At 32.6% G+C, this 67,598-nt stretch overlaps 1 protein-coding gene across 1 annotated transcript; it reads left to right on the forward strand.

Moving 5' to 3' along the window:
- Window positions 1-5,474: 5,474 nt before the first annotated feature.
- Window positions 5,475-60,652, forward strand: LOC124368773 (acyl-CoA-binding domain-containing protein 4). The gene is made up of 9 exons (XM_046826126.1): window positions 5,475-5,662; window positions 17,766-17,959; window positions 27,903-28,065; window positions 34,082-34,275; window positions 35,531-35,660; window positions 52,296-52,417; window positions 53,995-54,043; window positions 54,268-54,374; window positions 58,581-60,652. The coding sequence occupies exons 1-9, from the start codon at window positions 5,602-5,604 to the stop codon at window positions 58,704-58,706; spliced, it is 1,146 nt and encodes a 381-aa protein (XP_046682082.1). The 5' UTR covers window positions 5,475-5,601; the 3' UTR covers window positions 58,707-60,652.
- The last annotated feature ends 6,946 nt before the right edge of the window (window positions 60,653-67,598 follow it).

Below are 67,598 nucleotides of genomic sequence, written 5' to 3' on the forward strand. Positions count from 1 at the left end.
TCACTCCGCAAACATCAACCAAACTAACTAAACATGGCTGCCGGTGTCGAGCCGAAGTGGCGTGATCTAGTTACAGTGATTGCCGCTAGGTAGAAGCACGTGCTTGACCTCAAAAATCTACATCTTCATTCTGCCCCGCTACCCCATTCCGCCCCGGGTTCCCCTACAGGTCACAATATGTCTTCATTCGTCTACTAACCACCTACGACTGACCAGAGGGCACTAGCCAATGGTAATCGTCACGGCAGACAAAAACAAGATAGCGGAAATAAAAAGGAAGGGGGACAGGAATGGGAACTTTCGTTATTATTGGTTCATGCGAGATGAACTTCTTAAAACCATATTGTGACTCCGCATTGGTTTATTACAAATATCTGATCCGTTTGATACTTTTGGTTTTCTCTTTAGTTCATGTTTTAGAATTGGCAACCACAGCGGCCTAATCTCGACTGATAGTTTACTGATTGGTTGGTCTGCCAATTTAATGTATGTTGCCTCAATTAATTTCCTTTTGGAGAAATGTGGTTCCTGATGTATTATGTTGGCTTCATCCTAATTCATATGATGGTCTTCGGACCAACAATGGTGTGCAATTTTTAACTTTTCTGTGAGACCCTTTCTCGTGTTTTCTTTGTGCTCTTTTATCCTTACGTTTAGAGGTCTTTTTGTCTCGCCTATGTATTCCCTATTGCAACTACATTTTATACTGTAAACACAGTTTTTGGAATCCTGTGTGCCATTTTTGGTTTTGTTTTTACGAGACTTTGTCTAAGAGTGTTGTGTGTTTTAAACGCGGTTCTAATGTTGTACTTTCTACCTACTCTTCTAATTTTCTCCGATAATCCCGGCACATAAGGGATTGACATAAACGCAAATTTATCACAATTCTGTTTTTCTGACTCAGGAATGATTCTTCTGGTTCGTTCGTTTATTTATTACTAATTGAGGGTATCCATTGCTTCTGAGATCCGATTCAACTTTCTTAAATTCCTCTTTTAATCCGTCTTTATCTGAGCAAAAGCTCTTTGCTCTATGGAACAACGAGTAGGCTACTCCTTCTTTGACAGATTTTTGATGGTTGGATTGATAGTTTAAATATTTTCCTGTGTGTATTATCTTTCAAAAAACAGTTGTCTTAAGGGCATCCCTATCTCTTAATACACACACATCCAAAAAGGGAAGCTTGTTTTGGACTTCCACTTCCATTGTGAGGCGGATGGAAGGAAAAATACTATTAATGTGATTAAAGAAATTATTTAATTCAATGTCTCCATGAGAAAAAATAACAAAGGTATCATCCACATACCTCCACCAAATCTTCGGTTTGAACTGAGCTGAAGCCAAAGCTTTTCGCTGAAATCACTCCATAAATATATTGGCGAAAATAGGAGACAGTGGAGAACCCATTGCCATCCCCTCATCTTGACGGTAAAGTTTACCCTCTAACTCAAAATAATTGCATTGAGTGCATAGTTCTAACAGTTCCATAATTACTGGCACGGGAAGTTTAGTTCTATCCTTTAATGTTTGGTCTTCTTTGAGACGTGATTTAATAATTCCGAGAGTTTCTGGAACTGGTACATTCGTAAATATACTTCCAACATCAAAACTTACCAGTTTGTCAGTTTCAGTCAACTTTAGGAATTTTGACTTCTCTACAAAATCCCTGGAATTTTTTATGAAAGAGTCAGTTTTTCCTACCAATGGCGTTAAGATGTCCAAGAGGACTTTAGACAATTCCCTGCAAGGTGAATCACGAGAACTAATGATGGGCCGGAGAGGGATGGTAGGTTTGTGGATTTTGGGAAGGCCATACGGGGGATTTTGGAGTGGTGAGGAGTTAATTTAGATCTAAATTTATCTGAAAAATATTCTTTGTGTTTTCTTAAGGTGTTTGCTACTTTGCGTTCAAATGAATCAGTCGGGTCTTTATTTAAAACTGTATATTTGCCAGTATTTAAAGTTTCCGTAATCTTTTCTTTGTACGCTACTGAGTCAAGTACAACAGTAGCGTTTCCTTTATCGGCTGGTAAGATTTTGACCGTGTCGTCTTTCCCAATAATCGACATGGCCTTTGTCTCCTCTATTGTCAAATTGGGTTTTGTGGGAGGAATTTTCTGAGTAAAAGACTGGCCTCACAACGAAACCGGTCACCCTGTTCCTCAGATAACTGTGAAACAGCCGACTCGATTCCAATTACGAAATCCAGTGCCTTTATCGGTTTTTGTACCACAGAAAAGTTTAAACCCTTGGATAAGACTGAATTTCCGCTTCATTGAGGATTTTTGAAGAGAGGTTGATTACATTTTTATTATTTGCATCCGTATTCACCTTGCCATCTTTAGGCAAATCACATTTTTTGGGCCTAATTTTTCAAGTTTGGAGATTTTCTTTTTCTTATCTGTTACAGAAACTTGTTTACATCTATTTTGGATGCTTTCGAGAATGTTGTTGAATTCTGTACCGATCAGCGTTTTTAATTCAGTTTTTTTACACTCAATACTATTTTAGAGGAGGCATCTTTCACGATGATGATGCAATTCTTTCTTTAAGTAAAAATCTAGAAGCAGAAAACAAAATTTAACTGGCTTTCCTACTATGAAAGGAGTTTTTAGAGTTAACCCTATAGACATAAGCTATTCAACCTTACATTTATGCAAAAAAGTTAAATGGTTAATGTGTTTAGTTAACTTAAGATTTAGTTAACTTTTCTTTACCTGAAGAAGAGATCAGATTGCAGATCTCGAAACGTAGTGTTACTGATTTCTTGTTTCACTGAACAGTTATACTATTACTAAATCACTCAAAAAAATACTGCGTATAGCAGCTTTAAAATCAACCAAGGAAAGTACGTTATTTAAATTATTAAAAGTAAGAAAAAAAATTGGTTATATAATTTAATGATTTCTGTAAAATATCACTATATTTTAAAATCAATAAACCAATACTCTACACTAGTTTCTTTCGTTATGCCTTTCGACATCAAGCTTATCTACACCATAAACCTGAAATTCTTACTGACACATCATATGAAACAGATAAAGCAAATCTGCAGTTGCAAAACATTGTACCAATACTGGACACACCATCTCCAAAGAAAACTTATTCAAACGTGTTACCACACCGGATGGAACTCATATTACACGAATCAAGTAAACGTAGATTTATAAATTCTAGAATGGGCTTATACAATATTCTCTTCACAAAGATTACAAATATAGCATTTTGACAATTTTACATAATATAGTTCCAAAATATTAGTTACCTTTATTTTACAAATTAAACCATACAAAATATAATTAAAACCACGTATGCATGTTTAAATTACTTAAAATATAAACAAGACCTTTTGTATTGACGTCTGTTGTTTGCTAAAGATTTATTCATCTTCGAATGGCCTCTCGGAATAAAAATGTGTTAAGTACTGTTTTGTTTAGTGATTTTAAAATTTAAATACATTTGAAAATATATTATAAGTAACTTATATAAGCCCATCTTCAACATGTAAACCATTTGTATTTTGTAATAATTAAATTGCAATATTAACATTATATTGAACAGGAACCAAATTTAAACAAATACTAACGTGCAACGAATTTTACATTTTCTGATTTTTATGAAATCGTTTCTGTATATAGGTTACCTTCACATGAACTTAACAAAACAGAGAATTCAGGAATTATATATATATAATTTTTATTTTTAAATTTTTTTTTTTTATTTATTTTTAAAATTTATTTTTAAAAATATGTATATATATATACATGTATAATGCATGTGTGTGTGTGTGTGTGTGTGTGTGTGTGTGTATATATATATATATATATATATATATATTTCCTAACGGTTTAGTAGTTATGCTGGCTTAAAATTCCTGTATTGACAGGAATATTATTAGTTGATCAACAGACCAGTGTTCCGACTCACAACACACTCGACTTCCTCTTTGTGATTGTCTCCCTCCAAGTCTTGTCGGTGAAATTAGTCAGGTCAAGACAAGTTTCAGTTCTTGTTCTTCACTCAAGTAAGAACTACGATAAGATATGAAGAGCTCAAAGCTAAAAGGATGAGGATCCAAAATAACAAGTTTTGAGAAATCAAGACTTTAAGATTTAAAACTAAATTTAAAAATAATTAAAATAAAGAGCTCTTCATTTTTGTTACTAATTCATGCAGTACCTTACTGGGAACGTATATGTTATGTATTTGGGTTATAATTATAAATTTTAAAATTAAATATAGTAATTTTATTTTTTAATGCCACTAAATCTTCGGCTAAATGGATGAGGGTCCACTAACAAGTCTTGAAATGAAACAAACAAATACTGATAAGATAGACTATATTTTCAAAAATTGTTTACAGATCTGCTTATGTTGATTACCTACAAATTCAATAACAAGATTGTTTGTAATGGATACATTTAACAGTTTAAGCATATGGCAGTGTGTCAAAATATGATTGAGACTTTACAGAGCAAAATCTTTTTAAATGTTGAATATCATCGTATTTTGCTTCTTTTAAATGTAAAAGTCCACAATATGCAAGCTCTGGCAGGTGTAAACAGCCTTCTGGCAGGGAAACGTGTTACAACACTTTTAGACTTAGTAACAACACTTTCTTCATTTATGCCATTAAAAGACTGACGATGTAACATCATTCGAGGGTGATGGGAAACTATGCTTAGTTGCCGTACAGGTCGTGTTTTGAAAGGACAACTTTTTGCATATAAAGGAGAAAGAAATTTAGTCCAAGACTTAAAAATTTCCTGGTTGTCGCAAGAAAATCACTCTAAATGGAGTTGGTTTGGATCTGGAGTTTTCGATAACTTCGTTCCAATCGGAAGGAGTTTCGACCACAGATTTTTGATCAATCAATGCCATATTCCTGTCACACTCCAGGTATGAGTGGCCCCTGATTGGAAAAATCATTGTTATTTTTTTTAAGTCTCTTAGTATAGTGTACAATGTAGTGAAGCATACGGAAAACAACACAGTTTTTTTGTTTTGTCCTGCGCAGGAATCACAGAAAATTTTAAGTTCTTTTACTTGCAAGTCAAGGTGGTTTTTGCACAGTTTTCAATTGTTACAGAATTTTCGTTGTCAGACATTTTAAACTGCACAAAACACTAATGTACACTACAATTAACCTGAAGCTGTAAATAAACACGGGAATTCAAATTTCCAAAACACAAACAATCAGCAGATGGGCAACAAACAACAGCACTAAGAGCAGAGACCTCTGTGGTCAGCAATCTGAACTAGGTGGACTCTCATCCTTTTAGCCAGCATTTATAGCACCTTCATCCTTTTAGCCTAGAACACGTATTTTTCAAACCTCTATAGATTGTACACCTTCATCTTTTCAGCTTAGTTAGATACCATGCAATATTTTATAAGAAATAAAATACAAGAAATCAGTGTTAGCTCCAAAACGACAATTAATGGACCCTCATCCTTTTAGCTTTGAGCTCTTCATATTCTATCGCGATACAGTGTTGGTGAATTGTGATCAGTAGCCTTTTGCCATAGATTGACAGTTGTGTTGTGACATATTTGATAATAATAAGTTTTAATAGTGAATGCATTAATAATTCATCTATCATGTCGGTTCAAGAAAAGTTTGAAAAAGCTGTCAATGTGATTAAAAATTTACCCAAACATGGTACGTATTTCTTGTAGTTTCAAATTTGATGTAAACTGGTTTCACCTTTCACTTATAAACTATATTAATACATTTACATAAGCACTGAATTAGTTCATATAATATAGACCTATCAATTAATGTTGGCATTATTTGTCTGAGTTTTTTTATTATACAAAAACTATTATAGTAAACAGTTTTGTGTTTAATTTACTATGGGGGTAATGAACTTGAGATAAATTTGTGCTTTTGATAAGTTTTTATGTCAAAGTGTAAGTCTAAACAATATTACAAACTAGTATAATAGTAGTGTATGTGATAATACTAGCTGTCAATACATTAACTTTATATAGTCATCTCCTTTAGGCTACAGTAGCCTAGGCCTAGGCATACAGGGTATGGCAGGAGCCACAGCAGTATGTATTGAAAATATAAACTTTTTCTTCGGCTCTAGTATAATAAGTGACCACCAACACAATTGGATGATGATTATCAAATGATATGGAATCATTGATATTCATGACTATCCAAAGGACTGAAAGCAAAATGTTGGTCCAAATAACTTAATAGACATTTTAAAAAACAAAATGGTTTGTCTAGTATTCAATCTTAGAAATTAATGTAGCCTTTACACCAACAGCTGGTAATGGTGTTACTAGCAACAGCTGGTAATGATGTCACTAGTCTAAATAAAGAAAGTTGGCAATAATTAATTATGAATATCTATAGATTAAATGTTGTATTCAATAATAGTATTGATATTTCAAATTGGTAATCATCATCCGATTGTGTTTGGTGGCTACTTATTATAAAGTAGCCTTTCCTTGATTCAATCATAATTTTTCAATGGGTTTTATGGACAAATTTTCAAGAAAATTTTTTTTCTAGGCCCATGTGGAAACATACTTACATACTTTAGGTTATCTGGAGGCCTCTCTATCCCTATCTACTACGTGTTATTATGCATTATTGCTGCGGTATAATAAGCGGCCACCACAAAAATCGAATCAACTATCAATTAGAAATATCAAAACTTTTGAATATAAAACATTTAACCAATAGATACTCATAATTAATAATTGTCAGCTGTTTTTATTTTACAGGATAACAATATTTTATACAATCTTAAAAGCTTTTATAACGTAAGTTAGTTGGATATTATTTTTTGTTTAAAGTTTATTGTTGACGATGGAAGGTTTGACAGGATATACAGTTATGCAAGCTTAATTCCAAACTAATTTCAATCATGTATTTGGTATTTAAGTAATGGCTGCTAGAGATGGGAATAGGCTACTGTTATTTGTTAATAACCTATTACCAAAAGAACGTGGGCAGGTATGACATTCCAGTAACATGTTACCAGCTGATACACTCGAGGTAATAGCATCATGCTACGTGATCTGAACTTGAATTTACACTCTATTACTAGGGATTTTTTCTTGCCAGAAGTGCAGGGCCACCGAAACCCGCACTGAAGGCCATGGCCATTCTGATCGGTACTTTCCCTGCTTCAGATCACAGCCTGATCATCCAACGTGATCGGACGTCAGAGTAGTTGGCCGATCTAGGACGTGATATGAGGTTGGAAAAGTACCAATCGGAAATGCCCAAGGCCATCAGTGCGGCCTTCGGTGTCACCATGCACTTCTGGTGAAGACAGAAAGACATCTCTCGATATAGTACCCAAATTCAAGCTCAGATCACGTTAGAAATTGTAGAGGTTATCTTTAACCCTTCCGACGCCATAGATGGATATATTAGAATGTTAGACTTTGACCAAAACACCAAATACAATTATATATCCGATATTATAGATTATGTCTCTTGGAGAGTTTTTTAGTTCGCAAAAGGCCTTCGAAATGCCCAGTGCACTTCTGTACTTATCGCGGTTGCCAAGGAAGTATTTATAAACGACCTTCACTCTGCGGCAAGGGGGGGAGTGCCCTTTTTCTTACTCCGATCACCTGCTCGTCAGTTCTGCGTCTCCTACAGAGCCATAACCACAAACATATTCGTGGCGTGTATTACTGCTTTCTCTGTTGTCACGAATGCGTGTCTACTGCGTATCTTGTTATTATTCTTCATCGTGTTCCTAGTGTTGTAATTAGTCTGGAACAAGTTATCTTGTTTTATCATAAAATGTAATTATTTTTTTCAGTTTAATTACATTTTACAATGAAATTGAAATCTATTTGAAATAAACAGTTTTGTAAATAGTTCTTTTTTATTTTTATAAATAAATACGCTAGTTGTAAGTAAAATGCCCTGTTTTATACTTTTTGCTTTTACCTTTTATAATTTAGTTATAATAAAAATTAGCTTTGAACTTAAAGAAACAAAATTTTTTACTTGTCTTGGCGTTATAGGAAAGTTAATGGATTTATTAGTGGCGTGCGAAGGGTTAATAGTGGTACTACTAACATATTTATAATAACCTTAAGTATCTAAACCTACTTGTATTGTGAAATAGCATTCCATAACATAATATCTACATTCCTAGCTTCATTGCTTGCTGGGAATAGTCTCAGCAGTTACAGTTTACAGAGTAACCTAATTTTAGCAAGACGTTATGAGAATACTAAATTACTGTTACTGAAATAACAACGTGTTACTGGTACTCTATCCGGGTAATAGGTTACCACTGAACAACCCGGTTACTGACACTAGTATGTTATTAAACGCTCATCGCTAATGGCCACAATTTTTGTGCGTTGGCGATGTGCATGTGTTGTGTGTGTCATAAGGTATCGGACACATTTATCCTTCAAAATAGTAAAAAAGTAACTAAATGTTTTGTTTTTTACATTTTATAAATGTACATAACATAGATATTTTTTGTATTAATAATTAAAATATTCATTTTTAAGAAATAAATAGCTCAACTATACTGTAATTTGAAATACCTGTAACGTAATTTGGTTTCAGTATTTATATGAGTGATTCGATAATCATGAATATTGATGATTCGATCGTTGTTGTGTCCTGCTTATTATACTGCAGCCCACATTATAAGTAGGTTTAGATTAGGTTATCATAAATATGTCACTAGTTGTACCAAAGTTAACCTTTATGAGAGTTCACGTGGTCTGAGCTTGAATTTTCTTAGGTTTTTTTTTTTTTGTTATAAATGCGGCTGCAGTATAATAAGCCGCCATCACCACAATTGATTAGGAGTATCTAAACTATTGAATACAAATGCATTCTATAAGTATTTTTATTATATTTAATTGTTGTCAGGTCTTTTATAATAAACAATATTGTCCAAAATTAGTTCAAAGTAAAATCATTTATATGGTATTTGAGTAGTGGACCCAACTAAAATGGTGTTGAACATACAGTATTATTTGTGTCACAAGCTATCGGACACATGTATACATCAAAATTAACTAAATAAATAACAATGTAATAATAATAATGTAATAGTAACTAAATGTTACACTACTTTTTTTACATTTAATAAATAAGCCAGTATAACTTTTTATTCATCATTAAATTATTGCTTTTTTATATATAAAAACAATTTTAATATACTGTAATTTGAAATGCCTATACCGTATTTTGGTTTGTCATTTTTGGTTTCGGTAGTTTAGATAATCATAAATGTGGATGACTCGATTGTGGTGGTGGCTACTTATTATACTGCAGCCAGAAGTGCGAGCCACCAAAGCCCACATAATGGTCAAATGCATTTCTAATCAGTACTTTCCAGACCTCAGATCGCGTGCTAGATCATCTAACATGATCTGAAGTTGTAAAAGTACTGATTTGCAATGCCCTTGGTCATCAGTGCGGGCTTCAGCACCACCACTCACATCTGGCGATAAAAGAAAACATCCCTCAAGATAGTATCTAAATTTAAGCTCAGATCACGTGAGCGCTCGTCACTTTAACTTTTTCTATTTATAATACCTACATATGTATTTACCTACTTCTATTACGTAATAACAAATAGTAGATAGAGACAGCGTGGTTTCTGAATAATACCAAAGTACCAAACATGAAGTTTACTGACTAGGTACCAATCTGGTTTAAAACATTGTTTTATGGACAATTTTTAAATTTGTGTTTTTCAGTAGAACCATATTTATCACAGGCATTTGAATAAGGGTAGAATTATTGTTTAAATACAGGAAAATGACCATCCATAAACGAAAAAATGGTTCCTCAATATTTTAAAGTTTGGTCTCAATCTCATAATTAATTACCAGTTACTTTTGGCTACATTAAGTAATTTTTCCCATATCAGGATGACATATTGAGTCACTGTTTGAAATGATATGTCTCAAATTAAAAATCATGTGAAGCCTACTAGATGTTTCACTAAAAAAATATTTGACAGCACAGGCTATAGCAGCACCGAAGGTGTCATACTGATTGCCAGGGGTATTTGTGATCAGACCCTCTGTGGAAATTTGAGCTGTTACATGATAGCATTGGTTCTATCTCAAGGGATGTTTCTCGTTCATTGCCAGCAGTGCAGTGCATCATGTTAAGGTTTAAACCCCAGTAATTGTCCCTAGCAATTCCCTTGTTACCCATGATGTTTTCACATTGAGATATAGTCTATTTGTTCCTGAACATGTAGAATAGTATATTGGGTCAAATGAAAAGTATGAATCACAAAACCAAACAAGTAATTATATATGACATAATGGTTATGTGTGTTTGCATTAATTTTTTTCTGTCAAGCATACTGTTTCATGTTTAGATCCTCTAGAATTTTGATATTATTGATAGGTACTAACTTGAGAGATTCTGGGGTGCAAGGATAATTCAATCGGTCTAGTCTACTACAGGAGATGACTGTTGGGGTTTCCCTAGGTGTCGGAAGGTTCTTGCTAGTCTAGACATAAGGGTTTCCACCCCTGTCTTCTTTTACTGAAGAGACTGGTTCAGAGCTGGCTTCCCCCTCTTCTGAGGAGATATGACGAGATTAGTGCCCTAAATTCTTGAAAGATATTTTTCATTCATTGTCATTGTAGTATGTCTCTTTAACCTACAAAGATCCCCAAATTTTTATTTCAGTTGTTCAAACCATCTATAAATGATGGGGTTGCCACTTACTTGTGGATGACACTGTATTAACAGACTGCAATTAAATAAATATTATGAGTAGTTTTTAATGTATTTGGATGAACATGTTCTAAAAAACCTTTGGTGTGGCTAATCTGATTCTTTCTACTTATCTTGAATATTAAAATGTTATTCTTCCGAGGACATTTATGGAAAATTCTTGCCCAGACCAGTGAATATTGGTTGTTGTTTGAACAACAAAAATAAACAAATTCAGTCCATTGTCTCTAGGAATTCTGTCTTTTAATTAGACATTGATTTAAAAAATTAGTAGATATTACTCCATCTGACCTTCAAGACATGGTTGGTCTTGGCCTTCCCAGTCATTTTTATTAAACTGGTTATAGAAAGAGGTTGATTATTACCTGAACTCGTTCTGTAAACTGTAGCTTGTTTCTTGTTACAAGTGGATATGTGTCTATTCACCTCGTGACGTGAAGACACGATTATTACACACAGTGATTATTACTTATAACGTAATAAATCACTGCAATTGTGTTTTCAGTAGAACACCTTGTGTTCACTCTTCATTTCAAAAATGTTTACAGATACGTCATGATTTAATATTTATCATAAGTAGTCTGTAACATATTCTATAAATCTTGAACTTTGTTTGATCGTGTTTGATCAAGTTTATTGCTTTTCTCCTTATGTAAATGTTATTATTATGTAATAATTAATAAATAAAATTATTCTAAATATAAATAATATTGATTAACAAGGTTATTTCTTTTTCAGTATTTTATTAAAGGTAGGTACAGTAAAGTTATGAAATTTTGGATAAAAATTATAAAAGTGGTTAAATAGATTAGATTAATCTGTAAAGTTTCTTACTCTCTCAATTCACATGTCAAACATTCTTTTAGTCATAACTTGTAAATTTCCACCGATGTATTCATCTAGTTAGATTAAAAACCAACAAAATTATTAGGACATTAAACATTTGATTTAAATGTTTTGTCAACAATTATGACACACTTATAATTAAAAAAAAGGTTTTGACCAACTAAATTATTTTATGAATATAAGTTACAATCACTGATATTAGATGCAAGTGAATATCAGATAAGTACCACCCACCCGCTGTCTCTCACTCACTAGTAAACCAATTGCATTTTATCAGGGGTGTTCCCAGTTTTAATAACGGGTGGAAGTGAGCAATGAGAATGTATCATTCCTGAAGCAGATTATATTTTGTTGCAGTTTTCAAAACAAAACCTTTATGAAATTTAAGAAATCATGTATTAATGAGATTATGAGTAAAAGTCTACCCTTGTCAGTGGATTCTATTCTTTTTCTCTGATGGTTTGGATCCTCCTGAAAACACCTCCGATATTGTTCTGTTATATACACAATACACTTGAGTGTTAATATAAGTCATAAGGACTGATATTTCCTAAAAAAAGTGCAATGGATGTTACTGTTTCATTCGTTACATACACAGTATTAGTTTCAATTCAAATATTTTTCTGTCGTATTATTTACATAAACATTGACAAAGTCATAATACGTCTCATTAGCTAAGTCAAATTAAAATGTATAACTAATCAATTACATTATTCTTAACTTAGATTAAATAACTAAATAGATAAACAATATATCACAAAATGGAGTTAAAACAAATCCAGAGTTCCAGCATCAAATAATGGCAATTCTTTTTTATATTTACATTGACTCAGAAGTTTTTAAATAGGGCATGAGATTGATTCTTGAGAACTGTATTCATCTCTTAAAAGTGAGAACATTCTGTAAGATTATACTGTCATCACCTCAATCACTTGATACTATTTATTGATATTATTTTTGTATTATCTTTTTTATTTATTAATTACATGAACATTAAGAACAGTAATTTTTCAAATTACAATAAGTAGAAACGAGGAGTTTTGTTCATAGAGTCCAGGAATTCTTCAGGAGTGTACACAGGATTCTTCAGCAGGATTTCTTCATGTGAGCTCTTCAGTCTTTTTCCAGTCAGGTTCCAGATTGTGGTCTGGAAGGAGGTTTTCAGCTCTTTGTCTATGTAAGATGGTTTTTCCGTAGAGGGCTGTACTATGTTGATATAGGATGAATCCGGAAGCGTGGCATGTGGGATACCTAGGGTTTAATAGGCTTGTAGACTGCTTTGCTGAGACTCCGGGTCCGCTATGGTCCTAACTGCCTTCTTTTGTAGTACTAGTACTCTTTTGAGATTCTATTAGAGCGTGATAGGCCCTTCCAGAGTGCTGACCCATTTAATGTGTTTAACAACATAGACGCCAGTGCTGATTTTATTACAGATGTTGTTTACATAACCTGCACATGTGTTCTTTGTCTAGAGTTATTCTTAGGAACCTAATCTGATCAGCCACTGTTATATTGGGGGTACAAGATGGCAGAACTTTTTCCCTGCTAAAATGTACTTGTGTTGTTTTCTTACGGTTTATCGCCAGATCATTTTGTTTACTGTAGGCTATGGTTTTTTGTAGAGATGCAATAGATCTGTCATACAATTCTCGAGTTAAGACTTTTTTAAAGGAGAGTTGTGTCGTCTGCACACATTATGCAACTAGTATTGTAGTTTTGAATTAGAGCTGGGAAGTTGTTAGTCGACAAAGTGAATAGAATGGGTCTCAGCATAGATTCCTGAGAAACTCCTTTTGTGAGTGGTTGAGGATCTGATCTGAACGTGGTAGTGAGACCAAATGTAGTATGATGGATACCTACAATGTGGGATCTCCCTATTAGATTGCTAACAAACCATTTGTTTCCTAGGCTTCTTACTTCCAATGTTGACAGTATTTTTTAGAGATGAGTTGCTATAGTCTACAAAAAGGCTGTTACAAATGGTCCTTCATCTATGCTGTCAATTATAGAGTCAACAAGGCTTATGATGGCAGAAACAGTTGATTTTCCCTTTTGGAATCTGTGCTGACAGTCAGTAATTAAAGTTTGTTGTTTGAGGTGGGTTGTCTATTAACCAATTATTATTTTAGTACAATTTTTTTCCATAATTTTTGAAATGAATGATATATATCTGTAACTTTTTGGGTCTGTTTTTGGTCCTTTTTTTGTGCTTGGTATATACCTTGGAGACTTTTAGCTTGGTTGGGAACTTCTCTAAGTAGAAAGATTTATTTATGACATATGCAAGAGGGGAGGTTCATTCATCTGAACAATGCTTTATGGTTTTTGAGGTTTATGAAGAGCAGAGATTTCAGCTAGTCAAGGTTTCTCCTACTCATTTGTCGCCTTAGAGTATATGCAGTGGTTTGATTTTTTTCTGAAAACCAGACTGCACGTTTGAGCTGTATGGATAGCCCAGTTTGTAAGATTGTTGTACTAAGGTTATGATCTGGTATATTAGTACATAATGCAGTCAATTGATGTACTTGTGTCAGATGTAATGTGAGTTAGTGGAAGTGGAAGCCTTCTCATGTTTTGTGTTGCCAGCTTATTTTCAAGCATCAGACAGTCATGGTTATTACGTTTTAATCTATCATTGTTTATGTCTTCTATAAAAATTAATGACTTATTATGAGCTTAACAATTGCCCAGGGTGTTCAATAGGATGTCCAAGTTTGAATGTTTACACTAGGGGGATAGTAAACACTAAAGAGTCAAAGATGCTTTCCTTTAATTGTAATGTGAACAACTTCCGCCTCAAATAATTTTTATATGCAGTGGTTAGTTATGTTAATTGCCTCTGTATTGATTTGGTGGTTAGGTTTGTTTTTAGTAACTAGGATGCAAAATTTCATTAGTTTTGTAACCTAAAAGGAAAAGTTGCAGCGAGCTGGGTATTTCCCAAGGTATTTCAGCTTTGAGAAGTTTCATATTTCGATTGTATAGTGTTAACTCAGAAAGTGAGTAGATCTCAAAAGATGTGGAGACGTGGTTTAGCCACGGTTTCACTGTCGCCAACACTTTAAGGCACGAAGCATTTGAGTTTTCAAAATTCGTATCCCAGGAACGTGTACAACTGATGGACGCATTTTATTAGTACGCCTGTATTGTGGCACAAATTTAAGCAGCAAAGCAGATTACTCGAATTATCAATCGCTCAAGGAAATGATGGAAAAAATAAGTTTATTTACCTAAAAAATAATATAATTAACATGTGATTACTCGTTACGGGTCACGCTTGTCAGTAGATCCATATCTGAAATTTAAGGAAATCTAAATTTATTTTAGACAGGACTGATTTCACAGCAGTCCCTGTCCCCCTAATAAAAAAAGGGTTGTTTAATAAAAAACTATTTAATTTACTCTCAATTTATGTTTATTTGATATATTAATATAAAATTGGTTCAGAGTTTCCATGTAAAGAGTAAGATTTATTATTTTGAGTTGATGGAATATGACAGCTGCTACATTTCGTTAGTTATATTCTTTTTTTCCATACTTTTGAATTCTTTACTGGATAAATTGACACATTCACAATGAAACCACTGTTTGTAGTTTCTAGTGCACAAAATACTTTTGTGTTTCCACTCTTATTGTTGAAGTGCCACATGGATATTTTGCTATTATAATCCGCTATTGTAGAATAAACGCACATTGATGAATGAAGACTTGTGAGAAGTTCCTGTTTAATAATAATGTGATTGTTGGCTCCTATTTATAATATAGGAAGGCTGAGGAAAGATCCGTGTGATGAGATTTTAATGATCCAGTAGAGCCTTGTCTGGAAAGTATCTGACCTCCAGCTACATCCTGCGTTTGAGCAAGTTAGTGTCCTAGACAGGTATTTACTGTGAGGGGAACCATTAGTGTTGGTGCTCTAGGAGTTGATTTACTGTCTCAGCCCCTGTCTCATCGCATCTGGACATCCTATTGTCGCATTATTTTGTCAGGACATGTTTATGAACGATTTATATTAAGTTTTGCTTGAAATTGGGTTATTCTCCATCCAGAATTATTATTATGTTGATTAGAAGGTCCTTTTTGATGGGTCTTTAGAGGATACATAATTAATAGAATAGTTTAGACTTGTAACTATTTGAAATCCATAAAACTTTGAACATTTATGTGTGGCAATGAATGAAGTTGATTGTTATTTATGAGAAATTATTTCTAAACTATTCAGAATGTAGTGCAAGTAGGGCTTGTAACAAAGAACAACCCGGCTATTGATTAGTGCTGAATTATTCACCCATCGAGAACAGAATGATTCATTCATACATCCAATCGATTGGTTCATCCATCCATAAAACTTCAGAAACAGAAACAACCAATAAATGAATCAGTTGACAAGTAACAACCAAATTAATAGTTTTTTTTTTATTTATTGAAACCCACCACTGATAATGCTAGAAGAAGATAGGGTTGTGAAGGTGAGTATTTTGAAAGAGAATTGTTCACCTTTCCTTTAGAGTGGTTTATTTATCCTCAGGTTACAGGACGAGATTGGACATTTTTCCATACAAAACACAAATTAACAGTTATGATATGTAGATGGCTTAGCCTGTAGCTTATAAGTATTTTCATTAAATCCGTCCGTGATAAGAATATCACAGCTTTAAGAATTCCTTGGAATGAATGATGACTCCTTTTTGGGCTTTATGAACTTTTAGCAAATTATTGTGTGGTAAAAAATTGACCAACATCTCTGTAACTATGGTACATGACACCATCTTTTCTCATGTAATACACATAGGCCTTTGTCCAGATTCGACCAATTTCATATTTCTTACAATTCACATTAATGATTACACTCTCCTAATTCAGAGAGATTATTTTATCTTAGGAACATAAGTACTTAATCAGTATTATAGTTAATTTGGTTTGATTTATTAAGAATGAGAAAGATATTCAAAACCTTTGGAATTTTTGAGTATTCAAGTATACAATGGCATATGAAAAGAGAGGTGCTGGGATCCCCTATAAAAAATGTAGAAATGTTAAAAACAAATAAAGTATTTTTGTCAATGAAAGTAGGTAAAAAAAGTGTTAAATTTGATCTTTTATTGTTTATTAAATTAATTTATTTGATTTTCAAAGAAAATTTCAGTTTCAATTTCGAAAAGTCGAAAACTTCAATTACAGTCCAATTACAATGTGTAGTTGTCATCATACAACACTTAGAAAACATTTCCTCCCTTAATCATAAACTGTCAGACTGTAATTAAGGTTGTAGGGTCATTCCATGTCAAACAAACAAGACACTCACCCTGACCATTTCAGATTTGGTTGAAACTTTGTGTATTTATACTCTCCTGTGATCCTGAACTAAAATATAAAAAATTAAAAAAACACTGCATTTTGTAATATTTGAAAATTTATAATTAAATTACTATGAGGGGTAGAAAAAACTATATTTTAGTCCAGGATCTCAGAGAGTTAAAGACACCAAGTTTCAGCCAAATCTAGTTGTAAAGTTGAAAAGTATTTTTTATTGGTTGATTTGACATGGAATTACCCTGTAGAGTTAGTCAATATAAATTGCTTTGAGTTTCAAAAGAAGTATTGTTTGCAAGACAGGGTTCATGGCTTTCTGAAATGATATTTAAAGCGTCAAACCAGCTATTAAGGGGGAGGAGATTGGTTTGAATAATTAATTACATGAAGATTACACACTAATCATAAAAATTAGTGGTGAGCGTGGTCGTGGCTCGTGACATACTTACTCTCCACAATATGGCTGGCTTGCTCTCTTTGTGACTTTGTATACTTGAACACGTGCTTGTCACTTTCTTTGTGTGTATTTGCACAAATTCTTGCTGCTTTCTTCTTGAGTTTGTATACTTGAACACATGTGTTTTTGTTTTTTTTTTTTTCTTTTTAGATTTGTACAAGGACATTTTGATAAGGCCGTTCAAATTGAGGTGTTTAAAAATACTGGTGTATACCAAGGTGTAATTTCCTCCAAGAAGTGTGATTAATTCAAAATAACTTTGATTGACACAAGTTTTGTGATCCTTCTGACTTGTCGCTTTCTTTGTATAAGTTTACAGATTTTACAAATACTTTGTTTTCTTCCCACATGTCCATTAATTGTCCAGTACAGATACAGCTATAATGCTATGGCTATGGAGCGTAACACTTGATGAGACTGTTCTACATGTTGCAGGTTCCTACCAGCCCTCTAATGAATTACAACTGAGGTTCTATGCTTACTATAAACAAGCGACTGAGGGATTCAACTACCACCCACGGCCCAGCTTCTGGGAGGTGGTCAAGCGTGCTAAGTGGGATGCCTGGTCCAAGCTGGGCAACATGAGTAAAGAGGAGGCGATGATCCACTACGTAGAGGAACTGCGCAAGGTAAGAATTGTGCTACTCACTGTTACTCTTTGCCACTTCTCTTGGAGTTTACTAAAACTGGTGAAGAGAAAATAACTGATTTTTATGTAATCCTCTTAACACCATTCAATTTTAGGGTGTGTATGAACCTGGAAAGGTCTTAGAGTTCTGTTAGTCACAACATTTATACTGTGACTAGGGATTTAGCGACACTATTTCCCATTTCAAAGCACGTGCCGGGAGCCAATAAAAAAGCTTTTGTTTCATCCAACTGTAGTTTTTTTATCTAATTGTAAGTACATTAATGTCAGACAAATCCAAAAATTGGAGGATTTAATTCATATGTAATACTTTTATTTTATAATGATCCATTTTTCATTTTCATTAACTATAGAATACATTTTTTATTAATGTAAAAATGTTTGGTTGACGAAAAGGGTTTTTTATAGAGAAAAATTTTTTTGTGAAAAGTGGATATTATATTTCCGAGGCACTGCATCGTGAGGGAGAGAAGGAAGAAATAAAATAAGAGAGAGGCCTTCAAGTTGTATATTACTCCAATAACTCCTACTGTTCTTAGCTATAAAGGGTTAAAATGAAAATAAAAAAATTAAGGAAAATGAAAAAAGAAAGAAAACTATTGATACAATATTTGTTTATGTAAACATTTTACATTTTCATATATATCAAATACTTTCTTCAACTTCACTTATTTTTATAATAGGTGAAGTATTGGAGCAATTATTTTTGCTGCATTGTAAACATGCTACACTAAAGTGTACCATGCCACATTTCTGGCATCCATACGCAACTCCATATCCCGCTTTATAATAATTACAAAATAACATTTGCAATAGATTATCCTGAGCAGGTAACTGATCCATTGTTATTGGAATATTTCCATCCCCAACTTTTTCAATAACTACATCATTTCCTAGCAATATCTGGATTTTCAGGTACACTCTTTTTAATTGTCCAAATGCGGCATCAGATATAGGAGGCAATGATGACATAAGAACACTGGTATTTTTGGCAGTCGCTTTTATGAAAGTATTGAAACTGAACATATTCAAATCTTTAGTGTTTGTTGAAGCTGCATATAAACCCAAAATACATGCTATACCCACTTGAAATATATTATTGGGGTCTTCATTGATATTTTAAAATACTTATGCTAATTTATGTAAATCATTTCGTTTCTCAAAATTTCTAGCGAACTTAATTTTTCCTTTATTGAAAAACACAGAAGTAGTATCACAATCCGTGAAAGCATGTAAAAAAGAATATGTTCTTTACATTTTAGTAGCAGTTTTTATACTTTTAGATGAAAATATTTTCTGTTGAACTTTACCTCGAGATGGCTTTAGAAAATATATATATTTTAAGATCTACTTCTACCAATGCCGTTAATAACACCAAGACATGAATATCTTCTGAAATTATAACAACATGGTTTGATTTCAAATTAATAGTTGCATCAACAATTAATTTGTCAGCATCGCTTTCCGCTTGGCATTTAAAGATACTGTTGTTGGCTAATTTCATTCTCAACATTTCTATCAAGCAACTTTTATTTTTTATTGTACGACAAAAATATAGAGTAAGTGGATATTGTGCCAATTCATATAATTTTTAAGTTCTTAGTTGGATCGCAGCAGTGGATCAACAGGAATAACACCGTAATGAATTTTAATTTTGTTATTTTTAGCCATTAGAGAATTAATTTATTTTATTTTTTTCTTAATAATTTCAATTCCCATAGATTTTCTCCCTCTGTTTTCTTCATTACTTTCAACCTTCTTCAAAATCAATGAAGAATTTATCTCTTTACCTCCAGAAATTCCTCTAGCAATAGACATAATAGCATCGGTATCAGGAAAAGGATTCTGTTTAATGAAGTCCACCAATACTTTTACATCAGTATTATCCCTTTCTATTCTAGCAAATGTTGAATCAGTGTGTTGATGACTTATATTGAAAGATATATCACAAAAATGTCCTATGGCTTCAATAATATCATGGCGATAAATAACTCCCCTGACCCATTTATATACTACACTTTCAGTGGCACCACGTTTAAAAGGACCTCTTTAGACACTCATTCCTTTCATCACTTACAGTACCAGAAAAATTTTTCCAAACATCTAGATGTGAAATATCCTTCTGTAACTTTTTTAAACTCTGTAGGGTCCATCTTATACTTTAATTCTTTCATATCTTGCAGATAAACTTGTGCAGCCTTAGCATAGGGAAAATGCCCTGATGCATGAAATAATAGAATCGTTAGCTCAATACTATATTAATGCATGTATGTATACTAACCTCCCATTTGATCCGCAGAAATTAAGTCCTTCAATATTGTAACCATTTGAAAATAGGTAATCCACAGTTTTGACATTTTATTTTCATTTTCAAGCTCAACTAACCTTGTTTACAACATTTTTGCAATTGTTTGAAATCCTTGGTTTTCTGTTATTACAGTATTGTTGAACATTTCAAAAATCATTGAGTTATCTTCATCATTCAATACATTTACAAAATTGTGCTCTACAAGATTCTCAAAAATCAATTTTGATAAAGCCTATACGCACGTACAGATGTTATGAGATCAATTGAATTTTTTTTTAATGTATACATTTTTAAATATTGCGTAGTGACACTATTTTACGCATTACATCAATTTTTTACCATAAAAATAAAATATTTTTGATTTAGGGTATATTGCCCCCTTAACCCTTTGGTGTGATTTGATGTTGTATGGACGCAGCACCTCACAACTGTATTATGCGCTGCATTGTTGTTTGTGGTTCATATAACACCAGCCATCAATCTATCATCTGGTTCTATTTTGCAGAAAAATCCTGAACTATTTTGACCAAGTAATAATGTGAGAACGTTGTGGATAGAACAAAGAACATTTGTTGCTGTTCTGGTTTTTTCTCGTTAATTTTTGTGTCTGAACATTTACGATATTCAACAGGCTGTTGTCAGCTGACTGCAGTAATGGTGGCGTGAGTAAACAAAGCGGCGTAACTTGTTTACCGGGACATATTTGCTTGTGTTTTACGTTAGCAGATTTGATTGTTCGTTAGAAAAGTGTTGATTGTAATACATGATTTTAATGGTATAATAGTTGTAAAAATTACATCACGGGATAGTGAAATTTACCGCTGGATGGGCTATGATTCTGACAATAGTGTTAGTGTTGATATTGACTATGCTCAATTACTAGGAACACCAAATTGTGAGGCAAGTGATGAAGATGGCAATTTTGGCTACCCTTCATCTAGGCCTACAGGTAATCAAGTACTTGTACTTATGGATCTTCATGATGACAATGTTAGTGAACATGAGTTTTTACTACCTAGGTACCAGATTTGTTCCAAAAAAAGTAATGCCAAGTTATCATGTACACTGTAAGTACCGCGTCACAGATTAAAGATGTAATAAAAAAAATATCCATTAACCATCACAGTTCTGTAACTTAGAATGTATTTAATATTCCACTAAAATTCCTAGTAGGCAAATGTCAGAAGCTGCAGAGTAGGATTAATTATTGTCAGATTAAAAGAAAATCATTTTAGACATTTTTAGGAATCTGCTTTTTAAAGTATCTTGTTTGTTTCCAATGTGAACTAGTTTCTAAGTCTTTAATGTTTTAATTCTCAGTTAATTTAATTTCTTTTAGGTTAAACAAATTTTGGCTCTTATAATATTGTTATTAATGCGATGCTCTTTGTTTATTTCCATGTATTTCTCCTAAATGCATTCATTTTAACTGACATAATAGTTAGAAATGTTTGTAATACATTTTAAATATTTTTTATTAGTAACATTGAAATGTAGGTAATATGTCAGAGTATACATTATTTTCATAATGTTAAAATGTGAATGATTACCACACTAATTCAAGAATGTTTGCATACATGGAGAATGTTACAAGTGCCCATGTATTGTTTCACCACTTTCTTACTGAATATGTACATGTACATTTTTCATTCAAAAAACTAATTTTCTGATTTTTTATTTTCAGATATAAGATTTCTGTTGGCATTTCTTTTTTTTTTGAGGGGAGAGAAAAACTAATGAGATTTATTAGTTTTTTAGTTCAAATTATTTTTTGTCTATAACATCAATGTCCTGTTTTTTTCTGTGGATTATATCATTTAAAAAAATGTAAATTAAAATTTAACAATCATTTTATACATTGAACAAAAATGATTATATGAAAATTAAACTAACCCCTCTTATTTTAACACTAAATTGGAAAACTATAAGAATGTATCATCTTATGTTCTGGTTAAATAAATATAAGCGTATCTGAAACTTGTCAGCAAAGAAAGCCATTTGAATTGTTACATTAATGTTCAAATTTTGTATCCCCAAAAATAATAAAATTTAACATCTGCAATGATTTTATAGTGGAAAATGTTAGCATATGAGAAATCAATTTTATGTTTTTCATTAGATAACTTCAATGTTAACCTTTTAAGGACCCCGTGTGAATATCCCCAAGCTACAGCGACCAAGTGTTATCAAAAGTATATGTATACAAGTAACTACATAAATAAATTTATATCTCAGATTTTTATTAGCTCTACATTTACTACTATTTCTGAACTATATTTTATCTTTGTTATATATTGTGATTTCACAATTTACTGCTTTATTAAGTTTAGATTTTATTGCTTTAAAATTTGATTGATATTCAATTAAAATTTTAAATACTATAAATTACAATATAAAGGTTAGAACATGTTAACATTCATGGCTAAAAATGTAAATCTTTTTTTAAACAGTGTAGTTTCCATAATAACCGTTTTGTCAAGAGCAAAACGTTTTGTTGTTTTGAGTTGTTGTATGGTGTGTGAACCATGTCTACTGTGGAGGTTGTGATAAGATGGGCACTTGATGACCTCAGGCACCAAGGTCAATTGACCCTGGACAAACAACTTGATTACCTGACCCTCATTGGGAGAAAGCACACATCAGACTGGTCTCAAGGTCGTATGTGCCTGTGCTCTTACTCCATACAGGCTATTTTCTCTGTTGCAAGGCAACTGGTTTATCACTAGATTATCAGTAATCAGTACTTTATTTGTCTTTAGGCCAGTTGGCAATTGACATCGTCAAAAAATACATATACAATACTAGTGACAAACATATTTCCTTAACAAGTATCCACAGTAAGGTCAATTAAGTTTTATTACAATTTTAAATTCAATTGAGTGAGATCATAAAATTTTACATTTCACAGAAAAATCGGTTAGATAAAACAATAAGCAAATAAATAACAAAATAATTAAAAAATGCAACAACATTTATTAAAATCAACAATAACTAGAATAGACTTAGAAAAATAATAAAAACTATAAGGTGTTAAATAACAGGACTCCAAAAAAAAGATTAAAACTCACAATATATGGGTTGTTTGCCCAAATATGAGATAAATGTGTGATAAGATATTAAGGCATTGTTCAATAAGAGCTTATAACACAAAATATTTACCAACTAAATATACTTATACTTCAGAAAGTCAAAGTTTACAAATCTGAACAAATATTATGAGAAACGTGAATTTTACAACATTTGATTTGCTGTTTGTATGTTTGTCTGTATGCATTTTAAATTTAAACTAAACGCTACTTTCAGTTAAGTTTAAGTTAAAACTAAAATTGTTCTGAATATTTTCAAAATTTATACAGTTGTAAATTGTTGTTCATGTTATGAAGTACAATATACTGCATCACTAAAAGGCGTGCTACAGTAAATGTATTGAATATAGTTGTAATATTACTATTATAATCAAGGAAACATCAACTGAATAAATTAGATGACAGTGGTAGTAACATACAGCTTACCCAACTTAGAAATTGTTGAAACTGTTGTATTTGTTGAAATTGTTGTAGAACTTTGAATGATTAGTAGTGGCTTTGTTTTTTATTTATCATGCACAAATTCAAGTTTATTTTTATGTAAGAATTTTAAGGACCTAAAAAAGGAAAACAGTAATACAAAGCAGTTTGTTATGTATATTTATCAGATTTACTTTTTTGTAATTTGTTGTAATTTACTGTCCCCTTGACAAAATTCCAGTATCAGGTAAACCTAAGGGAATTTTCCTAGGTGTTTATGAATTTTAAGGTCTAAAATGTGTATGTACTCTTTGTTTATTAAAGAAAAAGTGACAAGTGTGAGGAATGCTCATGTATTTTCCCAGTAGATAAGTTTACAACTGAAATTCCAGCACACTTTGTAATAGTTACAAGGCTTTGGTGGAAGGATAACTACTGTTCCTTGGATAGTTTAACTCTCGAGCTGATGAGGCTATTTGCTCTCTAACTGCATGTATTGAAGTTAATTTTAAGCTTTTCATAAAACTAGCACCTATAACTCAATTGTTAATAAAATCTGAATTATAAAAAGTTTTGTAAAGTGATGTATTTTTCCCCATCCATCCTCTTAGAAGAATGTTTTTCTAATTTGTTTTCCATAACTTATAAACCAATGAGAATATTTGTAATGTGTTTATTAATGTTTCTTGGAAAAGTTATGTAACTGTAAGCTACACCACATCATATCATATATCTGTACATGATACTTTTTATGTTTACATGTTTCATGCTGCTCATTAGCCGGGAGCAGCAATCATGTCATAGTTGAGAGGTAACAGTTGATTGTTGCTCCGGGCTTGTGCAAGCATATCTTTAAAGTGTGCTCGAGTATGCGGTGACAGATTTTCGTTGAAAAAAGTACCATTGGAATTGTTATAAATATTTGTTATCTTGTAAATTTGTTATAACTGATGTAATACAGCTAATGCCTATCAAAAGTCAAAACGTTTGCTGCCCCCGGCTTGTGCAAGCGCACATTTAAAGTGGCTGTACACCACTGTTACACTTTCAGTTGACCTTCAACATTTGTAGTCAACAGATAAACGTCTAATTGTTGTTTAATGGGGTTTCTCCCTCCTCTGCGTGTTATAGTGTCAAGTTTTTGAGAAGTATAAAAATAGGCTTCTGCCATGTATGTTAAAAATTAAATTAATTAAAAATAATCTGAGAGTTACTGTCATAAATTTGAAATACTCCAATTTGATTATAATGTTAATTTTATGTGGATCCATGATGAGTGCATTCTCCAGTCAAGGAACTCGTGAGTGGTGTAGAAGGGCTACTGATAAACAAGTTTGCAGAGAGTAAATTGCTAAGAGTAAAGTTGTGTCTATCTCTTGAATTGTAGCAGTGATGATCTTTAATTTTGAATTCTCTTGTTGTGGTGGTATGTGGGATTTATTCAAGTATGTAGAGAGCTATTGTATTGTACTGTTGTGCTCGGTTTCCTTCAGCCGTCCTGTGTCCTAAGTTTGGAGACCTTTTGTGTGTTATTCCTCTCCAAATTAATATTATGTGTTTAAAATGGAATTCATACATCATATTATAAGTTAACACTAACACTTAAGAAGTATGAATTTTAAACAACTCCCTGATATTGTGAGTGGTCTGTTGTTGGAAATTAGCCATCTAGCTTTTACAAAAACAATGAGCATAAAACATGTATTTTTTAGGAACAAAATATTTTTTGTATGCAAACTAAGAGACAATAGAAATAACTATTACGAGTCTTATTATTGTTTCCTGCATGAAATTACACTGCAACCTTGAAACCTTTGCTAGGTATAATCCAAAGTTCATTAGGTACGTAATATGAAGTAATGTTCTGAGATAGGAGCAGGTTAATTCAATGCCAGTAGGAGTAGTAGTTCTCAAACAAGACGTTTCCGTTCCCCTCAGTTTCATTTGTCTGACCATTGAATCTTTCCTAGTTCACCTGATGAGACGTAACTATTGGCTAATTGGCATGTATCCTACAATAGCTGTCTAACATTGTATACTGTGTGATTCAGGAAGTCTTCCAATTAGAGTTTTACTCTGGTTTAATAAACCTTATTTAGAATGTCTCTGTAATTGAGGTAATTGTGTGCTTAGGGATTTTAAAATGACAAAGCTTGCGGCTTAAGAAATTATTTAAGGGTAAGATTAGATATTTTCTCAAGCAAACATTAGTATCCTTTTTGTAATCATAAAAATGTATATTTTTCATTTTTATAACATTGTACAACTTTTACTTTTTATAAGTCTTGTCTAGAAATTAATCAAATTTGACAACATTCTGTTTTTACATGTCTAAATACCTAGCCCTAGGTACTGATAGACATATTTGTTCTATTGTATAGGTTTCTCTCATTCTTCTCATATATAGTAAACTTTAAGGTTTTTTCATAGAAACATAAAAATAATCAACTGTGTAGTACCGCTCCCCTGATAAAGGTTAAAGTTACATTATATTAATTATATAGCTATATCCGTACTTTCACACATGCAAACCCTTGATAATTTATACTAATTATATATTGAGTGGAATTAATTCAGATAAAAGAGGAAGTTGACTTTTACTGATTGATACAATAAAGTACTGGTCATACTGTAATGATGAAAAAGCTGAAAAACACAACTAATAAAGTGAGGTCATTGGTTCTTAAGCTCCTTTGGGGGGGGGGGGGGTGAGCAGCACAAAACTTCTGTTGATGAAAACATGTCCCTGTGCATTCTGCTGATAAAGTTTGACACTAGTCAGAATCAAGGCAAATTTACAGAGATTGCATTTTATTGATGTTAATTGAAGTTCACTTTATGAAGTATGCCTAAAATTCTTAACAGCATCCTACATGTATATCATTTGTTGTAAAACATTGTCTAGATATTATATTTAACAGTGAAACTAAATTGAAAGTGTTTAATCCATTTCAATCCTAAATTGATTTCTGTAATGGTGCCTGTTTATTATTAAAGAACGTTTGAAGATAAAATCTAGAAAGAACTAATTCCTAGTCAATTGTAAGTTAATAAGTATGACATGGTCTAACGAGGTCTATCTATCCAATTGCAACACAATAAAATAAGTGTCTTATCACCAATGAATGTGTGTAAATGAAAAGTCACCAATATCTTTGTTAATGTGTAGTAAAACATTGTTATTCATTGTTATTGTGCAAGTAAATAATTAATTTAGATGATATATACTATTAAAAGAGAATTACAAATCTTCAATGACACAAATTGGTCAAAAATAAAATGTCAATATAAAAATGTATTTAAATAATAAGATTATCAATAAAAAAATTGTTTTGTCAAAACAATGATTTAGAATAAGACTGTGCAGTTAATCTTTACAATTTATCCATTTTAACACCTCATAATATGGAGTACATAGATATTTTTATTCAGAGATAAGAATAGTCAATAGTCAAACGTCTTTATTAATGAATCATGTACATTGGTGGTACAGTGAATAGTGTCAAAATAAAATATAAACTAAAACAAAAAATAATACATACTACATACAGAAATGTTGTGTAACCACAGCTAACTATGGAAGGTGGAAAACTCATCTAATGAATAAACTGCTAAATGTATTATATATTCTTTGAGCATTTTCTTAAATTTTGACCAATCATTCTCTTTTTTAATATTTTCAGGAACATATTTTTAAAATGTGTTACCTGCATATGAGGGCTTTTTCTCGAAAAATTTTAACCTGTGAGGCTGAACTATCTCACTTCTCCTCTTAAAATTATAAGAGTGGGATAATGGTATTGATTTTGCCTCTAGTTCTTGTTTTTTGGCAATAAGAATTGTTTCAAATATATATTAACCAAAAACTAAAAATTTTTAATTTCTTTAAATGTTCTCTGGCCGAATCATCACGTTTCAGCTTAAGCATAATTCTTCTAATGGCCCTTTTTTGTTGCTTCAAAATGCTATCCATATAAACACACACCATATATATATATATATATATATATATATATATATATATATATTTTGTGGTCTATGTATGTAATTCAATTACATACATAGTTGCAAAACTTGTTTGTGTTATAATACAATACGGAATATTGCAGATTGTGGAGACAATGTCTTACACCGATAATGTAGCAAATTTCCTCAACTCTTTGGACGACTTTTATGAGAACGTCCCTGTCGAAGACTTGGAGATGCTGATGGGCCCCATCATTCAACAAATAAGATCACGGCCAAACTCTCCTCTTAGCGGATCACCCTTGGGTAATAATTTATTAAGATATAATAATAAACTTCCTATTATTAACTAAGGATTTGTTGTATATGTTCAATATGGTCACCCCGTTTTTAACACTTTACAACCTTACATTTTAAACCACTACACTTATAATGTCTGCTTTAATTGCACATTACCATATATAATTTTTTTAGAAAATATGTTCTATTGTGTTAAATAAAATAACAAATTAAATGTTCAAAATATTTTACGCAATATAAATAAAATTTGTTTTCAAATTTTGCATAAACATTCTACTTTTAAGCATTATTGTTGTATAGCCTAATCAATTTAATAATGAACATTAATAGTCTTGTAAATACACAAAAGGTATTTTCTTTTCAAATTATTCTATACAAACTTCTTTGACCAAAAAGGAATGCAAGGCGGGTAACAGGGTAAATGCTGATATATTTATCATAATATTGTAAAAATCAATTATATGTTGTATTTTCTACTACACAATATCTATTTTTTTGCAATAACAAATCAATTTTTATTTGTCATATATCATATTTTAATATGAAACAACAGTAGTGGTGAGGAGTGTAGAGATGAGAGGTGCTTCTTCCTTTAACTTAAACAGTTAAGGGAACAGTTTAACAGTTGGTTGTTTCCAATCCATAATATGATATGTTGTGCATGAAACAATCAGGAAACAAAACAAAAATGTTGTGATTACATTATGAATAAAGTTTTTAAAAATTAAAAATTCATCGACATGTTCACGTGTCACTGGGCACTATGACTTGTGATCGCTGTCAAGATAATTTGTATAAAATCACTGGTTTCTGTTATTATAATTATTCTGTTTGCATGAATTTTACTTTTTAATGTTGGTGTTGGTTTATTACTGAAATATAACAATTTGACACTACAACCAATCATAGTGCTGATGGCCGAACAGTCTAAGACATCGGACTTTGGGTCTGAGTTACATATAGCGCAGGTACAAATCCTGATTGTGACTGTTGCACTTTTTACTAGTACCATTGACCTTGTACTGTATCGACTCTCCCCCTTATTCTGTTTGATAAGATCCTGGCACAGACCAGTGGCCCATGAGGACGGGTAAAATAAGGCTTAAAAGGGGATGGGCAAAGTATTGCAAACTTTTTTATTGTGTAATTGTAAAATGTGAATATAAAAATAACAGTTCTTCATTTTGTTTTATTTTATTAACTACAAACGTTTTACTGCATCTAAGTGGGTAAAATTTCAGTATGTTATGTTATAGAACACCTTTTTCTATTAGTACAAAAAAAAGAGTACTTTTCATTGAAAATTGATAGTAAACAGCTCAAAACAATTAAAGGATCACTTTTTAGTCAATTTTGAAATTCTTATTTAGATTTAGGCAGTTAATAAACGCCCAAAACAGAAAAATTTAAGTAAAAATAGCACTTTTTATTAAATTTCAAATGTAGTTAATGATAATCTATTCCGTGAAATTGCACACTCAGTACCTTGTGTTACCTCCTCTGGCTGAGATAACTGCTTGAATACGCTCTGGCGTGGTTCAAATGAGTCATCTGAATTTGTCTTGAGGTAACCCTCACCCATTTTTCTTGTAATGCCGTTCCCAGCTTATCCAAGATCCTGGGTTGGTTTGGCTGGCCCCGGATGCTTCTCCCTAGTTAATCTCAGACGTGTTCAGTTGAACTGCAGCAAGCAGGCCTCTACAATACTGATATGTTATGTATGTCCAAATACTATCAAACTACCTTCGCTGCATGTGGTCGGGCTCCATCTTGCATATATACAAAATTCTGAACTGCTCACTCTGTTCTCGGTTGAATATGAACATCCAACACCTCATCCACATAACGTTCAGCTGTTAATCTAGCATTTCGGATCACTAAAAGGTGTCTGTTCGATCATCAATCGTTATTCCGCCCCAACACCAATATTGAGCTCCCACCAAACAGAAACCTAGGAGTTAGGCAACAGTGAAAAAACTACTCATTTCTTCTTCTCATACGCTAACACAACCGTCAATATCAACAATAGTAAATTTGGACTCATTTGTGAGTACGCCATAGTCTCAACTGCCAACGCCTATGAACTGCATTTCAGTCTCTTGCGAACTGCAGTCTTGCTCTCTTATGATGTGTGGTCGATTACAGCCCTTTGACCAGTCTCCTAGTTCTTATTTCAGCTTCTCAGAGTCGATTTCTCACAATGTGGTCTAATATACGAGGGGGTACCCAAAAAAAACCGGAATTGTATTGCTGGCAGCCGGCAGCGTGTAGTACACATTCCTGCCGCTAGGCGTGTGTCGCGCAACCCATTGCGAGCTCAGTGACCCCAGTTCCGTTGTCCTAGTGCATTCTGTTTGTTCGTAGTGACTGTTTTCGCTAACCCTGTTTTGTTCTTGTTTCGTTTTTTGTCATGGCAAGTTTAAGTGAACAACGTGCAGCTGTGAAATTTTGTTTTTTACTTGGTGAAAATGCTGCAGAAACTAATTTAATGTTGAATACAGCTTACAAAGATGATGCTATGGGGAAAACTCAGGTCTACGAGTGGTTCGCTCGATTTAAATATGGCGACATGTCAATTGAAGACAAACCTCGTTCTGGACGTCCATCAACCTCTCGAACGGACGAAAATGTTGAGAAAATTCGTGAACTTGTGCTCACCGACCATCGACAGACAATTGAGGAACTATCAGAGAGTAGTGGGTTAACTTGGAGCTCGGTTCAGCGAAAAGTTCGCCAGAAAAGACCTGATTTGTGGCAGACTGGAGACTGGTTCTTCCACCACGACAACGCACCGGCACACACAGCCATCTCAGTTAGGCAGTTTTTAGCCAAAAACGGCATGGTTCCGCTGCCCCACGCACCTTACTCGCCTGACCTCGCTCCATGCGAATTTTTTTTTATTTCCACACATGAAAAGAGGCTTGAAAGGTCAACGATTTGACAGCGTTGAAGAGGTTAAGAAAAAAACAAAGCTCGAGCTTGCAGCCATTTCTAAAGATGACTACAAAAAATGTTTATCAATGGAAATACCGTTGGGACAAGTGTATTAGTTGTAATGGAGATTATTTTGAAGGAGATAAGGTCGTATTGTAAAAAATTTGATAATATATAATTTTTATAAAATAATTCCGGTTTTTTTTGGGTACCCCCTCGTACATGTTCCAGCTGCTTTTAAAGTTTTCTATCTGTTGAAAATCGACTACAAAGTGCATTAACTTGTAAAAATCAGTCTTCTATGTGGATGATGGTCCTCGAGCAACCTTGTCCTGATCTTCTGCAAACAGTGCCTTGCTCGTGGTACTGTTTCCACAATCTTAAAACCACTCACTCAAACCTAGGCGTCAACCCACATCGCGTTAGGACCCCCTTCTATCAAAGTGGCCGTTCTTCTGACTTCTGTATCAGACAGAACCCGGCTAAAACCTGCCATTACAATCAAAACCAAACAGAACAACCATAAAACCAACTGATCAACATCTAAACTGATAAAAGTTCAGCTAGTTACAGAACACATCTGACATTTTTCTAATCTCATTCTTGTTTCAGCCTGATAAACTAATATTTATCCCTAACGGTACTATTTGTAAATAAAACAAAATTACTTATCTTCCTGATCAAGATGCTGCCTTTATCTTTGGGTATACATCTTTTATGTTATTTATATTTATCTTTCCACCAAGCAATAAAAGTGATCCCTTCGTTGTTTTGAGGTGTTTATTACAAAAAAACTTTAGCAACAGGACAAGTGTCAATGCAACAGATCCTGGTGTGAATTCATATATTGGATTTGTTACATGAAAAAGATTATTGACACTTACAGTTAACATAACATTGGAAAGACATTCAATATTCCCTGTAGTTTTTTCTTGTATCTTCAGATAAGTTCACAATAGTTACAAAAACATTTTCATAGATACCTGTACAACAATAACACGGCCTCCAATACTAACTCCTGTGGCAGTCAATAGTAAATTATGACAAAGCTATTATCTTTGTGCTGACTATCAACTAACATCATTATTTTTAACAAAAATATTGGCACTGTCAAAAATATTTGTTTAATCCTATGAGTAAAATACTTATTATTTATCTGCAATCATTAATAAAAGTAATAGCAATAGGGAAATGCCTATTGTTCCGTGGTCAGTTTCTTCCACTATTAACTTCTTAGTTCATGCAATTCCATTCATTACTTCTATACAGAAGAAAATTAAATGCCAGTACTAATCTTAAATTGCATAATGAAATGGTCTAGCACATACTACAGAAAAAGCTCATACTGGTCAAATTCTAATAGGTTTAACTTAATTAAAACGTAACTTAGCATATCGTTTTCAGCATAAAATCTAAAAAATAATACTTTTCTCATTATGTTCAGGATAGTCACAGTAAATGCAAGGGCCTTTTGTTTTTTGTTTCCAAACTGCCTGATCTTACACCAGGGCAGCCAGGCACTTGGCAGGTACAGGGTGTGCACAGTAGTCAATTGTGCATCTTCCTTGCTACATTTGTCACTGTCAAGTTCAACTAGTCCATTTGTGCTGGGCTGCAGTCGCATAAACATGGCCGTCTCTAGTTATTCTCCCGCCAAATGTGAATAAGGAGTTTCCTGCAAGCAGAAAGGACTAGTGTAGCACAAATCAATTGATGAATGTGCTGTGTTTACGGAGATAACATTATGAGTGGTGTAGAAAGCCAAAGGTGTTAACTGACATCCACAAAGATCACTGAATCGCTTCAGGTTCGACATTTCTCAAATTGATCCATGAATTTGACATTCGGCCACCTTAAAAACTATTGAGGCGATTCACGCACAATACCTTCATTCATATTGTTTTCTCTGTTAACAAGGCTCATTCTCCAATGGATTTCTGTTGCATTATTCTCTTCTGCTTGCAGGAAACGAATAACACTCCTCAATTTACATTTGGTAGGAGAATCAATAGAGACGGCCATGTTTATGTGACTGCAGCTCAACTCAAATTAACTAGTTGAATTTGACAGTCACAAATGTTGTAGCGGGGAAGATGCGCAATCAACTACTGTGCTCACCATATGTCTGGGAGTCTTGGCGTGAGATCAGAGGTTAAAAAACTCCTTGTATGTTTATTATGTTAACATTGATAAACTTTTGATCAGGAACCTCGTTTGGGCTATGTTTTGGGTTTGTTTTCAGATATGTTTAATTGTAAAGAGTGATCGTTGTATGATGCAATACATTATGACTATCCAGAACAAAATAATCAAAGCAAATATAAACCAATGTGGTAGTTGTTTAAGTTGTAGGGGAATATACCAGATAAGTTTCAGTTTGTCCGTACCCCCTACCCAGCCAATGTTTGTGGACTAGGCAAAGACCTCTTTCATTCAACAAAAGTTGTGGGGATAATAAGACATAAATACTTCCTGATAAACCTTTTATTAAAGACAATTTTCATTCAGTTGTTAGTTTGCCAACAAAAGAAAACAATCGTATATAGTTTGGTTTTTAATGAAATGTTTTCAATATATTGTAAGGCATTTGTTAGTGCTATTTATCTGGCACATTTTTTAGTTTCTACAATTCTTAGAGGATTTATTTTTATACGTACTGTAATACTAGGTACTCTCATCCAAACAAAATTTTAATTAATTGATTAATTATGTAGAACTAAAAAAATACATTGAAATTTGAGGTGTCAAACATGTAATGTTGCTTTCCATAATATTTTATGCACAGCTGAACAAGAAATTATTTTTAACAATTGCTGTTCCAACTCAGTTACATATCAGTGTAGATACCTAATTGTTTTTCTTGTTTAGTATCTTTATAAATTTTATTTTCGACTCCTGGTCATTCATTATCAAACCGTTTGATTCAGACCATTCTTAAGCATATTTTGGTGCTTGATTTTCTGTAATAAACCTCTTTTTTGTTAACATTTAACAATATTAAGTTCTCCCTAACAGATAACATATTATTACCTAAAACACGCCTGTTTTGTATAAAAAGTCAATAACTACTAATTGATTAATGTTTTAGCATCACGTGACACATCACCCACTAGGACTTCCTCCTTTGACGATACTCAAAATCCAAGACTGAGAAGGCCTCCAGCGCCACCTAATACCAAAAGTGTCATCAGCGGTAGCTTAGAGACAAGTCCTACCAGCAGCTACTCTGCCTCACCCCTCCCACCAGATACAGACGATGAAGATGAAAATTTTCTGGACACTGTGAGTATTCCTGTTTAATATTTAATTTGTCTATTGTTATTAAAGAAGGACCAAAATTATACATGAGATTCAAAGATTCTCTAGGGATATTTTGGAATTCAATTTTAGACATTAACTAGCTGAAAGTTTCTGACAGTATGGACTATATATATGTTCATTATATTTTATTCCTTATTGCAAATATAAATTATATAGAGAACTTCATTGCAATATGTTTCGAACCAAGTTCGCTACCAAACACGGTAAACCAACATTTGTATTGCGACGTTACCATTTCGATTCATACTTATTACACATTACTATTTAATAAACTTTACATAAAATTTATTTGTGAAACATCCCGATTAATTTGGTATAATATTTGTCGTGCTTAAATTTTTTTTGGATAGCAAAAGTTTGATTTTAAATAGATGACTGCAAATCGACTAGTGACTAGTCATTCAATATTGGAGAATTATTTTTAGCTACTATTCACTAGTGGTCTAACAGATAGAGGGTTAATTTTCGAGTAAAAAAATTGCAGAAGAGACTGGTTTCATTTTTAAAATTTTTGTTATTTAATTAATTTGTGAAATAAGTTTACAATTGGAAAGCATTGCTGAACTGTGTTGCTGTTTGATTGCATTGTTGTATGATTTATCAATATGAAAAAGTTACTATTCTACAATTGCACACACCAATATTGTTCTTTGTTTGTTCTTAGATAAATTGTTAAGGAATTCATCTATACTGTTATAAACTCAGGTCAGTAGAAGTTAGAATTCTTGAGAGGTTGTTCTGCTTTTAGATAGGTAGGTAACTTGTATCATGGATAATTGTGTTTCAGCTTATACCCATGGTTGATTTGGTTTACTTTCACACTATGGCTTGATGAAGACAAAAAAGTTTTTAACTACAGAAAAACTAAAGTGAAAACGGGTCGTGTAAAAATGTTGTTAATTTTATTTTAAATAAATCCAAAAATATGTCATAAGATATTGTAAACAACCTATTTTTAATAACCATTCTCAACACTAGATAATCGCTTTATTTTAAATGTTCTAATCTGTTTTAGCCTAGCAGCTATTATGTTAATTTATAATGCTTTAAACTTGATATAAATTGTGGATGTAGATAAAATTTAATATCACTGTTCCAAATTTAATGGGACTAAACCCTGTTTGGATTACTAAATAATCATAACTAGTGTAAGCTTTGGATGTCTGTAGAGAATAGAAAAGTTAGATTTGTTACTCTATGATGGCTATTATTTTAGGAAATGGAGCCCGAGGGAAAAGACTCAACTAAACCGCTGTGCCCCTCAGATAACAGTCCATCTGAACTTCCCGGAAACAATCCTTCTGAGGATCAGCTGGATACACACCAACCACGACCAGTGCCAGTTGGTGAGAAATACTTCTACCTCTTAACCATCATCTTCTTAGTTCCACAGAGGTCAATCTTCTGCACACTACTTTAAGGTTTCTTTAAAAAAAGATCCTCACTTTAAGTGATTGGTCCTATTATATACAGAGCTCGGCCTATTTCTCATTAAATGCCCAAACTTTGCCTTTACTACAATAGACCTTTCATTGAAGATGGAGTTCTTCTTAGTGGAAAACAAACTAACTTTATAAGAACACACAATTCTCCAATAGTTTTTTAATTTTGTACACAAGGCCTTTTGACATCCAAGATGCCATCGTCAGGTGTCAATCAAATAATTTGAAACAGTATAAATATGTTTACAATGTAAAAACAATTATCAGCTGAATAAAGCTTAATAAAAGAGTTGTATAATTAAAAATATAATAAATTTTAATATATGTATAAAAGTTTAGGTTAAAAAGGAATATAGTTATATTTAAATGGAAAGGTAAATTTTGAATCGGAGTAAAATCATTGTTTAATATTTTATCTTTGTGTTTTTTGTCTTTAATATTTTATAATCTCCTTGTTTATAGACTGGTTTTAATAATATATAATTTTTAAAGGTGTGATTCGTTTTTAATGCACATTTGGTAATAGCTGATTTTTTAGTTGTCCGTATTTATAATACCTTTCATGTTCTTCAATCCTTTTTTAATGGTTTTTTTTATTTTACCTATGTAAATCTTGTCACAATCTTCACAGTTCATTTTGTGAATTTCACTTTTAATTTCATCTAAAATTGCATCTTTTTTATTTCCAAGTAGATTATTTACCTTATTCGTTGTGGAAAAAGTTATGTTCTTGTCTACATTTTTTCTAAATACTTTTTTTTAGACAATGCAATCTTTAGAGTAAATCAATTCTCTGCTTTGGAAAACAAACTGAAGAACCTTTCTAGGACTGGATACCTTTACATAAGCTGGATAGCATTGAAAATCATATTTAGTTAAAATGTCCATTTTATTACCACTCAATTGTTTTAATATTACATTGGATTCCAAGACTGCTCATGCCTCTCATTAGCAAAAGTACTTGCTTCGTCAGGGTGTAATAGCCCTGTTATTAGTTGTGATGTCAACATTAATGATGTATTCCAGCAATTAGTACTAATTGTCATAGTTTGCTGGCACCCTATGATTGGTAGTGCTGTTCAGCAATGTTGTTACTTGCCATGGGCTATCCTATGATTGGTAATAATGTCCAGAATTAATGGCGTATTCTAATGATTGATGTTAATTGTAATCAAATGCCAGTGCCCTGTTATTGGTTGTAATGTCCAGCATTATGATGTACTCTTGTAAATTGATGCTAGTTGTCATAGGCTGCTGGTCACGATTGATAGTGATGTCTAGCACCTTTTGGGATCCATAGGTGAACTCAGTCCGACATCTGCTGCAATATGATAATCTAACAAAAAAAGTAATTCGGACTCATATTTGATCGATGTGACGTCTCAGTAGATCTTGTGAAAGGGTTTTAAATAGTCACAAGTTATCTTCCTCTATGGTTTCACTTTCTGCATTATTATGATGTGTAGTTAAAACCTGCGTAGTGTTTATTTTCAGCTGATCAACGACTTGACGTTTGTTTAGGAATAGATACAGATTTATTATTATTATTTAGCTGTCAGCTAATAAACATGTAAAATGAGTTTTAATTTTCAACTGAAATGATGTTACGAGCCGAGGCGGCAGTGATTCAAATGTTTTACACAATGAAGACATTGAGGATGTACTGTTTGATTTTGATAGTAAAGATGATCGTATTAATCCTGATTTTGCTAATTTTTTAGGACGAAAGTGTAGTAAGTGATCGTGATTAAGATGACTACAAGGCTGAACAACAGCCTTCAGCACCAGATAGGGTTAGGCCCAACCAAACCTGGACTCCATCTTAACCTGTTATGACAAGTATCATACTACAAAGAGTAGGCCTAAGCATGAATGGAAAATGATGTGTATATTGTGTAAATAGGTCCAGACAGTACTTTTTTTGTTCATTTTAAATTTTATGTACAGTTCAATAATCAATTGTTATAGTAGCATTTATTTTTAGGTTTATTTATCATCATACTAATATAATATTCAGTTTTAAAGTGAAACAGAACCCAAGTAATTAATGTAGGCCTAACTATGTTTCAAGTATTCTACTTTATTTAAAAGCACTAAAACTTGCACAGTTTACCTTTGTAAGTAGCACTACAGACTTTCATAAGCTAAAATGTGGGTATTTTACTGAATCAAATACGTTGTATATACAGGGTGTCTCACAAGTAACCCGTCAAACTTTTCAGGCGGTTTCCTCTCATCAAAATAATGAAAAAAGTTCATATAGACGTATGTCCAGATACGCTTTCTTAGCCAGCTATGGCTAGCAAAAGATTTCAGCCGATTTTCTAGGAAAGTACGGAAATAAAGCAAACCTGATGTATTTATAGTTTAAAGATAGTTGTTAAATTTATTGGATTTCATGTTAAATGAACTGGAAAATTTAATAAAATATGTCCCAGACCTGTAAGACCACCCATTTCTGAAATATCAGACAAAATATACAAAATTCGTTCTTGAAAAACATGCTTTGATTAGATTTGAAGTAAATTAACATCATTAAATGGGTAATAAAAACTAAAACTTTTTAACCAAATCTTTTAGAGAATTTAATTTTCAAGAAAATAATGTAAAATAGGCTAATAATAAATAAACACAAACTTAAAAAAAAAATAATATTCAATTAAATCAACACATACGAAAAATAAAACAGAAAATGCAATATCTGTTTATTAAATTAACGTTCTTTGTAAAAACAAAACATTGAATGATTTTTTTTTTTTTAAGTTAAGTAAACAGTTACAAAACATTTTACAGTATAAAACATTGTACATTGCAAAACAAGATTTTTAAAATACGGTGTCAATTGAAATGCTTTTAGTTTATTGAAAATCGAGAGTCTGCAACACTGCTGCAACAATACCTGAATCCAAGTTATTATTGTACAGATGTCCAACAATTTAGCTGTTGCAGTAACTCGCCTATCATGTTTGGTTTGTGCAGTGAATGTGTATTATTGTATTATCTGTACTTTATTCGTGTTTATTAACAATAAGATGCCATTTACATTTTCAAATCAAGAGTATGCAGATATTGTTTTTGTCTTTGGTTTTGACAATGGAAATAGTTGTGCAGCTAAACGTGAATATGAAAGACGATTTCCGAACAGAAGAACACCTACTCACGTAACATTTGCATCGGTTTTTAATAACTTATGAACAAATGGATCTTTTCCAACCGTTAATTGTTCGAGAGAACGTCCTGTAATACTGCCTGTATGCAGTCAAGATAATATCATTGACATGATACAGCGCAGTCCTCAACTTAGCACTCACCGACTTTCTAATAGATTAAACGTATCTCGTAGTACAGTCTGGAGAACATTGAAATAAAACAACAAAGAGTTCAAAATCTTCATCCAGGTTACAGTGCATTAAAATTACAATTTTGTCGATAGGTGTTAGAAAATCTAAATAATGTAAGTTGTCTTTTATTCACGGACAAATCGATGTTTACAAGATACGGAATTCTAAATAAATTAGAAAAATAGTCAGTCAGCTGAAAATCGAAACGCAGTTGTACAGTCGGACTTTCGATTTTCGATAAATGTATGCTGTGGTATAATTGGGGACCAGTTAATTGGCTCATTTGTTTTTGAAAACCGCCTTACTCGTCTTGTATATAAATACTTTTTGGAGAATCAACTACCAGTTCTACTTGAAAATGTACAACTTGAAAGAAGACATCAAATGATATTCCAACATAAAGGCGCACCTGCACAAAATTTACAAAATGTTAGAGAGCACTGCAGATACATTTTCCAGGCAGATGGATCGGTCGAGGTGGACCAATTATTGGCCTCCTAGGTCCCCGATTTAAATCCCTTTGATTGATGTTGTGAACTACTTAAGAACGGCCGAGATGCTATCAGAAAAGCTACATTGGTTTTGTTAAACACACTAGATTGTGCATAAATCATCAAGGAAATCATTTTGAACACCATTTATAAGGTATGAAAATTTGAATAAAAAAAGATACCACTGTTCAAGCGAGCGCTCCATCGTGCCTTAACAATCGAAAAACAGACTTCGTTAAAAGACACATCCTACCACTCCTACTGCGTGGTGCTGTTGTAGATCAGGTTTATGTCAATTATTTACCCTTCAGTTGTGGTGCCATAATAATAATAATAATAATAATAATAATAATTTTATTTGTCATGAAAAATGTATTACATCATTGACAAAGTCATAGTATATTGCTTATTGTTAACCAAGTCAATACAATAGTCAATAAAGTCTTACAAGTAAATTAAATAAAATAAATAAAAAATCACAAAAATGACAGTACAAATTGTCAGTAACAGTAACAAAACACATTAAAAATCAATACTTTTGGTGTTGAAGAATTCATCTAGACTGTAAAACGGATTCTCCAACAACCAGGAATATAACTTATTCTTAAAGATATCAAAGGGATATGAGCAATATTTTTTCTCCAGAAAGTTATAAATTTTCAAAGATACTACAACATGACTGTGAGGTTTTGCTTAATCGAAAATGTCCAATTTCAGCATTGTTTCGATTACGCGTGTTGTGGTCATGAATTTTATGTTTAAAAATTTAACAAATTTGGATTTTTATATGGATGTAAACCACCGAGTCATATATATACAAAATTTAGAAACCGTCTGAAAACGAAAATTTATGAAATGGGGTTTGCAATGCTCTCTGGTATCACACTTTTTTAGAGCCCTAATTGCCTTTTTTTGTAATACTAGTATTTCGGAAATTCTGGTGCAGATTACCATATAGGACTAATCCATATCTAAAAACAGATTGGAAAAAGGCAAAGTATGGCGGCTCTTATAGAATTTAGTGGTACAATATCATTCAGTCTACTCAGAAGATAAATGACTCGTGAGAGTCTTTTATTTAGATAATCAATATGTGTTGCCCATGTCAAATTTCTATCAAGGTTGATACCCAAGAATTTAACTGAGTCTGAATAGCTTTCGTCCAATGACCCAGCAATAATGCCTAAGAGTAAACAACATTTTTGTTGTTTTGTCTTTATTTAGCAAAAAACCCATTAGCATGAAACCAGTTTGATGCATTTTTTAATGTATCATTTGCCAACAGCTCCAGATCATGTACACTTTGACTGACATTAAAAAGTGTAGTATCATCTGCATATAATATGGTTTTCGAGTTAAGAGATAATGGTAAATCATTTATATAGATTAAAAAGAGTGGGGGACCTAGGACGGAGCCCTGTGGAACTCCCCACTCCACGAGGGCTTCTTTAGACCACTTACCATTATTAAAGACCAGTTGCTTGCGATTGTTAATATATGATTCAAAAAAATTTAGATTAGGCCCAGAAAATCCGTAATGTTTTAGTTTAGATATAAGAATTTTACTATCAACACAATCAAAGGCCCTGCTCAAGTCACAAAAAGTAGCCCGAGCAAAGCCCTTGCTCTCGAAAGCTGAGTGAATTTGTCTAACTAATTGATCTAGAGCATTAAAAGTTGATTTATCCTTTCTAAACCCAAATTGTGAAGGTTCCAGAAGGTTATTACTTTCCCAGAAAGTAGTAATTTGCTTACAAACCAATGATTCCAATTAGCTTACCCAATACAGGAATTACAGAAATTGGGCGGTAGCTTTGAGGTTGGTCCTTAGGACCCCTTTTAAAAATTGGACATACTCGTGAAATCTTGAGTTGCTCAGGGAAAATACCGTCATGAAGCAGATGATTAATAGACACTGCCAGAGGTTCAGCCACACTACCAATAATACTTTTTAACAAATTGTTAGACATACTATATATGTCTTGACTATCAGAATTGCTCATTCCCCTGACAGCATCCAAAACATCATTTGAAGTAACAATTTTCCATTTAAAATGTACTAAGCTATCATTAGAGATTGATTTCCATAAGTTCAACAAATGTAAAACTGGAATTAACAACCTTATTTTTAATTTCTTTTACAGATTCGAGAAAAAAATCATTAAACACATCAGGCTCAATATTACAAATATTTTGTTTGCTGTTTGCTGTAATTATATTTAATTACATCCCAGGCAGCTTTACATTTATTTTTACTATTTTGAAATGTACTCAACATTTTTAGCATGTTTTGCCTCATTTATAGAACACCTGTATTTACACTTCAACTCATAAAACCCCATATTTAGATGTATATTATCCCTGTTACATTTTCTTAATCTGTCCAAGAACAGTAGCCTTTCCTTCATGATAGCTAATTCAGTTGTATACCAATCCTGTTTGTATTTGTTTTTGCATATGTTGAAGGTCTAGTGTCGGGTGATAATTAGTTGTAGTGTCTAGCGGTGTAATCACCTGAAGTAGATCAGTTTGTGGTGGTTTATATTTGTAGTAAACTGCCTCAAATTGTTACTGTCATCTGTAGTAGATCAGGTGTAGGTAATTGTTTAATTGTCCCACGTTGCTGTGCATATGTAAAAGTTCAGGTTGTAAGTGTTCATTTCAACTTGCACTACTTTATTTTAGTTTTGTGATGAAATTAAAAGTGTACTATATTGATTTAATGTCCCAAGTTATTCTTATAATTTAAATACTTCAAATATCAAATTACGTCATATTATGCAGTGTTGGCTATGCCATATGACAAAGTTCTAAATGTGAGTTTTATTTCAGTCTTATTAGTTGTTAGTTTTATTTCAGTCTCCAATCAAACAAATCTCCAATGTTAATTAAAATGAAAATGTTCAATCATATGATATAAGTCCTGTCACTTAAACATAGTACTTACCAATATTAATTTGAGGTTAATTAATTTCACTCATTTGATTTTAGACTTTATATTTGAGCATTTTAGCATTACTTCACCCGCCAGTTTCAGTTACACTGCTTTATAATTAAATTCAACCAATTTATGAAAACATGTGGTTTTTTTTAACGGTTGAATACACATCCCATCATCATTACACCGCTCAGACAAGAAATTTCACTCACTAGCTTTAATAGTTTCTAATTTGTGATTGAGATTAACACTTTGACTTATGAGCAAATTTTACTAAAACATGTGCTTCTTGAGTTTGGGATAAATGTACGTCTATTCATTACCGCTGCTCAGACCAGAAAGAGACTTGTAGGCCAGCAATCTCCTTCCCATGTCCGGGGTTACAGAACGGGGCTCACACACTAGAAGTCGTCAGCTCTTCAGCCTCCAACGCAAACTAATATTTTTAATGTGATCAAAAACGTAACATCTGGTTTGCTTTATCAGCTGTTTGTGGCACACGGCAACAAAATGACACATCAATTTCCGCTTACCGTTCTTGCGACGAACCACTTGAAATTTAAATTTGACCGATGTTAATCTGCTACAGAGCAAACTGAGACCGGGCGCATTCGGAAGAGCAGAACCCCCTTCACATTATCCAACCGGTCTGAGCACACTGCGATAAATAGTCGTGTCACAATAAAATCATGCGCATTACTTTCTTCTTCTTAGAGCATGCCAACGTTTTGGTTTAAAATGGCTAAAGATATATTTTCTCTGTGGAGGATTTGGTAGTTTGTAAAGTTAGAAGTCTTATTGGGCCAGGTGGGTGGTGTTGGAGCTAAGAAGTCCTCTCTATCACTCAACCTGGAGACAAACCGTTTAAGGATAATTTCCGAACTACAACCAATGGCAGGGCAGGCAGGCTGCTTCTCGCAGAAGGTCTTTAGAAATATCTTTAAAAAATTGAGGGTGTCTGTAGAAGTAGTCTGATGATGGAATGAAGATGGGTCATTTTGTCTTTTTTGTGTATTTCCTTTGTAGTACTGTATTGCCTTGGGCAAGTATCAAGCTTCTTTGAAAAATTTTGTTGGCAAACCAGGTGTGGTGTCCTTTGTTCTGTTGCATTTTTATTTAGTGGTTTAAGAGTTTCAGGGAATGGTCGTCAACAATCATTTGGTTACCTCATATCTTGACGGCTATAGGAGGGAGTTCCAGATTTGTTACAGAGTGTACAATTGTTTCGAAGATATAGAAATTTACTACTGTCAGAATTCTTAGTTCCCTGAAGGCCTTTCTGCAACTGTCACCTACCTCTATATATATATCAAGCCACTGACAACCACATTCTATATTTAGACATGCTGTTTAATTTTAAAGCACGCTGTATGCATATACCTGCATGCTGTGTCACGGATCTTGAGACAAAACAACAATAAAAGAATAGCACTGGTTATTGATTTAGTTTTGATGTGTCACTTATTTCATTTTGCTTCTGTACAGTTATAAATCAATAAATTTACTCATTCTTACTCATGCACAGCATTATAAACTGTTACTATTGCTGAGTCTAAATACCTGCATAGACTTCCTCTACAGAAACATGTCTTAGATGAAACAAAGTTTTTTTCTAGGAAACATATTCAGAAAATCAGATTAAATATGTGACGGAATACAACTATTAACATTATTTACAATCTTATCCATACAATCTACAAAATAAGAGTTAAACCTATCACTACTGTGATGATGAGTATTTTCTTGTGTTTTACAAACACTACTCTGAAAACGTTTTAAGAATGCAGAATTAATGAGTTTTCAGGAGGCCTTAATCTTATTACAAGCATTTTTAATTATTTTGCTCCCGTAGTCAAGTTTTGCATTACACAAAGCAACTTTGTAACTATTCTCTAACCCTTTTAGTGCCAGACAAAAAATCAAAAGTTGGTCTGAGAAATGCCAGTGATTTTTCACATAATTCTACTGAAGGATGCCAGGCCTATTTCAGCTGTTTTGCAGTGTTTTACTAAAAAAATTTTAAAAATTACAAATATTGAGATATTTTCCTAATTGTTTCATTGTTTTGCAGTAAAATAAATTCCCTTATAAAAAACTATAAAGCAAATTATTTTTCCAGTTTCACATCAAAAATAGTACTTAAAAAAAATTATTTCACTATAACACATACTATCACTTGAAAGAGGAATTAAAACTGAATACACACATAAAAAGTTTTGATTAATATTTCAAAAACTAAAAAAAATCATGTTAATTTTTTTAGAAAGTTACATTTTCACTTTTTTGTGTTATTTACACTATTTAGCTTCTTTATAAAGCTTATAATATTTTCCACTATGAAACCATTAAAAAACTGTCTGAAACTACTTTCTACTTAAAAAATAATGTACACTTTGTAAAATATAAAAAAAAATACACACTTTTGTACATAGGTATTATAGTTAGGCGGTAACACAAATATGGTGAGGCAAACATAAGGGATGCAATCTTAATGCAATTCTAATACGGCAAGAACTGTATTCTCGCTAAGTGGAGATCGCGAGCGTTTCATTTTATTGAAGTTTACTTTTTATGTTAGTAAAACATTGTTAGTAAACTATTTATCAACAAACAAACACTGTGGAAGCAGCAACACAAACAACCAAACACAGAGGTTAGACGTGAACTATCAGCTGACACAACTGTGTCTGATGCAACAACCACGGTCATTTCTATCATGGCTAAACACCTGACTAACCTTACGATATAACTATTATTATTTTTTGTATGTAGATTGGTTCATTCTGATTGTTTGTATACCAACAAATTTATAACAAGTTAAAAAATGATTGCGGTATGACTTTTACTCTGAACGTCCGTATATACGGACGTCGGCATTCTTCGGTAGTTATTCAAACGTCCATATATACGGACGTTGGCATTTCTCGGTAGTTTTTCAAACGTCTGTAAATACGGCCGTTGGCACTAAAAGGGTTAAACTTTTATAACGTTCAGTATTATTAGTGTGCTTAACCAAGTAATAATAATTGTCACATTCCTTTTTCGTTGACACTAGATCAGAATTGAACCAGTTCTTATCCTTAATTACATTATTTACTCTAACTTTGGTTTGTTTAACTGGCAAAAACAAGTTTTTAAAATATAAAAATGTATTTAAAAAAGGCCAAAATGTAATATTTGAATCTCTTGCTGAATATACATAAAACCAAGCATTATGTTTCAATGCAAACAATAGGTGAGCAACTGATGAATCATTAATTAATCAATCTTACAGGTATTTGTGCATTGCCGTTTTTAGAATTTTTTTAATTTTAAGTGTTAGAAGTAGAGCAAAATGGTCAGATAGATGTTCTTTCAAGATAGACAGAACACTTTCAATAATCCTTATGGGCAGATGTTAAAGAAATTGTAAGTGAAAATGCTTGGTTATTTCTCTACTACCAAGTTTCATACCAAAGCATGATATCAGGTCACACATATTTCTAGTCAAAGCGTCTGTCCAATTCCTAAAATTAATATTAAAATCAGTTCCTAGGACTATATTGGCTTTGAGTTTATTACAAATACTGAACATTTCACTTAATTTATTTAAAAATATTGAATACTCAGAATCAGGTGTACGGGAAAGGGAGACTACAATAATTAATGACCCATCAATAAAAATTGACAAGGCACATACTTAAAAAACTGTATCCTCAGCAAGGAAATAAATTGTCTAAGATTTCTAACATCTAGATTGTTTTTAGTATAAACTGCTGAGCCTCCTCTGACACAGTTCTTCCTACAGGAAGATGCTACTAGGTTATATTCTGCTAAGTTAATAGAAGAGAGCTCAGACTCTTTAAATCAATGTTATATATATATGTTATACAATGTTATTATAACAACCACCTAAGCATATAATATCTGCATTTTCTTTGTTTAATGTTAAAATCAATTCATCAACTTTTTAAACAAAATTTTGTATGTTTCAGTAAGATATTTTAAATATGAAAAAACGTTCCTTTCCAATAATAATCCGATTACAAGTTTCATTTAAATTCCATGTAACATTATTTTTAATCGTTTCAGCTAATATTGAACAAAACTTTATTTTACCTAAGCTTTTAAAATGTGATCCATGACCAGTATGGTCCTTACTGTTGAAATACATATAAGTTCCTTACTTTATTACACTTCACAATATCTTTGTTCAGCATAGGTTTATCATAACATAAAGGAAGGCCTGGAATAATAATACTATTATTATCCACAATTGGTACAACACTTTGTGTATTAAAATCTCTCGTACAGTGTTCAACAATATTCTCCACCACAGTACATCGAAACCGGCATATATATACTGGTCCCCAAGCTGGTCCTGCAGTAGAGCCGCACATCCGCGACTATGGCTGTCAGCCGGCATCAATACTCTATGTTGTTTGTTTTTCTTCTTTGTAGGTTTTAATCGCTTCTTCAAATTATTGTTGCAGATTTTTAAACTCGGTTGCAGGCTTTTTTAGGTTTGAAGTGTACAGACATCCTGTCTCACACGTGGTGGTTCAGTTTCAGAAAGGTCTGACAAGGCATTGTAAGTGTTAATTTTTTCCACTGAATGACAATTGTTTATATGAGAAGACAAGATTGCCTCACTTCTACAACACATTTTATCTCCTTTTTTGACTTTTATCCATTCTTCTTCCACACCATGCACGGTCAAGACCTTTCTGGTCACCACAGTGTTATCACTGAATGTTTCTAAATTACACAAGTTGTTATTGGAAGACAAGTTTGTATCCACCATCAAAGACAGCAGAACCTCTCTACTCATATTCAGTCTACTTACAACAGAAGAAGCCGAGTTAGAACGCTTTTATGCAGTAAAAAAATATCTAATTCAGGAAAAGTAATATCTCTAACATTCATTTTCTTGCCATTTTGTACTATACATTCTATTGCAGCCAAAGTGAATATTCCGCAACCAAAAGAATTCTCCTGCTGGGTGCCTCTAAGTACTACTATTTCAGGAATCTCCTTTAATCCAAAATATCCTGATAATTTATTTGCAACACAATTTGTATGCTGCCAATTGTAGCCTCCCATTGAGTCAGAACTGTAGAATATATTTTCTTTCTTACAATAAACCAGAACACTACAGTGAGAACCCTCTTCTCCAGTTAAGTCTACACAATCATTAACCGCCATAACTAACATTTCTTTTGCATGTAAATTAAAGGATCCAGGAATGCCTTAAATTCTGTAAGATGCTTTATTGCATTAGTAATGGCAGGATTTATTAAGTAAATTGAATCATTATTTCCAATAACTTTTATCATGATAATGTCAAAGTATTATGTAACAACCATCATGTAGCCAAGAGTTTTTCATTATATTTAATTTGTTTTTCGCTAAGCTATATCCATTTTTAAGTCGATTGACTTCATTTTTTAACTCTAAAATATTCTTACTCAAGTTCTATGAAGATGGCACCTTTTCCATATTAATACGGCTTTGATCCTCAACTTTGGACATAATTCAAAGATATATACAAACAGAAAAACAGTATTATTTTTTTAGATCACCACAGTCATAATTGGAGGACAGAGATTTAGGGCTTTTTTATTTTTCCTTTTGGTTACAAATAACATTTAAAGCTTAGTAATTTTTAATACTAATAATGTGAAATCACTTGATAAAAAGCCACTTTGTGTAGGCAGACCCAATTATCATTGCAGTTGCCAATTATCATGCTCAATTTGATAGCTGATTACAGTAAACACAGTTTTTCAATTGGTTTAGTGCTTGAACAAGTGTTTACTTGCCTAATTTATTATGAATATTCCTGAACAAACTATCCAAAAAGTATGGTTTTTGCATGATGAGGTGCCAGCCCAAACTGAAGCAGTGCGACAAACTTTGGATCCTGAAAAGTGGATTGGGAGAGGTAGACCAATCAACTACCGATCCAGATCCCCGGATTTAATGTTCATGGACATCTTGTGGGGACTAGGTTTATGCACCGAGGCCCACAACTCGAGAGGACATAATGCAACAAATCAGGGCTACTGTTCATTCAACAACTTTGATATTTTCAACCACTCTGTATACAAGAAGCGAAACAAATTAAAACTTTTTTTAAAAAGATCAGTGAATAGACCTTTAAAATAAGGTACGACTCAACCTACCTTTACATTTGAAAATCTTTTTAAAAAATTACTCTTACCCCCTCTTCCTCCCCCAAGTGCTATTTTTGGGTGTTAAAAAATATCTTCCCAAATTCTTTCAGGTCGAAATATGGCAATTTTTGTTCAAACGAAGAAGCTAGGTTTCTCGGTTCATCTGTTATACATCGCAGACTGGTGGTCTACCTCACCCTGCATAGTGACTGAATATCAATATTTATTAGTGTAATGTCATTTAGAAGTGGCCCGGTTACACTTAGTCTTTCAGTGAAATGATCAGTATTTTTCACGTATAAGTCTAAATTAAAAAAAAAAATTTAAGTCTTTAGAACCATCTTGTAACAAATAGTTTTGTATTCCTTTAATAAACTTAACTGCAAAATCTCATTGATTGGTTTGTCCAACATGTGATTACTGATACTCTGCAATAAAAAGAAAATATAACTTTAAATTAAAGCATTTTCATCTTTGAAGCATAAAAAATAAAGTTATTTTACCAACAGGCAAAGGAAGATCCATTTTTATCTTAGACATCAGTAACTACATTTTAGAAATCAAAAACAACTGGTCGACTCAAAATTGTACAAACCAATCAATGAGATTCTACAGTCAAGTTTATTAAAGAAATACTTAACTTTTTGTTACAAGATGGTTCTAAAGACTTCAAGAACTCCTGTATTTGTAAGTCCCCTTCCTAAAATGATGCTTCATAGTCATTGATTTTATGCTTTGAAAGGTTAATCATATTAGACAGTAAATAATATTATATGGTGGTAGGTTAATTGCTTCATTATTATTATTTTTAATACTATTAAATTGAGATTTTCGTATGTTATTTGAATGAATATTTAAGCTGTAGGATGATTTTCTTAAGAACTTATCTTTAACATGTCCATTTTGCTATGATATTTTTCTGTAGGATTGGCTGGTGTAACAAGGTTTGATAACTTTTTAAAAAGGTTTTTCATTTTATTGTTCATTATATTTTCTAACTCTAAGAGTATTTCGTTTATGTGAAGGCTAAGTCTGTTCTACTACATATATCTTGATAAACCTTTCTCAATTTTTCAGTAAGTTCTTCTGAAAATTGTTCATACATTTAAATAGTTAAGTCTGTCAACTGTAAACCAGTTTGACTAGCAGATATCTCCACTTCATTCTAAAGCTGTGGTTAGGAAACTGTATACTGAGAGTTTTTGTTGTAAATCATATATCATTTCAAATTGAAAATCCCTTTTTGTGGAAAATCTTTTCAAAAGAGTATATGCTTGTTTTTTTAGGTTTACATAGTTTAGTATTTAATTCTTAATCATTATTATTTTTACAAGTGAAAAGAACACATAAAATCCACATAAATCTATGGTTCCTTTTACTGTGAGATTTTGAATTTACTTTGAAACTCTGCAATTTGTTTGCTACATTTTTGCTATTTTCCTCACTACAATTTCAAGTGTTACTCAAGACACCTAGAATGAAACCATTTGTGACAATCTCTATTTAAACTGATAGCTGGAGTATGTGGCTATCTTGACATTTTGTGACTAGAATGTAAAATATGTGTGTAAGAGAAAATCAGTGTATGAAATAGACCCATATAATAATAATAATAATTTTATTCCTTCAATAATTTACAAAGTATAATTCACAATAACTTTTTTCGGAATTTACTGACCACTATTACCAGTAGTGTGGCCAGTGATATAATTTAATAATAATATTAAGTCACTTAATCTAGAGTCCAGCAACTTACGTAGTTAATTAAAATTGAGCCTCCAATTGTAGTGTTTTCTTTTTATTTTATTTATTTTTTAATATGGCTTGATTAAAAAAAATTAACTTAAAGTAATGGTTGTAGTTTAAATAAGTGTAATATTTAGCCAGTTATGTTTGGACACTGCAATGTGAAAGGTCAGCAAGGCAAGCAGGTGGCTGACTATGCTTCCATATGTCTGTCTATATGGCTGACTCATCTTCAGTATCTCGGTCTGTACGCGCATTTATTGTATGGAAGACGTGTTGGAAGTAGTTGTGCAGTCACCTGTGAGTTGGCTATGATATGACCGGTCTTATATGAAACATTACTGTTATTTGTTGTTTTTTTATATCAACCACTACTTGAAAGTGTAGTGAATTGTTTTAGCTCACTTACTTTTATTACTGCATTGAAATTATTGTATTTCTTGAAAACGTTTAAGTGCAGTTTCTTATACTACCTTCTATAGCTGATTGGTAAGTTACAATTCTTGAATTTGTATTGTCTTCAACATATGTAAATCATTGTTTCACCTTATTATACTAAAAGGTTTCACCTGTGAGATAGAATTTTATGTGAGTAAAGTGAGTAAGTTGATGATTCTATTACCTTAATAAAATTTCTCTAGATCATAGGTATATATAAGATTCAAGATTCAAGATCTTTATTGGTCTTTAAACACATTCAATAGTGCAATAGACTTTGTCAAGTTACTAAAATATTCTAAACTAAAACTAAAACAAACTACTCAGATTCTATCTACTTAATCCAGCCTACCAGCAAATATATAGATCTATATAATTAATAACAACAATAACCAAACAACCAACAGATCTATATAAATTAACAATAATAAATAACTATTAACACATTTAACATGGATAAAATTTTAAAACTCAACAATATTAAAACTAAATAAATAATAAATAACTGAATAAATAAATACATTGAGAGACAAAATTTAAAAAATTATTGTTGTGGTATCACAATTTAAGAATTCATCAACACAATAAAATATATTAAATTTTAACCAGCACTTCAAAACTGTTTTAAATTTGACTAAAGATACAGATCTAGCATCTAATGGTAACTTATTGAACAATTTAATTTTCATAAAAAGATGACTGCATTTTGTTTTGGTTAATTTAACTGGTAAGAGTTGTAACAAATGTTTTGTTCTAGTAGGATAATCATGAATATCCTGCCTAGTTGTAAATGTTTCAAGTTGTTCCTTTACACTTATAAGGCAGTAGAATATATCCATATTAGGAATAGTCATTACTTTTAATTCCTTAAAAATTGGAACACAAGTCTCTCTTTTTGAAACATTTTTCATAACACGTAATGCATTTTTTTGCCATTTAAATACTCTTACTGCACTACTACTGTTCCCCCATAGAGTTATACCATAACTTAAGTGTGAATGGAAAAATGGAGGCTAGAAGCATATCCGTAGTTATACAATGTCTCAATTTACTCAAGAGATAGACTACTCTAGATAATTTTTTACACAATTGATCTATGTGATGTTCCCAACTCAATCTGCTGTCAAGGTATACCCCTAATAGTTTTACAGGTTTACTAACTTTATAATTCCTATTTAAAGTGAACAGTATTTTCTCAGTCTTTTGATCATTTACTACTTTTTAAGACATTATGTCTGGTAAGATATATAACAAAATGAAATCAAATTGACTGTATAGTAAATAAACATTGGACTTCATCATTGATAAGTTTTTATTGTTTCAACATTAAAGAAGGAATGTGTTATTTATTTTAACTTTATGCAGTAACATTTTCTTCTTTGTGTGCAAAAGTACATTAAAAGATTTAATTCACTTTGATGTAATAACAGGTAATAAAGACCCTGCTGAGAGAAGAATGGCATCAGAACCCACTGTTTCACTTGAAGTGAAACAAGAGATTGTGGAGATAAAGAAGCGTTTACAATCTATTGAGACCACGATTCAGTCAGAGGTAATGCTGAACATATATTTTGTGTACCTTAGCTAAGTTTTGTTCACTAATTGATTACTTTTGTAATGTCAATGGATTACAGGTTTCAGTATCAGTTTGGTGCCATCTTCATATCCACAAAATAAGAATTCAGTCGGTCACAGAGACTGTCAGTTAATTAGTCAGGCTTTTTTTCAAGGCAACACCCTTAGAAATCTCATAGAAGAGTTTAGATTCTCTCAGATTAAACGCTGAGCCCAAATTTGTCAGAGCGTCCCTCTTTTATTCCCAACTACTTCCTCGTGTTCTGATGAAATCCAGCGAACTAACATTGTTGATCTTGTCCAGACGACTTGATTACACCTGTGTATACTTACTCTTGCCTGAAGACACAAGTTGCGTGCAGTGTTGTCAAACTGTCCGTGACAATGACCAATCATTTTATTTGTAATTCTACACATAACGTAGCTATGGTAGAAAGGGTTGATTCAGTTTAATGTTGATTTTAGCTCCAGTCCACCTTCCTTTTATTGCAGCGTCCGGTATCTGACACTGTCTCAGACTTTACTCCTGAAATCTGGAGTCATGTTTATCCGACGAGACCCAAAGAAAGTCGACGAAGAAGAAGTTCAAAACAAAACATTTACATTGTTTAGACATCAGAGACACCTATTAATAGGTGAAGTGATAGTCCCATTGTCTCATCAAATACACAATTGAACTGTGTAAAAGAAATTCAAGTTTTGTAATTGTTTTGTTTTGTTTTGTTAAATTCCCCTGCTTTCTGCACCTGCACACACTGTGATTAGTCAGTCGTTGGTTCACTCAGCTGTTGCTATTTCCCCGTATAAAAGTACTTCTTATTTATTTTGGTGGTCAATCGAGTACCTCGCAGATATTTTACATTAAGTTTTTAGTGAATTACTTTACTTAATGGACCATCACGTTCCCGGTCACTAAGTTCCCTGTTATGACATTTAGCTTAAGTTAATGAGTATATTATGTAAAGCCAGGCAACTTGTGTGAATAGATATTTTTAGTATTTTAATCACTTTTATTTTGGACTACAATAGCAGTAATGTTATAACATTTTCATAATAGCATTTTCAAACTTTTGCAATCTGTATATGTTAAAAAAAATAAAAACACTGTGTTCCACATTTGTAACATACATCAATGCCAAATTAACAAAATCCCGTTACTTTTACATATCATCTATCATCAATAATAAACTTTTTACTGTAGAATTATATAATAAATATGTATATCTTTTTTATGATGAAGGAACTATGCAGAAATTATAATTCAAGTTGTAAAGTTACTTAGTTACAATCATATTAGTAAAACAATTCAAAATACCTCAGATGAGCTCAGTGTCCAAAAGGTTAACATTATGTTAGATTTCCCGTCATAGCTGTGTTCATAATTTTTAGTGGTCGAGATACATAAAATTTTATGTCTTTATTCACTAGACATCAAATCTTGTGTATTACATCATATACATCACTTAATTGTTTTGTGAAATAAATTTTAGTAAATGGTTTTGGTGTTGTCTATATTAAATTATTGGTTATTTATCTGCCTTGTTTCTGTTCCAGCCGTGTACTCCCGCTGCAACCAATTCCGTCCCAGGAGGAACACCAGTAGGTGAGTTGCTGTCGTAAACTTATTTATTGGTGTGTGATGGGCTGTGCCTAAAGAGAACAGAAAATATTCTGGAAAGAGAATTTAATTTTGCTTTAGAAAATATTTGAAGTTATTATAAAGCATGTTAATTATACAGAGTGTATCTGTACCGATGGAACAAACCCCTAGGAGATGTTCACAGTGTCACAATAACAATTAATGTTAATGATGTGTTGTGTTTGCAGGTGTTGTGGGAGTCAACGTGTACAGAATGGTGGTGGTGCAGATGGGGAGAGAGGTGGACATATTGCGACAGCGCATGGCTGATTTAGAAGAACAGAACCAACGCGAGGTACCAGAGCAGTAGATTGTATAGTACAATTCAAATAGTTCTTAAGATCCAGCTTTTTCTTTTCGTGTCATTCTTTCTCTATAAGATCGATTGTGAAAAACTGGTTCTTATACATATGGTCTTATGTTGAAAAAACTGGTAAAAAAACAAGTTTATGATTTCTGAGTTGTCAGGCAAGATCATTTAGGAACACTTGCAAATTCTTTTTTGCTGTCATTTAAAGTTGGTTCATATTTCTAGAGTATTATAATGTAGATACCAATTAATTATTCATGAAAATGGAATCTTTGGAATAATAGATTTTTCACTTCCTAGTCTTATTGGTTATCATGGGGTAATACCTGTACAGTAAAAATGAGTGGTGTTAAATAGCAATGGAGCCTGTATAGAACCTTAGAAGTATGAACAAAAATACAAACGTAAGGTTTAATTTGACAGAACATGGTTGATTACGGAATTAGCAATTATTTAACTTAATACAATACAGGAGCATGACTATTTGAAGTATATATTATAAACTGTGACAAAAACAATTATAACATATTTCTAGTCCTATTGAAGAGCATCACTGTAAATTATTCTTCTGTGATCTAAGTTATTGTTAAATTTAATTGAATGGGATTTAATATGTTATCAATATTATTTGTAAAAATAATACACACAGGTCTCTTTTGTTTGTGTTTTAGTTTTTATATAATACATACCTTTATCACTATTATATACTATTTCTAAGTAATTGTTTTTACGTATTTGTTATCATTAGTATTAATTTTAATTATATCTAAATACTATACCAGGGTGGCCACCGACCGGGAATTTAACGGACTGGGAATAAGCCAGAAATTTTTCAGAGAACCGGGAAAATTACAAAACAAATTTTCCGGCTCCAAGAACTTAAAAAATCAAGACGTAATGTGACAGCTTCTTGAATCAAGAATTTATTATCTCAAAACATTGTATTATACACAACGTGGCTCGTGAAATTCAGAATGAAGATCGACATATGTTCGCGAACTTAATCTGAGGGTTGCCTCCACTAGTGTAGTGGAGTTTATCTTGGTTAGTTCTACTCCTGTGCCACGGCTAGCCCCCTCCCCCCAAAAAACACATAACAATGCATTGTACAATTTTAAATCGGCCGACCGTTCCGGACATCAGCACTAAATAAGCGATATAAACGGGTTTTATGTATTTAAGTATTATTCAGTCTTCGAAGTGGGGCTATAAACATGCTTAATAATTCAGTTTGTTGAATAGTATATGCTTGACAGTTTGACACACCCAGTTGTTTTTGGTACACCATAATTTCAATTGAATTTTTACCAGGCCTGATAAGATACCTTTTGGAGAAGAAAATAGTGGGTAAGCTATAACAAATAACGCCAAAAAAGGCGCGTTTGCGTCCGACATGTGGCACAGCAATGACAGAATGAGCTGAGGGCTGAGTGGCAGGAGAAACATTTATTGTCTACAATTGGCAGCAGATAAACGGCATCATGTGGTACCGCCCGCCTCTCACATCTTTCGTGAGTACTCCCCATATGTACAACACAAACATTAAACTTTAAGTGGCCGCTTGATCCAGTGCTCACCGCCCACCGCTTACCACTTGTATCTCGGCCTCGGTTGGTCTATGAATGATTGCTCCTCGCACACGTTCCTATTGCTCATCAGATTACAAAGATTAAAACAAAGAAAGTGGTGTTATGTTTTGATCTCACAGTCACATCCAAGCCTCGACTAAATTGAGTTTACACTGGCTAAAATTGCAAGCTCTTGCGACCGTTACCGCAACCAGTGTCGGACAGTTGTTTGCAATAACTGGAGATCAGTTTTGGCTATTAAAATTTCAATATAAACATTGCCGAGATATCACTGCCGTGTGTAAACAGACTTTGTATTGATTCTCGGAACAACCAGTTATACAAGTACAGCAAGTTGTACTAATACTTGGGAGAATTCTCTTAAGTAAAATTGTTTATCTTGTTCATATTACGTGAGAGTAATTGTGCAAATTGTCTCGCCACTTTACTTGCCAGTGTAAACACAGCTTATGTTGTCGCAAGTCTACAGACGGCCAGCCGACTGAATCAAACACGCACGTCAGTGTCGTCGTCAGAGCGGGATTGGTTGGACGACGGCTGGAAATCCCATAAGTTCTCCGATTAACTATTTACTACTACACTGCACACGTGACGATTGGTCGGACGATTCGAACTGTTCACACCAAATAGTCCAACATGTATAAGGAGCCTTATGTCATGTTGTTTCGTAGTCCATGACTATAATCTAGCGAACATGTTGTGATGAACCATAGCCTTTTGTGCGTTTATTTACTTTGTAGTTGTGTTTTGTCGTGATGGGGTGATTCTATTCTTTCATTATATTAAAGATTGACACAAAATATTTAGGAGCCAGTAATTGCTAATATCAATTGTGCTCGTATTCTGGGTGCAACTGTAGAAGGTACTGTTCTGTACTGGTGTCTTTGTACTTATTCTACAGATCACGAACTAACCGCACTTCGGTAACTTTCGTAGCAGATAGATAACTTTCTAATGCATTCTTCATGTATTGGCCGTCATTGGGATATATATTGAGAGCCACGTTACTTTCGTGGAATTCTAACTAGGGCTACCGCCAACAGTGAGAATCTGGAAAAGCATGCTTTACACATGAATTACGGACTCCGTGAAACATGCATGAATAGTGCATGCATTATAGTGTCAATGGAATTTTTAGTAGAGATGGATCGTTTCCGATACTCAATACTGGGGCTCTTTCTACTCGATTCTGATACCAATAGAAGTGTTTAAATATGATTGAAAAATCACTATTTCACAATATACTACTCATATGGGCAAGCTGAATCTCAAATACAACAAAATTCTATTCCCGGATGACTACTGAACGGCAGTACGCAAATAGCGATTGCTTCAAAGTTCGGCCACTGCAGATCTTTGACCTGCAATGCTGGACTGCAGTCTGGCCTACTGTAGCGTTGTTTTGGTATTTATTTGTTATCTTTGTTTATTCCATATTGGATAGATGTACTTTTTCAAACATCACAGAAAGGGAAGTTATGAAGTCGAGCTGATTTGTCGACACATCGAAAGACACAGGGATAAAGAATAAGGAGCTTGAAATAGGTGATAGTGATAAATCGTCACCAAATTTCATATCGCTAGCGCACCACAAAAAATGCTAGAGCACCACAGCTTTGTGGCATTCCTTGCAAATACAACTGGTGAAAATAAACAGTCACCGCTGAACTAGGCGTAATGTTTAAATATAGTATTACAGTTGTTTATTTGATTTGAAAATAGTCTAGAGAATCGGATATTTTCGACCGGGAATTCGAAAAGAGGATTTGAGTGGCCATCCTGTATACATGCAGGGTGCTTATGAAACTAATGAGCATGATTTTATTGTGACCTGACTATCCACAGCAGGTTCTGCCCCTCCAAACGCTCCCGGTCTCAGTTTGCTCCGAGCAGTAGGAGTGCTAAAATGTATCTTTGCACGAAGTCTGTTTTCCGATAGTGTCACGGGGCAATAGAGTGCTCGCTTGGTACGTGATCAAGTTTTGTGTGTGGCTTGAGAAGAATGCAACGGAAAGTTATTAAATGCTTCAAGAGGCCATTAAGGAGGAATACATTTTGAGATCTCAATGCGGAAAGTGGCACAAGCCTACAAGGAGGGCCGGGAGAAGATCACCTACGTGTGCGTGAAGTTTTGAGTTCAGACTGTCTGTTAAGTATCCAGGTAATCGCTGACACCCTGAACTTGCCAACATGCGGTACGTGGGATAGTGACAGAGGATTTGCAAATGCTAAAGGTCTGTGCGAAACTTACCGAAGTTGTTGACAAAAGTGCAGAAAGAAGTTCGAGTTTTGTGCAGTAAAGTCCTGCTGTATCATATCACTCATTTGTTTCTAATCGTTAGACCATAACCCAGCAATCATTTGTTACCATTAAAAATCTTCACCTTGCAGTCTTTATTAGGGGTTGATGAGGCTCAGTAGGAAATTACTGTGGAGGAGACGAGATTGTTTTGGAAGGAGGTGGTGGTTCATATTTCTCCTACAGTTCAAGGTCGGGTTCTTCTAGACAACCCTTTTATTCAGTTGTATAACCTTACCTTTAGGTAATTATTGTGTTTGTACAGTGATGAAATATTTTATAATTTTCATTAAATCGTTACAGATAGAAGAAAGAAACGCAACATGGAGGCCCCTAGGATTACCTATGCAGACCACAATTTTCCTGATGGCCTGGCCTCTTCTTATGATATTTTTCGCTAAATGGTTGAGTGAAAGAAGAAATCGTTAGCTTTCTCCTCTTTATGACATTAGAAGTTGGCAATATTTTTTTGTAATTTTTAAGTTGTGTTAATCTTTGATTTATGTTACCTAATGTTTATCCGACATTATCATTTATGTACTGGTTTAGACACCAAAGAAAATGACTTCTAATGCTCCTTCATGTATTGATTTTTATTCACAAAAACATATCACAACTTGTATATTCAACTTTTAGTGTTTGATTGTTTTGTTTGTCATAAAAGCACATTTTAAGCTGCATATACCTAATTTAGGTTCTGACTGATTGAATTAGCCTTCGCTATAAATGTTTTTTTGTTGCAGTTTAATTTCAACTAAATAAATAGTGTTTTTATAATATTTGTTACACTAAGTTAAGTTATCACAACTGTCATTAAAGTTTGTGATAGTTTTATTCTTGTTTCTGTGCTGTATGTATTATTAAATCCGGAGCTCAAGAAATGTGTATAACAAAATTCACAATAGTTATAATGAATATTTTGTAATTCACACTGATGTAAAACCATCACATGTTTCAAGATAGCTAGTTTGAGGAGCAACGAAATTTTTACCACTTTGATGTTTCTTCTAGTTTATGTTTAAGAGTCATGTAAAGCTGTGTTGCTTTACAAAGCTGTGAATTTGTGATATTTTAATATAGTTAGTGGTATTGGATATTATGAAAAGAAAGCATATATAATGACAACCTTTTTTACTCACATAGTTAGTTGAAGTAATGTTTAAGCAATTTTAGTACAGCTTTTCCTAACACAAGCAACACCAATAGCATTGGATCTAGTAGGTATGGGTCAAGTAATTGTGTTCATTTTTATTTGTGTGAGCAGAGATCTGTTTTCAAATATCCAGGTTTTTATGTAACTTTCTAGATTGTTGGAATTCACAGTCTCCAAAAATATTACATATTGTAAAAGGTGCTACTTCAGATGTCTGTATATTGTTACAATTATACTGTTTGTGAAATATTCATTTTCATACATAATTAATATGAAACTCTTAAGATGTTAAGATATGTAGATGAAAAGCACAGAACTATTCAATTTCTTTCCCTTGGAAAATATCAAACAGATTTTTCAATGATCAGCAAAATCTTGATGTTTGGTGAAATCATGCCTCTTGAGATGTGCTGTGTTCTTGAAAATCACGTAAAAATTCATGTAAATTACATATAATTTTTATTTTTTCAATACATTTGAGGAAGTTCAAGGTTAATAGAAAGGAAACCAGCATTTTCCATTAGTGGTAATTTGGCCTGTAATGGTAACATTCGAAGAAAACTATGCACTAACTTTTGTTTTTTACTAACACTATTACACCAAAATTTGCATTTTAATTAAATATTCCAATACGTTTTCAACCTTGGTTTAAAAATCAGTAATTTTGTGTAATTTGTTTGAAATTTATAACTCACAATCTTTACAACTACACCAGTTTTCTATTTCATTGAGTTTAAGCATAGACCTTTAGTAATTTATATTGAAATTCAGCCCATACATTCCTTGGATAGATTTTCAAAATGTAAGTTAAATAATCAAACAAATATTTAATTATTTATTGTTGGTACAATATTCTAAATATTCAAGTCAGTTTTCTGGTGCAATTACTTCGCTGTAATGAACCTTTTTTTTTCATTGACATATAACAGCCAACTTTCTAGAAGTAGTTCTGAATCATGTTGAATATAATATAAAACCGAGGAAAGAACTCAGAACTGTAAAGATATGATTAGGGGGTTGTCTAACTAATTGACTTTGATGTGCTATTTTACTATGCTGCTTTGACCTACATATTTTGATTAAAGTTACTGTAATTTTCCATTTCAGTACAGTTACTACACGTTTAATACATAATATTGGATGTATGATATTGTAATGTAAAATATATTTTTGTACACAATGTTAACTGTTAATTAAAGTTTAGCGTTGTTTGTTTTTTTTAGTTGCTTTGTTTGTTTCATACCTTATTAAATATCTTCCTATAATTTTATATATTATGAAATTTAAAGTGCATATCTAAACTGAAATTATAATTGATCTCTAAGCCTGTCAGGTGTAAGATCTTTTTAATAATGAATTCTGTTTGTGCCACCTTTTACGAGTAAGAAAATGCTTAAGTTATAGAACAGCATTGAATAAAAGAGTCCGATATAAAATCACTGTATTGTGTGAGTTACAGTTCTTTCAGAAGTTCACAGATTATCAAATCATAGCCCGGTGCTTTTCTTAGAGTCTAATTCATGAAGTATGGCATTCTTAACATCCAACATCCGTTGTATGAATAAACTTAGGGGTAGTGCCAAGCGATTGGGAGTATTGAACTCAGCTCCAGGATTCAGTTTGAACACATTTTTAATATGTTCACTCTTTGATGTTGAAATGATTCTAATCTGTATTGTCATCCCAAAGTGTGGGAGGAATTTTCTTTAAAATTATTGAGGAAGTAATGGTCAAAATAAGTGATGATTGTAGTCAGACGACAAAGTGAGAAGACTGAATTTTAAGATAATTGTGATAAATATCTTTGTTGGTTAAGCAAGAAGATCTGGAATATTATTTCTGTACGATGGTTCACCAAATACACACGAAATATCCAACTCTTCTATATAACGCAGAAGCTGATGGCCTAGCCTCAAGCTCTACCTGGATTTTTCTGTTGTAGTCTCCTTCTGTTACAAAACAACCCACCCCTAAGCATCCTGAAAAGATCACTAAATTGCCCTTGTTATGTTTTAATAAGGTATTAGAACAGTATGCAGAAGAGACAGTTAAAACCAACTGCCAATGGCACAGTGTAGCGGGTATGGTGATTATTCAGGAAAAAAAGAATCAAGCAGCGTTGCTGCTGCTTGGATGGGTGACCGCTGAGCGATCTTGTCCTTGCATGCAGTCCACCTGCCCGGTCATTGGTGGTGGTTCGGAAGTCACCTTCAAGCTGTTGGTTCCCTGATTAAGTGTGGGGGCTTCTTAGCTGTAACTTCAACTGGTAAAATAAGATATTGCTTTACTTTAAAGGGCAATACCAGCATTTACAAGAATACTTGTGGCCTGGATGTGGTGAAATTGATGTTAACATCATAATAATATTCACTGTGTTTTTGTATCAAAATATAACTTCCAGCATAGCAAGTGTTATCTGGATGATTATTTTGGTACAATACAAAGTTTGCAATTTGAAATAGCTAAGGCCTGTAAAATAAGTTTTTGATATAAGCATTATATCAATTTTGTTTTGTGAATATAAAGATAAAGTTATTTATTATAATAACCAAACCATTGGCATTTCAGAGATATTTGAAAAGCTCTCATTTTTATTTACTTAAAACGGTGGTTAACAGGTTCAGAAGAGTTCATATTTGTTGGGCTTGCAGAAACAGGTTTCTTAAACTTGTCAAAGAAGTTTTGTAAGCTTTTGTTGGTGTCAGTAGATCCAGAATACAGATTTGAGAGTATTTTGTTGAAACAGCTTGTGCATATGTAAATATGGGAGGGAACATTGATTATAATATTTTAGATTTTTTGGGGCAGTTCATTGCCATTATTTTGTGTTGCACTTCTTAGAAGAGGATTCATCCATTCTTTTATTTCTCAAAAGTGGAAATGCCTTTTGTTTTACATGACGGTAAGTTTACAGCTTTTGTTATTTGCAGAGTGATTTCCATTACATAGTGTGCATATAAAAGGGTACTTCACTTGTTTCGTGCATGATTTTGTAAATGATCGTTGACCACATTATTCAAATCCAAAAACCTAACTATACATCCTTTCAAATTTTCCACAAGATGACAAGGACCAGGTACTAGTTAGAAGGACGTAAGGAGAAAAGAATATGCAAGAAAATGGCTACTGATTACCCTCTATGAATTACATGCCAGCTAAGGTTAAAAAAGTCAAATTTAAAAATAAATCTATTTTAAAGTTCATTTACATTATTACACATGTAGTCTACGTTAAAAAAATTAAAGTAGTTAAATTTCTCAACAAAGATAAACTTTTCTTTTCGCAGTAAACTACATGCATTCTTTCAGACGTCCCAGCGGCTCATCATGAATTCAGCAACAGAATAAAACTCATTGGACACCAACAGAAGAGGTCCAGTGAGAGTGTTGCCAAAAAGACTTCACTCATTTAGTATTATTTATTTAATACAAAACTGTTCAAAATACAACCACAGTTTGATTTATGTCTATACAGTATAACAAAACATGCAATCTAGGGATTAAAATAATAGCTTGTTAAGACAAATCTTAGAACCAAGTCCTAAGGAATTATGGAAATTAAGTTTGTTGATAGCGAAATTAAGTATCTAACACTTCGGACAATAATGCTAGTTTGACTAGTTAATGCAATATAAGGCAGAAGTAAGTCCCAAATGTTCTCTCAAGCACAATGTAATGGGAGTGCTAACTTTTGTTAAATGATACGGGCAATGAGCACGAGTTATAACTAATGTAGCCAAGGCTCAATAATTTAAATCAAGCTATAATTGATAAAATACATTTTCTACTCTTTAAGCTGATTTATATGGCCTGTTAAAATGTTACTGTTCTTAAAATGTCTTCCGAAATTTCAGAGAGTGGAGTGTATTTTAACATGGGGCTACAATTATAAAAATGTATGTTAACAATGAATATACACACTACTCGTGTCCATCTCTAACCAGGATGCATGCGCTATCCCTGGCTTTTGTTATCAAGAAAGAAACTAGGTTATAACCGAAGAAATGTGAAAGTTCGACTGAGACCTTGGGTTTTCCAATAAAAAATAGAGTTACATTAAAGAATAGGAAAGGAAGAAAACATCCTGAGGAGAGCCTGAGAAACTCACATCACCGGGCTTGAATCTCACTTCGTGATAATAACACAGCCACAGTCTATAATATACAAATTGCAATAAAATATTCTCCATAACACTTCATTAAACGTTCTGCTATTTGTGCACGAGCACATGCCATTCAGCAATTTGCTCACATCTTGTATAAATAGCTACACAAATGATAGAAATTATGTACATTTTCCAAAACATGAACAAATTTCTATGTTAGTTCATTGTTTTTAACATGTACAAGTTTTTACATGGAAATGTTTGTTCTGAATTAAACAAATTTATATTTCCTACAACATTGCAAATGTAAATGTTTCTTACTGGACCATGAGTATATGTAATATTAGCAATTTCTCGTTGACTTATTATTTTGCAATTATAACACAAACTAATTATAAACATATTGAAGGACAAACAGAATTGTAAGTAAAAGAGAATAAAATAAATATACCCATGTTAGCAAAGTATTTACAGATTAACTTGATAGATCAGTGTTAGACCAAAGACCACTGCAGACTGGTTTGACCCAAAACCCGGTATTGAAGATAGTGGACCCTTACTTTCACCAAAAACAGAGAAAAATTAACAAAAATCTGTATGTGACATTTTACAAAAGGGACTTTTTACAATGTGTTATTTAATCTTTTATTGTTATAATGTGAGTAAATTTAGAAATTATAATTTTATCATTATGTTTATGCTAATAGGGGGTGGGGTGTTGAAATTACCAACCCTAGGGATGACCCTATGCATCTGACTTCAATGCCAAAAAGACTACATGGGTGTTGGTTTGGTTTTTATCATATTAGAAAATCAGATTAAGCTGCTTTGATGAAGTAAATAACTATAAACTACCACTGGCTACGTTTGTACTACTGCTTCACAGTATTTTTACAAGGTTTGGCTAGTTGCTTGTCATTCGTTTGATTAATAAATAAGAATGATTGATTTTCGTTTAGTTGATTAATAAATCATTTTAACAGTTTTTGGGTAAAGCTCCAGTCTATTGCTTACCTTGGGACAAGTAATATGAGCATTTAAAAAACTGTGAGTTTGTTGAAGGAAAATTTAGTTAATTAATTAAACTAATTGTATTTGTTAATTTAAATAATTGTACTTGATTAAATAGTAATCAAGTGCCACCTCAATTGGATTAGCAATGCATCAGCTGGTTGGGTCAGTGCAGATGCAGTGTCATGGTGTCCAGGTCAAAGGCTCAGCAGATATGAGCAAACAGTGTGTAATTTGGAAGTTGAATATCCGTTAAATTATGATTAGGTTGTGAAGTTTCTGACAATGAGTTAAAACATGTTCTTCTATGTTTGAAGCTAAGCAAAAATTTATTAGATTTTATGCAATGGATCTCTTTCTCTCAAAATTTATATTTATAATAAATCTTGATAGTTTCTGTTAACTTATCATAAAATAAGGTTTCTTGATTAATTTTGAAGTCTTCATAAAAAAGTTTATTATTTTATAGACTTACATATGACCTAGGGTGTTTTAGTGCAAACATAAATACAGTCCTAGTGCTGCGCGGTGTCTTACTACATACAAAAAAAATTATAGTTAAAGTAACTATATGACTATAATTATGCTGCAACAACAATGACACGTGTTACAGAGACAACCGGATAAATGCATTCCAGATTCAAAGGCAAGTAAACTATTCATAGTAATACTACTTGATTTATTTTAATTTTATGAGAATAGGTTAACTATTGTTTTACATTACTCTTGAGGTGGTGATATTCATGGTTAAGAGGCTCTGCATCATAACAAAAGCTTTTTTCATGTATGGAATACAATTAAATAGCAACATTACTATTAAATTGGAATTATATAAAACATTCAAGAATATTTAGTAGGTTTAGCTATATACTGTCCAGATGTTAGGGTCCGTAAAAGTTTACAGAGAACCAGAGAATATTTTAATTGTTATTTTTTGTTAATTCGGTTTGTTTCATTCACAACACAATTGTTAAACAAGACAGATATTTATCTAAAGGATTATATTACAGTACTAAAGCTGATCAGGCACAATCATTGACAGAGTGGCGAGTACACAATTTTTATTATCTAATGGTTTCTATTACAACACAGAACAACAATCTCAGTGCAAAACTGATTAAAATTTATTTAGTGGTATTACTATTTTCAACATTATTCAATACCAATTTAGAGAAAGCCCTCAATTGTATCTTGGATTGACTAAAATTTGACCTTGACTGAGACAAACACATTTACTGAGGTATATAAGCGAGTACTGTATCTGTAACTATTCAATCACTTATGTTTCTTACATCAAATTGAACTCATTTTGATTAAATATCCCTAACTTCCACATTTAAACCTTGTTGAAGAACTTTTACCACATACGAGTATGTTTTGTTCAAGTTAATGGAGTTGCTACCATCAAAACTTGACCTATTTTATATATAAAAATGTTTTTTTTTAATTGTTATGCCCTTACAGCTAAAATTGATGCAAAACAAGTTTTAGTTAAAAAATAAGATTATTTTTTACTTTTTAAGTTTGCTGCTATTTCAAAACGAACCTATCAATTTGTTAAAAAAATCTAACAAATGTGCAAAATTTTAATGTTTTATGTTAAAAATCAGAGTAAGGAAACAAACTGTCAAACACGTTTGGAAAAAAATACACACAGAACCATTTTATAGTTTAGATTGTGTAGTTTAAATAAAAAGTATTAAATATTTAGCCGTATGGTATTTCTGATTCACAAGATATTTCTTATTAGAACACTGTATCTAAAAAACGTTTACGTATGTATACATACTAACTTTTCTTGTTTATAATTTTTCAACAACTTGTTTATGCTGAAACTTTAAAAGATTGATAAACATTATATAAATATATTATATTAAAATTATTGGTGGTTAATATTTGTCACTGTGGCACTCAAAGGGTTAAATATTGTAATTTTATGATCAATGATGTGACAAAAGTATGCTGACTACTTAGTAAAATGTTCTAAAGGAATCAATAAATACACCTCACCTTTACAACATGAGCATCAGTACTACATTCAGTACATCATTTGAAATTAATAAACCAAACATTTTTATTTAGGTTTCAGTTACTTTAATCTAAATTCTAAACCATATAAATGGCTTCTTCAAATTGGTTATGTATTAAAAGAGTACAAATTCTGTTACTGTGAATTAAATTGCTGTTGATCAGGAATTGTCAGTCCATTCGCCACTTGGATTTTCTCTAAAGTACTTCCAAGTGAGACAGGTCTCTTGAGCATCAGCCTTTTCTCATTGAGGTTCTGGATGTTGGTCATGAATAGGTTTTATCATCTAGCAAATGAAAATCCCTTTATGGACAGTGTGGTTCAGTGCTTTCGGAGGATATATCACTCACCATCAATCAATCAATCATTTATTGTCAGAACACAAAGTGTATAACGTCATCAGTTATACAGGATAACAATCTACACTAGCCTATAATTATTAACTACAAGTACATTTTAAAAATTCATCAACTCTTTAAATACACGTTTTCTTTACTATATTCAAGAGTAAAGTTTTTTGTCATTTTGCAAGACATCGTCAAAACAGTGAATACTTTATTTAATAGGCCTAGGCCTAATTTAAAATTACAATTTAGTAGTCAACGTGTAAAATGAACTAAAAATTTATAAAATACAGGGATGCTCAAGGACCAGGTTAAAAGTTACCCTATACATCAAAGTACTTACTTACACCATACAAGCATTTTTCAGTAAACCATAACTTAATAGTGGTTTTAAACCTGTTTAGGGACATGCCTTTGACGTCACTAGGTAATGCATTGAATAACTTAATGCCCTGATATACAAAGCTGTTTTGAGTGCTAGAGTAATTACATCTCTTTGTAACAATATTTAGCCTATTCCTTGTTTCATAGCCGTGAATATCAGCTACATGTTGAAAAGCATAGAGGTTTTCTTCAATGTGCATTAGTATAGAAAAAACATACAGGGATGGGAGGGAAAGAATGCCTAATTTGATAAAATATGGTTTACAGTGAGTCAAATTCGGCAAATTACAAATAAG

This window comes from Homalodisca vitripennis, chromosome X, assembly GCF_021130785.1.
Source record: "Homalodisca vitripennis isolate AUS2020 chromosome X, UT_GWSS_2.1, whole genome shotgun sequence".
NCBI lineage: Eukaryota > Metazoa > Arthropoda > Insecta > Hemiptera > Cicadellidae > Homalodisca > Homalodisca vitripennis.

What these genes read in the sequence shown, in the direction of transcription:
- LOC124368773 (XM_046826126.1), top strand. Translation starts at nt 5,602, where the DNA reads ATGTCGGTTCAAGAAAAGTTTGAAAAAGCTGTCAATGTGATTAAAAAT. An exon ending in ACGTAGAGGAACTGCGCAAG is followed by an intron (nt 17,960 to 27,902) that starts GTAAGAATTGTG and finishes GGAATATTGCAG; the next exon opens with ATTGTGGAGACAATGTCTTA. An exon ending in ATGAAAATTTTCTGGACACT is followed by an intron (nt 34,276 to 35,530) that starts GTGAGTATTCCT and finishes CTATTATTTTAG; the next exon opens with GAAATGGAGCCCGAGGGAAA.